The 72,089-nt window shown below is 44.2% G+C and overlaps 1 protein-coding gene across 1 annotated transcript; it reads right to left on the bottom strand.

The window, feature by feature from the left end:
• Nucleotides 1-15,220: 15,220 nt before the first annotated feature.
• On the bottom strand, nt 15,221-65,650 carry SLC39A4 (solute carrier family 39 member 4). The gene is made up of 12 exons (XM_075211484.1): nt 65,292-65,650; nt 47,561-47,803; nt 46,199-46,388; nt 37,948-38,108; nt 27,842-28,016; nt 26,931-27,103; nt 26,542-26,691; nt 25,681-25,800; nt 25,053-25,104; nt 21,282-21,434; nt 20,724-20,911; nt 15,221-20,587 (listed from the first exon to the last, which is right to left on the bottom strand). Exons 1-12 carry the CDS (start codon nt 65,484-65,486, stop codon nt 20,459-20,461), a joined length of 1,929 nt encoding a protein of 642 aa, XP_075067585.1. The 5' UTR covers nt 65,487-65,650; the 3' UTR covers nt 15,221-20,458.
• Between the last annotated feature and the right edge of the window lie 6,439 nt (nt 65,651-72,089).

Below are 72,089 nucleotides of genomic sequence, written 5' to 3'. Positions count from 1 at the left end.
TGTAACATCATACACCATGCCCGTTGCTTTACATTCCTTCCCCCACTTTTTAGTCCATGTACCCTGTGGTGAGAAAGACTGGCTGGACAGTTCCAGAGGCGCGATGAGTCTGGTTCCTGCTGATGAGACAGGCCATCCGCATTTCCGTGATTTTTACCCTTTTTGTGAGCGATGGAAAAGTTATACAGTTGTAAGGCCAAGCTCCATCTCAGCAACCGTCCATTGTCCCCTGCGGTGCATTGTAACCAACTAAGGGGATTATGATCTGTGACCACCAAAAACTTGCGCCCATATAAGTACGGATGCAACTTTTTTGAGAGCCCAAACTATGGCCAGGCACTCCTTTTCAATAGTGGCGTATGCTATCTCGTGATCAACAAGTTTCCGGGAGAGATAGGCCACTGGGTGTTCACAACCATCCTCCCCTACTTGACTCAAGACAGTTCCTAATTCACAGCCTGAGGCATCTGTTTGCACAATGAACTGCCGTTGGAAGTCATGGGCTGCTAATACTGGGGACAGGGACAAGATATCCTTAAGATGAGAAAAGGCCTGCGCACAATCAGGGGTCCAGTCAATTTGTCGGGAGTACTCTTTGGTCGTCAAATCAGTCAGCAGTTTTGCAATGGTGCCGTACTGGGGCACGAACTTGCGATAGTACCCCGCTATCCCAAGGAAGTTTTTGGTTGGTGGGATGAGGCCAATTCAGGATGGCATCAATTTTTGTCGGCTCCGGTCAAATATTTCCTCCACCAACCCTGTGCTCGTGGTACAACACCTCTGCCATCCCCATCTGACATTTGTCTGGTTTGATTGTCAACCCTGCCTGACTAATCCGGGCTAATACTTGGGCCACATGCTGCAGGTGGTCCTCCCAGGTCTCACTAACAATAGCTATATCGTCCAGGTATGCCTGGGCAAACTCCTCACACCCTGTCCGCAAACGGTCTACTGTATGCTGAAAGGTGGCCGGGGCATTCTTCATTCCGAAGGGCATGGCAGTAAACTAAAATAGTCCAAGTGGAGTGGTGAATGCGAACCCCTCCTGTGCATCCCTGGTAAGGGGTATCTGCCAGTACCCCTTACTAAGGTCCAGCATGGACACATAGCGAGCCACCCCCAGCCTAACAGCTCATCTACCCGGGTCATGGGATACGCGTCTGTCCCCGTCACTTTGTTCAGTTTCCTATAACCCACACAGAAGCGTGTACTCCTGTCTTTCTTGGGCACTAACACCACACTGGCCACCCATGGACTATTGGATGGTATAATGACCCTCAGTGCCAGCATTTCATTAACCTCTTTTTTGATCATGTCAAGCACTTCAGGACTCACTCAATATGCGAGTTGCCGAATAGGCCAAGGCTCCCCGATGTCGACATGATGGGCCACTCCATGAGTGCACCCAGGTCTGCTGGTGAACTGAGGCCGCTCTACCTCCAATACTCCCTTCATCTGTTGAGTCTTGGCTCCTGTTAACTGCTGGCCTATGGGCAACGCCTCCACCACTATTTCCTTTTTTGGTTGCTGCGAGAATGTCGGGTATGGGGTCAGACTCGGGGTCGTCCATAGATGGGAAGCAGATTGCCGCAGCCCCTGGTGACAAACTCTTTTAAACTATTAATGTGATAGGTAACCACCCACTTCCTGGTTCGATCTAGTGCAATAACGTAATCTACCTGACCCTGTCTGTCCACTATGGTATAGGGCCCTGCTCAGGTCACCTGTAACTTGTGCTTTCTGGCCGGTACTAGCACCATCATTTTCTGTCCATCTTCTAACGCCCTTTCTCGAGCCCCCTGACTGTAATAATGGCACTGCCGTTCCTGCGCTCCCACAGTATGGTCATGAGCGAGCTACATCAACCTCTGCAGTCTATCCCTCATTTGTACCACATATTCCAAGACTGGAACCTCAGGTTCTTGGAATGACCCTTCTCAGCTTTCCCAGAGTAGATTGAGAGGTCCACATACCCTTCGAGCATATAATAACTCAAAAGGAGAGAACCGGTAGAATCCTGCGGCACTTCGCGGTACGCGAATAATAGCTGCTGCAATGACTTCTCCCTGTCTCCCCCCTCCGTCTCAGCATATGCCTGCAACAACTGCTTAAGGGTCTCATTAAATCTCTCGCAAAGACCGTTAGTCTGGGGATGGTAGGGGGTTGTGCGGAAGGGATGGAGCCCAAATTTGCCCCATACCTTCTGCAGCAAGTCCCCTTGAAATTGCGTCCCCTGGTCGGTGACTACTTCTTGAGGGAATCCTACATGGCTAAAGATATCCATGAGAGCCTGGGCAATATGTTCAACATCTATGGATGCTAGTGCCACTGCCTTGGGGTATCTAGTCGCGTAGTCGACTACGATCAGGATGTACTTCTTCCCTGTTCAGCTAGGTTTCCCACAATGTCCATGGCTTCCCTCCTAAATGGCTCACCTATGATGGGCACGGACTGTAGGGGGACCCGACGTGGGGGTCCCCCGAGGCGTTGGCATACATCGCATGAGGACCTATAGTGTTTGACCTCCTGGTTAATCCCAGGCCAGAAGAAATGTCGTAGTAACCGGGCACGGGTTTTACGAACCCCTAGGTGGCCAGCCAGGAGGATGTCATGGGCTAGTGCTAGTAACAGATGATGGTACTGCTGGGGAATAATCAGCTGTTTCCTGTCAGCCTTGGCGGGTACCTGGTATAACCTCCTTGCTTCCCACATGATCCTATCCTCCTGAGGTCCCCAATCTATCCTTACTGTCGCACTGCGGAGACCATCTAAGGATGGGTCAGTCTGTTGGACTTCCCTAAATGCAGTCCTATCTACTTCCCCCAGATTCATGTCAATGTCAGGTAAGTCTGGTACAGCATTACTCACCGACAGTGGTTCAGGTGGTGTGGAAGCTGATCCAACTGTAACCTCCGGTGCTGGTATAGGTGGGTCCTCGAGAGCTGTCTCCAAAGCCCATGCTCGACACCGTGTGATAGCTCCCACAAAGTAACTGGCCAATCCACCACCTATATCATTCCCCAGAATAAGGTGGGTATGTAATCCATCCAAAAATCCCACATTCACCTCCCCCGATCCCTGGCCCCAATCCAAATAAACCCTGGATATGGGGATAACTGTAATCTGGCCTCCCACCATCGAAATTTAGATTTTCCGGTTCTTTATCCCCTGATTAGATGGGGCTGAACTGGGCCGTATCATAGTAATAGAAGCCCCAGAGTTCCTACAGTTCCTGGCCATTCATTTTTACAGACTGCAGGTGTCCCTTCATATTTGCAGGGGTAGTCTTCCTGATTCCCGCTACCACCTCCACCTGATAGACTACTTCCTTTGCCTCTGGCGCATCAGGATAGTAGTGCCCATCCCCACCCTCAATTTATTTTTCTTGGCACACTGACACTCGGGGCACAGCTGGTCTCATTCCAGAAAAAGATCTTCCTCCTCGTTGGCAATTTCTTTGTATGTGTCCCAGTTGTTGGCAAGTGTAGCACCTCCTAGAGTCGGATACTGCTGGACCACGAGGTCTGGGCACACTAGAGTGCGCAGCTGGGATGCGTGGTGGCATGGGCCTCTTTTATCACCTCCTAACCCCACCTTGGGATCTGCCTGTCCAGGGGAGTTGCAAAAAGGTCTTGATTGGTGGACTGCTTAGACTATCTAGCCCTCTCCCCTACTTCCCCAGGTGTCTTCCCTCAGGTGAACCCTGCTGGGTCCGGCTCCTGGCTGACTGTAGAGCTCACTAGTGGACATTGGGGAGCAAACAGAAATAACAATGATAGCTTAATTCACTTAACTTCTGAGTGTTCCCTGTGGAGGTTGAATTTAACCCATTAAGTACTTTCCAAGGAGATGTTATAGTTACATCACTGATACTTCCTGATAACAACATGGCTAAAAAGTGCAGTTCAGATATGGATTAGATTAAGGGGTTGTAGCACAATACACCATGCCCGTTGCTTTACAAGTTTCATATGTATTTACTACATGTTTGTGTAATGAACAACTGGTAACACTATTTCCACCAGAATTATGTGCAGTCTGCATTTCTTTACCCTTAGTAGAAACGCTAAAACCATGAATTATTTTATTTGTACTTGCATCAACTTACTTACTGCAAAATGACTTCTTGTTCAGGTATTGACAGAACGTTTACCCTCTTTCCCTCACGAGGTTGAGACACCTGTCATCCGCTCACAAACATACTTCATTGCTTCATCCCTTTTTATGCCATTTTCCCCTCTTTCCACTTTCATGATTTGACTTCAGCCGCCTCCCTCACTCTCAGCATCCACAGAAATATCGGGGAGGAGCGTGAGGGGAACTATTTATGAGCTCCCATCAGAGTCAGATCCATACATGCAGATTGTTCATCTTGAAGAACCACAGAGCACTGTTTGGTACAATGTTTATCCTCCTCACTGTTCTGTATATTGTGGATAAAAGCCCACTGCTGATTTTGCCCATTTTGTATGTTCGATATTTCTTCCTCTAAGGCTGTGATCTTTTCTACAATTTTGTTTCTCTCTCTGCTGTAAACCCTGTTGTGCTGACTTTGTGGGGTTAGAAGATTAAACATTAGGTTTGGGGTTCAGGGGTTTGTTTTGCGTTAATGTTTGCATATTAGAGTTAGGGATATTACCATTAAGGGGTTAGAGTTAGTAGTTAAAGGGTTAGGGATTAGAGTGTTAGGACTAGGGTTATTAGGGTTATTAGGGATAGGGGGTTAGGGATATTGGTGAAGGAGTTAGAGATTAGGGTGTTAAGTTTATTAGTGTTGGCATATTAGGGTTGAGTTAGGGGCAAGGGTATTAGGGTTGGGGTTATGGGGTTAGGGGTTAGGCATATTAGAATTTGGGATATTAGTCTTAGGGTTTGGGTTAGGGCTTAGGGACATATTAGTTATAGAGATAGGATTCATGGGTTAGGGGTAGGGGGGTTAGGGTTATTAGTCCATATTAAGGTTAGGGAGTTAGGATATTGGGCCGTTGGGGTATAGAGCTAGGAATTCTTGCAGAAGCAACAGTGTAACTGGTGTCGGATGGGGGGGGAGGGGGGTAAGGCCGCTCTACAGCAGGATTCTCCATTGGGTGTAGTAGGGTTTCCAGTCTGTTATAAACCTGACACACTACACACCGACCAAGAAATCATGATGACTACAGCAGCGATAATGTAAAGATAGCGACTTACTTTCTATCTGACAAGTAGTATTTCCAGCACCTTAAATTCCCTTCAAATGTAAAAAACGACTTTCGAAAACATGAACAACTAACAAATGACGTCATTTCTAATGGTCATAGTAAAAACTGCAGTTTAAAGTGGCAATAGGTAGACCCACCACCTGGATTACATTATACAGGCTGTCAGTTAGATGGTAAGTCGATAGTTTTCCTTATCGCTGTTGTAGTCATAGTGATTCATTGGTGTGTAGTGTATTGGGTTTATAACAGCTGCTACAATGACTTCCACCGTGCTCCTGGTCCCGACATCTATCATCATCATCATCATTTATTTATATAGGCCGCTGCTCGCAAGCTTACAATCTATAGGACAAGGAGAGTTTGACACATGAGGTTAAGTCTACATTTTGCATTTCAGACCCAGCCAGACTGCAAAGGTAAAAGTGACTCATAAGCTAAATGATCCCGTCACACAACAATATTGGTCAGAGGGTAGTTGTCCTATGTGAAATTGTGTAACAGGTGGTAATAGGGTAATGTAGTGAGGTTAAGAGGGTGGTTGAGGAATATTATAAGCTTGTCTGAAGAGGGGGGTTTCAGAGAACGCTTGAAAGTTTGTAGACCAGAGGAGAGTCTATATACATAAAATTAAAAATACGAAAATATATAACAGAATATATAGCGGGATTACTAGACTATAGATCGGACCTCGTCATGTAGGGATAATCAATAACATGTATAAATTGTAATGAGGAATAATCTGGTTATATCACCATGTAAATCGAAATAATATTATACAAATAATGTCCAAGTACAGGTTGAAAAGGATTCAGGACATTAACTGTGAGTAGGAATTGGGGTAACCTGTGTTATGTAAAAATAAAACTAAGATCCCTATGGTCATATACTACACATTAGAGATGAATGATACAGATATATAAATCCAAGATATAAACTCAATATTTGGCTATTGTTTTTTCCCCAATATGAGACTATTTCCAATCTTTGATTACCAATTTTGTGATCAAGAGATAGTGTAACTCTGATATATATGCACTGAGGATGCAATATGTGCATATATTAACATAATGATGATAGAGCTGGTATTTGATACTCTTTATTGAAGCAGTACAATCTTCAATGATTCCAGTAATAATAATAAGTAATAATAATAATAAAAGAAAAGATCAACGGTTCATATTTTAGTCTTTTAGTTAACAAATTTTCACTTGCATAATCACTTATTTGTTTTTAATATTTTAGGTGTTAGGTTTAAAGTGCATACCAATATAATTATTTTATTCATTCCAACCCTTGAGTGCCATCTATAGGAAATACACTTTTATACTATAGTATTATTATACTATTGTATTCAGAGATGCACCATCTACTGGTTATGATGAGAAATATAGAATATAGCATTCACTAGGAGATGGCTGTTTGTGTTACTTGTCTCTCAGAGAGGTGCTATATATGAGAGATAGATCCATTTCTTCACCAAATGGCTTGTCGGAGTAATTTACATTTGCGCATGTCTAACATGAAGTAATATTTGGAAGATGGAGGTAGTTTTTGGGCACTAAATGCTACACTATATTATATTTTTGACTGTCTATGTTTTAAGTGTAGAAACAACAAGAAGGAACCGCGGAGATGGTATTATACAAAGATATATATATATATATATCATAGGCAAACTGAGGGGGGTGGGGGGTTTCCTAGTGCCTGGAAACCCCCCTCCAAGCCTGGGACACTGTATAATTGAGGTGGCTGGACCCTGCCCCTGCTTCACACGGCTCTGCTTGAAAAGGGAGAGCTGCGTGTACCTAACAGTAGTGCATGCATCATTGCCCATGTATATTATGGGGATAGGAAGAGTTGGAGAGCAGCCAAGCACTGTCTAATATTATAGCGATGCCCCCATGCATGCTGGTCATGACCACTGGTGGACAGTGGCGGATGCAGGGGGGGGGTGATCGCCCCCCCCCTACCAGGGGCTTGCTGCCGACAGCTGCACACTGTACAGGTCCGTTCAGCATTGACAGTGTGCTGCCCGGCTGCTCTGATTGTGTTTTAAACACACTGTCACTGCCGAGCGGACCTGCACATACTGTGCAGCCGCCAGCAGCCTTAGAAATCAGAAAGGGGGCGGGGCCTAAATGCCCCCCCCCCCCCCCCCCCCCAAAATCGCCCCGGGTAGGACAAATGTCTAGATCCGCCCCTGCTGGTGGCGTGGTGTGGAAACCCCCCTCTACAAATCCTGTGTTTGCCCATAGATAGATAGATAGATAGATAGATAGATAGATAGATAGATAGATAGATAGATAAATAGATAGATAGATATAGATATAAATCACATCACAAGAGAAGCACTCACTTTTGTAGATATTTCTCAAGCCTGGGTGCAGGAACTCCAAAAACATGGACGTATGACATAGTATAGTTAGGAGGCACTCAAAGGACTTTTCCAAATTATAAATTCTTTATTCCATAAAAGATTTCTTCTCTTATGGAATAAAGAATTTATAGTTTGGAAAGACCTGTGAGCGCCTCCTAACTATACTATTTTATGTATATATATATATATATATATATATATATATATAAACACATTGTATATATAAATGTGTGTGTATATAAACTTTACATAAGAATATTTGATATCGTGTTTAGAATAATTTGTGTCCTGACAGTAGGAGGTAGTGGGACCCACACAGGACCAGTGCTAGGGTTCTCCGTGCCCTAGGCAAAATTTCAAGATACCGCCCCCCTTGCCCTTCCCACCCCTCGCGAACACACCAAATACCTGCCTTACAGACCCTTACCTACTCGACTGTGTGCATTTGTGTTTTTTTTTTAAAAAAAATTAGCCTTACCTCCTCCAGCGGTCCAGATGCCGTGATGTTTGATGCAGAACGCTGTCCAGACTCCACTGCAGACACAGGATTTCTAGAGGGGAGGTATCCAGGTGTTAGATTTCGGAACACCTGCATCGCACCACTGCACCCCCCCCGAATCACTTGCAAACTATGGTGTAGAAATTGTACCCCATAGATTGCAAGTCAAATATAGAGCATGATGGGGCAAATAGTCATTTTTATGTTGTAGAAAAATGACTATTTGCCACCTCATGCTCTATATTTAACTTGCAAAGTATGGGGGAGAAAATTACTTTTATTGGTACCTTACGCTCTATTTTTGACTTGCAGCAAGTCAAATATAGAGCATGAGGTGCAATAAAATAATAATTTTCTCCACCATAGTTTGAAAATGAAGTATAGAACATGAAGTGCCAAATAATAGTAATTTCTCTCCCAAATACCTTGCAAATGAATCATAGTGGCAATAGTGATGTTTATATAATAGAAAAATTACCATTTGCCACGTCATACTCTATATTTCATTTGCAAGCTATTTGGGAGAGAAATTACTATTATTTACCACTTCATGCTGTATCTTTGATTTAAAAACTATGGTGAATAAAATAATTATTTTATTGGCACGTCATGCTCTATTTTTGACTTGCAGCAAGTCAAATATAGAGCATGAGGTGCAATAAAAGAATTATTTTATCCACCATAGTTTTTAAATCTAAGATACAGCATAAAGTGCAAAATAATAATGAAATTCCACCCCCAACATTTTTTTTGCCTCCACACTTTATGAATTTGCCTTTGGGTACTACTTTTTTTTTAAAAAAAAATTAATAATACAAAAAAAATAAAAATTAAATATACTCACTGTTTTTGAGGCTGGTCAGCAGATGCAGGGAGGCTCTCCTTTAATGGCTCAGCAGAGCGGTGATTGCTGGGAGGGGAGGGGGCGTTGTGTAGGAACTTTATTCACACTGTCTGTCACTGACAGACAGTGTGAACCTGCAGACAGGCGCCGCCGGGTAAAGACTGTCACATGATCACTGACTGACGTGTGAGATGCGCCGGGCAGCCCGGGCGCATAATGAAAAGGACGGCGGACAGTAAAAAAACAGCGGCGCCAATTCTCTCCCGAGCCGCTGACTAGATTTTAAAATCTAGTCGGCCGCGCCCTGCAGGTCCCTAGTCAACTGCCTAAGGTTGCCTAATGGGAGCGCCAGGCCTGGATCCACAGGTAGCATCTAGACAGCACTTCTTGTGGAGAACTTATTGAGATAGGAATTAACTTTATATATAGGACAATTGGTTCGTGCGTAAAGAGGGCTTAAAAAGATGAATGAATGTACTTCCCTCAGTATATTTCAATGTTAGGATAAAAATATGTTATTTCCCCAATCTACAAATGGTAATGGATTTAGCTGGTTTTGAAATATTCCAAACAGTGTCAAAATAACTTCACTGAAAGTTTAGTATTAACCAAATGAATCCACTAAAATAAGATGGAAAATAAATAGAAGTCTTCTCATAATGGTTTCTGTTAGTCCAAAGATGATTACATCATTTTATAAGAAAAGCAATTTGATGGATATTCTATGATTATTATGGGAGTATATTAAGGAATATGTCTTAATTTTAATATCAAACGTCTTCTTTGTAATACAGGACTTTATATTAGATGTAGTTAGTTTGCGGTTAGGCCTAGTCCAAACTCTATAGCATGCCCACAAGATTGGGTGAATGGACAGAATATCCAGTGAACAGCTGACCACATGCTTTAGCCTTTGATGATATAGGACTATAAGTCTTACCAGACGGTCTGTAACATCTGGCAGATATTTATGTGGATAAGAACATTACTTGAATAATGTTTAAGACGTATCCCGTTGTTGTGTATGTGCTCAGTATGTCCTTTTCATTAGGAAAATATGTATCATGTAAACTGTATGTTACACCCTTACGATGGCTGAATTATAATTCTATGTATGGGTCAGTACTTCTTATGTCTTGCTGCCATTCTTTTGGAAAGTCAGCAAATAGGGATGTTGTCCACTTACTACTTTCCAGGCTTCCAATATTCTTAAAATGGACAACCCCTTCTTAATCTTTCCCTCCACCTAAAGCATATAGAGTGTCACACTGTTCACCAAGATAGGACGTACTGCTCAGATTGGCACAACTGAACTGCATGGCGCGGAATCTAACACACCCCAGGGACCCCTGTAAGGAGGGATAGGCTGCGACGGACATGCAGGTGGCGGCCCTCGTAGACAGCTCTTGGCTAGGTGACTGGTGAGTAAACGTAGAGAAGAAGAACAAGACGAGTCAAATCTAGAACAGTCAGAGCAGGTACTTGGCAAAAATGCTCGTCAGGAATTGTGCCAGACTACATACCCATCAACTGAACTGTAGCTATGTGGAGATGCCCCTGACGTTGGCATAATCCTGATGGCACAAATATTTGTGAATAAAGTGTTTTAGTTTTCTTACATAAGATATGACCGTGAGTGCATTTCGTGCCTCCTTATCGTGATGCCAGTCTCATTTGGATCATCTAGGCTACTAACCACGAGTGTCTCCTTTCTTTATTCTTGTGTGTAGGAAAGTAAATGTGAAATGTTTCTGTTTCTTGTTCTCTCTTTGGATAAAGACATTTCTGTGTATGACAATGGGCTATATTTACTAAACTGCAGGTTTGAAAAAGTGGAGATGTTGCCTATAGCAACCAATAAAGTTCTAGCTGTCATTTTGTATAATGCACTAAATAAATGACAGCTAGAATCTGATTGGTTGCTATAGGCAACATCGCCACTTTTTCAAACCCGCAGTTTAGTAAATCTAGCCCAATGAGTTTGTTTACAGAAGATCGCCATAAGTGCTCTCTCTCCTCTACCGCCCCCCCCCTTTCCTCTCTTTCTCTCTCTCCCACCCTCCTCCTCTTCTCCCTCCCCCTTCCCCTTCCTCACGCCCCCGCTCCTCCTCTCCTTCTCTCTCTACCACCCTCCTACTCTCCTCTCTCTCACCCTCCTCCTCTCCTTTTCCCTCTCCCACCTTCCTCCTCTCCTCTCTCTCTCACCCTCCTCCTCTCCTTCTCTCTCTCCCACCCTCCTCCTCTCTTTCTCTCTCTCTCACCCTCCTCCTCTCCTTTTCTCTCTCCCAACTTTCTCCTCTCCTCTCCTCTCTCTCTCACCCTCCTCCTCTCCTTCTCTCTCTCCCACCTTCCTCCTCTCCTCTCTCTCTCAACCTCCTCCTCTCCTTCTTCTCCCACCCTCCTCCTCTCCTTCTCTCTCTCCCACCTTCCTCCTCTCCTCTCTCTCTCTCAACCTCCTCCTCTCCTTCTTCTCCCACCCTCCTCCTCTCCTTCTTTCTCTCCCACCCACCTCCTCTCTTTCTCTCTCTCTCACCCTCCTCCTCTCCTTCTCTCTCTCCCACCTTCCTCCTCTCCTCTCTCTCTCAACCTCCTCCTCTCCTTCTTCTCCCACCCTCCTCCTCTCCTTCTTTCTCTGCCACCCTCCTCCTCTCCTTCTCTCTCTCCCACCCTCCTCCTCTCTTTCTCTCCCACCCTCCACCTCTCCTTCCCCGTTCCCCTTCCTCCCGCCCCCGCTCCTGCTCTCCTTCTCTCTCTACCACCCTCCTCCTCTCCTCTCTCTCTCTCACCCTCCTCCTCTCCTTTTCCCTCTCCCACCTTCCTCCTCTCCTTCTCTCTCTCCCACCTTCCTCCTCTCCTCTCTCTCTCAACCTCCTCCTCTCCTTCTTCTCCCACCCTCCTCCTCTCCTTCTTTCTCTCCCACCGTCCTCCTCTCTTTCTCTCTCTCCCACCCTCCACCTCTCCTTCCCCGTTCCCCTTCCTCCCGCCCCCGCTCCTGCTCTCCTTCTCTCTCTACCACCCTCCTCCTCTCCTCTCTCTCTCTCTCTCACCCTCCTCCTCTCCTTTTCCCTCTCCCACCTTCCTCCTCTCCTTCTCTCTCTTTTCCACCTTCCTCCTCTCCTCTCTCTCTCTCCCTCCTCCTCTCTTTCTCTCTCTCCCACCCTCCTCCTCTCTTTCTCTCCCTCTCACCCTCCTCCTCTCCTTTTCTCTCTCCCACCTTCCTCCTCTCCTCTCTCACCCGCCTCCTCTCCTTCTCTCTCTCCCACCCTCTTCCTCTCTTTCTCTCTCTCCCACCCTCCACCTTTCCTTCCCCCTTCCCCTTCCTCCCACCCCCGCTCCTCCTCTCCCTCCCCTGCTTAGTGCCGTCTGGTGTGTGGTCAGTGTTAGAGGAGAAGACACTGCCAGTTTTTGATGGAGAATGGACCAATCCAGACTATGCTACAGATTAATCTACAGTGTGTGCGATAAACTTATTAATCCTATGGACCAGGCACTACTCAGTGCACCCCATGGACTTCATCCAGTTCCAAGCAACCTGAAGGAGACGTCCACTAAGATATTTCTTTAAATTTCCATCTTCCAATTAATACAATAATTTGCAAAGATGGTTGAAAATGATTAACTTCTTTGCAGCACTAGTTGAGCTGTTTCATAATGAGCTGTAACATTATTGTGTCCTTCCATAGTGTCTGTCCTAGCACACATTGTAGCTGTCTACATTCTCTGTAGCATGTCTCTGGTCGCCCCCATATTGTGTTTCAATTGCAGTCTTACTATTGGAAATATATGGGATTGTGCTATGTTATCTGTTACACTGTAGGTGAGATATTCATGTTACCACTAAAGCTTCCTATTGTTTCATTATGCCAAAAGAGTAAGTCTATGTATATTCTAGATCTGTGTACACCATACATCAATAATTAGATTATCGGGTCAGGTAGACCAGACTATTGTTTAACAGAAGCTATCTTAGTTTACCTAAACCACAGGAGATCTAACTAGGGGTAGTGTCCCCTCCTCTGTTCCAAATCTAGCCAGGTAAGTGTTATGCTTAAAGCACAATAGAGTGAACATTATATTATACTGTAACCATTTATATAGATTGTAATTGTCCTGCTTTGGCATTTACTCACATGTTGCTGACAGTGAGAGACGGTAAGATTGCGCTATTAGCTACATTTCTTGGCAAACTAGATAAGGGTTAGGAGGGTATTCACAAGCTCTTTGTACCTGATTTAATCACCTTAATAAGGAAATGTGTATTATGCATTAATATCCTAAAACACAGAAGAAAGCCAAACACACACCTACAACCTGAGGCTATTATGAGGGTATAAGAAGGAGCAGTTCAGTGTTCAAGGATATGAATACCAGGCTGGTGTAGGAAGTAATGGTTTTTGCTACCTGACGGAAGGTGGAGATCAGGAGAAGGACTGCGAGGACCCTTGTTCCTCTTCCTTTGGATAAGTCACCCCAAGTCTTGTGAATCGGAGTGCTCACCAGAATCGAGGTGACAGTGAAGCCGGACCGCTGCCTTGCTGGCAGTCACTGAGGCTTTGCAATCCCGGGACTTGTGCTAAGGACTGCTTGTGACAGGATGGACCGCCTATGCCACCCTGTCTTTTGTTGCTGGGAATTGGCTGGGCTTACTTTGCCACCATTCCCCTTCATTATTTCAAATACACCCCAGTAGGAGTAGTCTGCTTCCACCACTGGACACCTTTGTGGCGTCCAGAACCAGGTTCCTTCGAGGGTAACTGTCACTGCTAGTGTACTCCCGTGCTGGTACACTTGGACTGGTACCCCTGAACGCTTACTATGGATCAGGGTGCTGTAGATGAATCCCCCTGTAGATGAATCACACTGGCCAGAGCTGCTGGGTAGCGACAGAGCGGTGGTACTGGAGAGCTGGGTCCAAAACTCAGAAACAGCCGGAGGGCAGATTAGATTTAGAGGCTAATCTGTAGGTCACAGGATTACAGCAATATTGAAGAAGTTGTCAAGCAGGGTCTATTTTGCTCAAGTGTCCTGACAAGGACAGTTCCACTGATTTAAAGGTATCAGTGGTCAGGTCCAGATGGAACATCAGAATGATACATTTCAGTGTACAAGGGCTCCCTTTTTATACAATTTTAGACACAGCCTCACAGGCTATTTTTAGAATTTGTTTATCCAAACATGGATTTACATGCAATGCAAAGCTAACAATATTTACATTTATCTGTGATATCCTAAAACCTTGCTGTGATTTCCTGCATCTTAATTTGGAGACAGTGGACATCTGACAACAAGTCTAATTACCCCTTCCTTTCTCTTAAGGGACATTGGTCACTCACATCAAAAGGTCTAATCAACATGAGATTAGCATGGGTGCTTTCTTCCAACAGTTGCAGAATACATATTTCCTCCAAAGAAAAGAATTCCCCAAGAAAAGTTGTAAACCCCAAACAAGACATTTCCTTGCACCAATATATGCAAAAGATTTTCTAAACAGAGGCTTATTGTATTAGATATATACATCAGCATTTCCTCTAGCAAGATTAAAACAGAAAAAAAGAATTTCCTCCCCTGGTGTCAGAAATAAAGATTTCCTGTATCAAAATATACACAATATCAAAAATAAGTGCATTGGCAATTATATAAAAAAGCGCCCTGCGCTATTTCCTTTAAATAAATTTATACTATAAGTTACTTGTAAGTGATCCAGTCACACTGCGATTGTCCTGTCTGTTGTATGTGCCTGCAACTAATACTCCTGTACATATGTTGGTTTTGTTCAGTTAATAAACCTTCCATTGGTTAAGTAAGTCTTTACCCAGAAACAGGGGAAGTCGCTGTCAGCCTGGGTAGAAGACGCTTCCTCACACCAACAAAGTAACAAGATAACAGTGGTCCTGGCATCCTGTTATAGGGAACAGAGACAGAAGGGGATGTTGCATCTCAACTACTATTTTCTTTAGTTTAATTGATACTTGTTGGCTGAAATTATCAGATTATAACTTGATAAATTGGAATCAACTAAAAAAAGAGGATTTGTTTTCTAGCAGACGGCAGCGTAAAAAAACAATCCTTACAAAACGTATAAATTGGGGGTTGGGAAACCTGAAAAAGTTTTGTTAGAAACAATTTCTCTGTATTGTAAATGATCTGCTCATTGTGGACTAAATCCTCTCCCGTCTGTGACAACCGGGATATCTGAGCACTGGACACACTGCAGTCATTCTACTTACAGACAATCGAACATTTTGTAGCCATTTTAATGTTTAATACCATTTCATTTACATAATGTCAATAAATCAGAGTGATCATGCATAAGAATTGAATGTTTAATGTAATTGCAGTATTAATCACGCATTTAACATGGAACGATTATGTGTTACAGTGATAACTTGTTTATCTGTATTATAACTCAGTCTGTGCAAGCAGTGTGCTGGGTACCCAGCGGTGCGCTGCGCAAGGTGCACGGTGCATCCAGCGGTGCGTTGTGCAAGGTGCACGGTGCATCCAGCGGTGCGTTGTGCAAGGTGCACGGTGCATCCAGCGGTGCGCTGCGCAAGGTGCACGGTGCATCCAGCGGTGCGCTGCGCAAGGTGCACGGTGCATCCAGCGGTGCGCTGTGCAAGGTGCGCTGTGCATCCGGCGGTGCACTGTGTATGCGCTGTGCATCCAGCGGAGTGCTGTGTATCCAAGGCTATCGCTCTGCAGTTCTGAGTATTGCCCATTTTCCCAGGACAGCCTTGATGCCTATGTGATTAGGGAGACAAAACTGTCTCAAATAAGACCCCAATTTTAATGTGACCATTAATGCAAAACACCCAGAGGTCCTGTCCTACCTATCAGCAATTGGATTGGGTCACACATCTCTGAGCTATAGGGGTACAGTGGAGATTCCTCTTATACTGATTGGCAGACATCAGCCTCATACATGATCCTGATTGGTAGAGTGTCCTCATTACGGTTTGTACAAATGAGTTTAATAAAACACTTTGCAGAACATGATCACGTTCCTATAAATGCTTCTTTATACATTACTTACTATTTGCAGATTTAAGCTTAGCTGTCCCTCTTACTTGTATAATACAGGTCTGGAACTGGCTGAAGGAGGAGAGAGACAATGGGAGATTCAGGGTATAAAATATACATCCCGACGGTCATGTTATTTCTTACAGCAGTAGACGGGTAGATCTTTAATGTGGTGCTGGATGGCAGAGCTGGACTGAGGGTGAGACTGGAGAGGTACCGATATGGGTACAAGGTTTGGGTCACAAATCCAGCTCTGATAAAACCTTTTCTACTACTCTTTCAGATTAATATCTGTCTGGGTGACAAGTGTATGATAAAATGGGGCCACAACGATTAGTCAGCCACAAACATGGGTGCAACAACTCCATCCAGAGCCTCATAATTCCTCTTCTCCCCGAGATATAAACACTGGAGGGTATTTACTAAACTAGTACAAATGTGCAGCTACAATATAGATCAGTTGTGTGCAAGTCAGATAATGCCAGCAAATGTCTGGTTGGTTAGTAGTTTATAGGTGAGTACAATATATCGCACCCACACCCTATATATGGGCGAGTAGCTTATAGATGAGTATCCTATATATGGGTGAGTAGTTTATAGGTGAGTACCATATATATGGGCGAGTAGTTTATAGGTGAGTACCATATATATGGGCGAGTAGTTTATAGGTGAGTACCATATATATGGGCGAGTAGTTTATAGGTGAGTACCATATATATGGGCGAGTAGTTTATAGGTGAGTACAATATATCGCACCCACACCCTATATATTGGCGAGTAGTTTATAGGTGAGTACCATATATATGGGCGAGTAGCTTATAGGTGAGTATCCTATATATGGGCGAGTAGTTTATAGGTGAGTACAATATATCGCACCCACACCCTATATATTGGCGAGTAGTTTATAGGTGAGTACCATATATCGCACCCACACCCTATATTGGCGAGTAGTTTATAGGTGAGTATCCTATATATGGGCGAGTAGTTTATAGGTGAGTACTATATATATGGGCGAGTAGTTTATAGGTGAGTACAATATATCGCACCCACACCCTATATATGGGCGAGTAGTTTATAGGTGAGTACCATATATATGGGCGAGTAGTTTATAGGTGAGTACCATATATCGCACCCACACCATATATATGGGCGAGTAGCTTATAGGTGAGTATCCTATATATGGGCGAGTAGTTTATAGATGAGTACCATATATATGGGCGAGTAGTTTATAGGTGAGTACAATATATCGCACCCACACCCTATATATGGGCGAGTAGCTTATAGGTGAGTACCATATATCGCACCCACACCCTATATATGGGCGAGTAGTTTATAGGTGAGTACCATATATCGCACCCACACCCTATATATGGGCGAGTAGCTTATAGATGAGTACCATATATCACACCCACACCCTATAGGGTAAGGGTTGCCAGTCATTTGAACTCTGCGATCTAGTCTAAAGACAGAAAATCCTTTGTAATCTGCCTTAGTGCAAAATTATTATTAGGTCAACTAGACAATGAAGCGTAAAATAACATAAAAAATATGAATTCTTAATAAAAGACACAATTGTACTTTATATTGCAAAAGTACAATTGTTACTTTTATTAAATATTGATCTTTTCAAACTAAACTTTTTACCAAACTTTATAATAATGAAAAGGTGTTTTTCCCCAACCTCCTGTGATGTTCAGAGCTGACTCTGCATATCCTGCGATAACTGAAAGAGGTTTCAGAATTACTGATGAGTTAGGGGCTTGGTAGTGGTGGGGGTCGCTGGTGATGGGTGGTCTACACTTCCACCACTGAAGAGTGAGCATGGACTATGTGGAGCTCTGCTCTCTTCGGAGGTGGGGTCGGTCCGAGATGAGATGTAGTTTGCATTTGAGAGCGGCTATAATATGAACTTTTCGGTGGCCCAGGAAGACAGAACAAGTGGCTGGGCGCTATGTGTTAATCCCCTTGATGCTATTAGGGAACTTTAAGTTGATGTAACCACCGATATGAGCAGATTACAGGTCAGGAGAATTGGAGCTCTCAGACTGGCTGTGATGGACCATTTGGCCACTTTTGCTATATGGTTTAAATCATGGTAAAATGGAGGAATATATCAGAGATTGTGAGAACTTACTATGGGAATCAAGCATGGGGATATTTTTATGGTTTTGGGAATTTCAGGGGTAAATATCATATGAGAAAAACTGTGGTGAGTGTTTGCTGGATACGTTTGATGCTTACACATCAGTGACCAGGAATGTGACCATATTGCTTGATACAGATAGAGACCAGTGGTAGAACTCAGTTACTGCTACAAGTTCTGGCAATGCACTGTTCCACCCCTGATAGAGACCTTCAACATGAGATATCTAAACCTAACCTCAGAGGAACAAAACTAAGGTTACTAAGGGTTGTCACAAACTTAATTACTGCAACTTATCTTCTGCAATGTGTGCTGATGAGGACCCTGCATCCCCGGATGTAACATGAAAACTGTAAATATTTAGGGGTCTATGTATCAATATAATGCGGTGCCAGTAAGTATGTCTGGCTGCAGATCACAGTGATGGCGATTTATTCACCACTGAAATTCACCAAGCCGGGGGCTGCTCTGGGAGCCCTAGTGATGTGACCCCTATGGTGCAAACTGTTATTCCTGTTTACGGCAACATATCGCTGCCGATAAAAGGAGGAAGAGCTGTGTGCGCACCCCCATCCACAGGAGGAAGAGCTGTGTGCGCACCCTCATCCACAGGAGGAAGAGCTGTGTGCGCACCCCCATCCACAGGAGGAAGAACTATGTGCGCACCCCCATCCACAGGAGGAAGAACTATGTGCGCACCCCCATCCACAGGAGGAAGAGCTGTGTGCGCACCCCCATCCACAGGAGGAAGAACTATGTGCGCACCCCCATCCACAGGAGGAAGAGCTGTGTGCGCACCCCCATCCACAGGAGGAAGAGCTGTGTGTGCACCCCCATCCACAGGGAGAGGCTCCAGCTGGATCCCACAGGAACTGACAGGTAACATCCCCTAATCTTTCTGCGAATCGCAAAGCTTTTCATTCATTGCAGAACATCGCGGTCCCCATATGAATCTATGGGGACTGCGTTAAGAAACGTTAAGTGGGTTATGGTAGGAGAAATCTTTAATTTCTTCTGCAAAATCTCTTGATACATTTGTCATTTTGGGAGAAAATTGTTGTTTTCTCCATTTTAATGGCTGATCGCAGTTTAATACCTAAACCCCACAATGTGCCAATCTCTGGGCACAGCAACTGAGAAAAGAAGACGGCCATGTTGAGTTATAAAAGGGAGGGGCTATGAGGAGTAGGTTATTTGGAGTAATAGGAAGAGTTGTGGGAGGGGTTATATGGAGTAATAGGTGGAGTAATGGGAGGGGTTATATAGAGTAATAGGAGGAGTTATGGGAGGGGTTATATAAAGTAATAGGAGGAGTTATGGGAGGGGTTATATAGAGTAATAGGAGGAGTTATAGAGGGGTTATATAGACTAATAAGAGGGGTTATAGGGAGGGGTTATATGAAGTAATAGGAGGGGTTATAGGGAGGGGTTATATGGAGTAATAGGAGGGGTTATATAGAGTAATATGAGGAGTTATAGAGGGGTTATATAGAGTAACAGGAGATTTTATATGGCATGGTTATATGGAGTAATGGGAGGAGTTATAGGGAGTGGTTATATGGAGTAATGGGAGGAGTTATAGGGAGTGGTTATATAAAGTAATAGTTTTGTTAGTATAGAAATAGGTGTTTATTTTTACCAGTTTATCATGCCCTGGAAGTTTGTGTGATGAAGCATTATTCTCTTATATAACATTCATCCCTCATTCACCAGTTCCATAATGTGACAATGGAGATGAGAGTCGTCATACAGCCATAACCTGGCACAAAGCAGAATATTACACGGCTTCCACTGCTCCTCTCTTTTATTGAACAAAAGGGTCTCTCTGTTCCAGACAGAATGCTCCAGATAGTGCTACACAGTAACACAGCTAATCCAGGCCTTTGAAGTTCAGTTATTTAAATAACTATAATCTATAGGAATAAGCATATACTGCAATAAGAAAATAATTGACACATTCAGGAAAACATAGTATGAAAGCATTTGAAAGACAACCAACCTCAGCTGTTCCAACAGTGGAACCGCATAAGACAGAGGTCACAGGTTGGAGACAACATGGAAGTAAATGTCCTGGACACTGTCACAGCTTTATCAGAGAACTTCATCTCCCAGGGCATGGAACCATTCTCAATATATATTTGTTATGATACTATATAGGTCTTTTGTCAATGGACCAGCATCTTATTGTCTTGGAAGTTGTAAAAGTTATAGACGGGAATGCATGTGTCCTGAGCTTGGCTGGACAACTCATTTGGCAACAAAGTGATGAAACATGAACGATCCAGTGAGACACCTGAAGAAGGTTTAGATTATTCTTTGGATTACTGTGTGTGATTGGGTCGGATGTGGAGTCCAGGTTCATGATGGACTTTGTACATTAAACGGCAATATTCTCCTCAAAAAGGGAGAGCAGTAGAAGGATAGCCCAACCAATAAGGAGCCCTAAATTGTGAAGGAAGAAGAGCAGCCATGGTCTACTGTCCTTTACATTCATCATAGCTGGCAGCTGGAAGAGAGGAGGACATAACTTAGTAATGGAGGACCACACATGATGGAAAATGTAAAAGACTACAACTGGACAGACAAGTAAGGATGATATCTCCTGAGAAATGAAAAAAGCCAGGAAAAGAGGCTGTTCTCACCATGTCTGCCAGAGCCACGTAGAGAAAGAGACCAGTGGCCACAGTAAATATCCACTGTTGGATTGCTTCATCTGCAGCAATGGAGAGTGCAATGTACAATCCAATAAATGCAGTGAGTGCACTGACGAAATTCAAGAACAGTGCCCAACGAATCCTGAGTCCAGCGTGGAGAAGAGCGGCAAAGTCACCTGTTTAAATGACAACAAGAGTGAAAGTTTTGGTTAGTCAAGTATAGGTGTTGCCAGAAAATATTAAGAAAATAATAAATTGGTTCCATCAAGGTTAAACCTAAATAGTTGTGATTTTCTTTAATAAATTAGCTGTTAAACAAAACCCAAATATTGAAGTTTCCTTAAGAAATATGCTAGCTTCAGAAACAATTCTGACATCTAATTTCCGTGTGTCGGTATTATGCACAGTATGGTATGGGGTAAACCACTTAAACAAGTCGGGGGAAAAAAACTTGCTGGTAATTCACAATGACGTACCATTGCCCTCATATGGGAAATCCATCTATTTGTGCTAATTGATTTGCCACACCTAAGAGACAGGACTTACCCAGCTCATGCGGGAGTTCATGGCAAAACACGGCCAGAGATGTGGCTAGTCCAGTTTTCCAGGATGTTGAGAAAGCAGCTCCCATAGCCAGACCATCTGCAAAGTTGTGTATGGCGTCCCCAATGGTGATCATATATGGGATCATCCGCAGCTCTGCAAGCAAAGTTACATTCATCAATGGAAAAAAATGCAGGAGTGAGGGGGACGTTACTGTGGACTAAAAATCTACAATAATATAGATGAATAAGGGGAAGATAGAATACCAGGCAGAAGAGGATGGGTGAGGGAGGGAGAGGGAAAGGTGAGGGAAAGGAGGAAGGGAGAGGGAAGGGTGAGGGAAAGGAGAGGGAAGGGAGAGGGGAGGGTGAGAGAAGGAAGAGGGAAGGCTGAGAGAAGGGAGGGCGGGAGAGGGAAGGGTGAGGGAAGGGAGTAAGCGAGAGGGAAGGGTGAGGGAAGAGAGAGGGATGGTTGAGGGAACGGAGGGAGGGAGGGAGGGAGGGAGGGAGAGGGAAGGGTGAGGGAAGGGTGAGAGGAGGGAGGAAGTGAGGAAGGAAGGGAGAGGGCATTACCTTAGAGGAGACAGAAGATGATGGAGGGTTGAGGGGGATTATCATGGAGAAGACAGAAGAGGATGGAGGGTTGAGGGGGATTATCATGGAGAAGACAGAAGAGGATGGAGGAGTGAGGGGGGATTATCATGGAGAAGACAGAAAATGATGGAGGGTTGAGGGAGGATTATCATGGAGAAGACAGATGAGAATGGAGAAGTTAGGGGGGATTATCATGGAGGAGACAGAAAAAGATGGAGGAGTGAGGGAGGATTGTCATGGAGCAGACAGAAAAGGACGGGGGAGTGAGGGGGGATTATCATGGAGAAGACAGAAGATGATGGAGGGTTAAAGGAGGATTATCATGGAGAAGACAAAAGAGAATGGAGGAGTGAGGGGGGATAATCATGAAGGAGAGAGAAGAGGATGGAGGAGTGAGGGGGGATTATCATGAAGGAGACATAAGAGCATGGAGGAGTGAGGGGGGATTATCATGGAGAAAACAGAAGATGATGGAGGGTTGAGGGAGGATTATCATGGAGAAGACAGAAGAGAATGGAGAAGTTAGGGGGGAATTATCATGGAGGAGACAGAAGAGGATAGAGGTGTGAGGGGGGATTGTCATGGAGGAGACAGAATAGGATGGAGGAGTGAGGAGGGATTATCATGGAGGAGACAGAAGAGGATGGAGGAGTCAGGGGGGATTATCATGGAGGAGACAGAAGAGGATGGAGGAGTGAGTGGGATTATCATGGAGGAGACAGATGAGGATGAAAGTGTGAGGGGGGATTATCGTGGAGGAGAAAGAAGAGGATGGAGGTGTGAGGGGGGATTATCATGGAGAAGAAAGAAGATGATGGAGGGTTGAGGGAGGATTATCATGGAGAAGACAGAAGAGAATGGAGAAGTTAGGGAGGATTATCATGGAAGAGACAGAAGAGGATGAAGGAGTGAGGGGGGATTATCGTAGAGGAGACAGAGGAAGATGGAGGTGTGAGGGGGGATTATCGTGGAGGAGACAGAAGAGGATGGAGGAGTGAGGGGGGATTATCATGGAGGAGACAGAAGAGGATGGAGGAGTGAGGGGGGATTATCATGGAGGAGACAGAAGAGGATGGAGGAGTGAGGGGGATTATCGTGGAGGAGACAGATGAGGATGGAAGTGTGAGGGGGGATTATCTTGGAGGAGACAGAAGAGGATGGAGGTGTGAGGGGGGATTATCATGGAGAAGACAGAAGATGATGGAGGGTTGAGGGAGGATTATCATGGAGAAGACAGAAGAGAATGGAGAAATTAGGGAGGATTATCATGGAGGAGACAGAAGAGGATGGAGGAGTGAGGGGGATTATCAAAGAGGAGACAGATGAAGATGGAGGTGTGGGGGGGGGATTATCGTGGAGGAGACAAAAAGAGGATGGAGGAGTGAGGGGCTATTATCATGGAGAAGACAGAAGAGGATGGAGGAGTGAGGGGGGATTATCATGGAGGAGACAGAAGAGGATGGAAGTGTGAGGGGGATTATCATGGAGGAGATAGAAGAGGATAGAGGTGTGAGGGGGGATTATCATGGAGGAGACAGAAGAGGATGGAGGAGTGAGGAGGGATTATCATGGAGGAGACAGAAGAGGATGAAGGAGTGAGGGGGAATTATCATGGAGGAAACAGAAGAGGATGGAGGAGTGAGGGGGATTATCGTGGAGGAGACAGATGAGGATGGAAGTGTGAGGGGGGATTATCGTGGAGGAGACAGAAGAGGATGGAGGTGTGAGGGGGGATTATTATCATGGAGAAGACAGAAGATGATGGAGGGTTGAGGGAAGATTATCGTGGAGGAGACAGAAGAGGATGGAGGAGTGAGAAGGGATTATCATGGAGGAGACAGAAGAGGATAGAGGTGTGAGGGGGTTTATCATGGAGGAGACAGAAGAGGATGGAGGTGTGAGAGGGGATTATCATGGAGGAGACAGAGAGGATGGAAGAGTGAGGGGTGGTTTATCATGGAGGAAACAGAAGAGGATGGAAGTGTGAGGGGGGATTATCATGGAGGAGACAGAAGAGGATGGAGGTGTGAGGGGGGATTATCGTGGAGGAGACAGAAGAGGATGGAGCAGTGAGGGGGATTATCGTGGAGGAGATAGATGAGGATGGAGGTGTCATGGGGGATTATTGTGGAGGAGACAGGAGAGGATGGAGGCGTGAGGGGGGATTATCATGGAGGAGACAGAAGAGGATGGAGGAGTGAGGGGGGATTATCCTGGAGAATAAAGAAGATGATGGAGAAGTGAGGGAGGATTATCATGGAGGAGACAGAAGAGGATGGAGGAGTGAGGGAGGATTATCATGGAGAATACAGAAGAGGATGGAGGAGTGAGGGGGGATTATCGTGGAGGAGACAGAAGAGGATGGAGGAGTGAAGGGATTATCGTGGAGGAGACAGAAGAGGATGGAGAAGTTAGGGGGGAATATCATGGAGGAGACAGAAGAGGATGAAGGTGTGAGGGGGGATTATTTTGGAGGAGACAGAAGAGGATGGAGGAGTGAAGGGATTATCGTGGAGGAGACAGAAGAGGATGGAGAAGTTAGGGGGGAATATCATGGAGGAGACAGAAGAGGATGAAGGTGTGAGGGGGGATTATTTTGGAGGAGACAGAAGAGGATGTTGGAGTGAGGGGGTATTATCATGGAGAAGACAGAAGAGGATGGAGGAGTGAGGGGGGATTATCATGGAGAAGAAAGAAGAGGATGGAGGTGTGAGGAGGGATTATTTTGGAGGAGACAGAAGAGATTTGAGGTGTGAGGAGGGATTACCGTGGAGGAGACAGAAGAGGATGGAGGAGGGAGGGGGGATTATCATGGAGGAGACAGAAGAGGATGGAGGTGTGAGGGGGGATTACCATGGTTGAGATAGTAGAGGATGGAATTGTGCAGGGGAGGGAGGAAGGATTATGGTGAAGGAGACAGAAGAGTTTGGAGAGGTGAGGGGAGATTATTGTGGAGGAGACAGTAGACGGTTGAAGGGTGATGGGGGATTATTGTGGTTGAGATACAATAAAATGTAGGTGGGGGATTGTTGTTGAGAAAATATAATAAGAGGGATGTGATGGGAGATTATCATTGACAGGGTAGATGGGGAGAAAACATAGGCAGTGGGTGTGGTTGTGTTGCATATAAATGATTTGTAAATGGTAGTTAAATTCATAATTAAGGACTATGTTAATTTACCTCGACTTTTTATTGGTGTTCTGTTTTTCTCAAGATCTCCACCAGAGTTTACCTACAATAAGAAACAATGGAATGATAAAATAATTGTTTAGAAACATATTTCACCCCAAAAAGGCATAGCAGTAAAATATATGTCCACCAACTGCTTGTGATATTGATGGAGCAAAGTGCTTGCAAAATTTTCTTTTCTTCAGGGAACAATATAAGACAATTGTTAAGCGCACTATATTGTGGTCACCGAAACATGGGCAGTGAGTTCTCATAGTCCCTCTTCTCATGTTACTGTAATTAGGATTTACCAAGAAAATACACAATAAATGCCATCAGGTGGTGTAGAATTCCCGTTACAATGTGAACTCTTATGTTAACTGTAAACTTGCCCATGTAGATGTCATTAGGACTATGTGTGATGCATAAATTGTGCAAACTGATGCAATCTAATTCCAAAGATGGTTCAGGAATGTCATCATCTAAGTTTCATCATTGACATGAAACAATTAAATCTATCTCAGTGTTTTTAGACTTAGATTAATCTCTGTGTGTACAAATCATTCAGTAGAATTAAATTGATTCTGAAATAGTTTGTGGTCAGTTTATGTGCCCCCAATGAGCACATTTATCTCCGTACCAGGTCCGACTGGGACTCCGACTGCTTCTGCTGTTTCCTCTTCTTCTGTTCTTCATGGTAATTTTGTAGGGACACTCCATGGTCACAGTGCCCATGGTCATTGTGCTCATCATCGTCCTCCTAATGTTCAAATATACACAATGCAAATGGTCAGAGATTTCACTCTATTCTTCATAATAACTGACATATGGGGAAGGCATCTCCAGAGGACACTAATGGGAATTCTCCACTCAGTTTGGTCATACAAGATTCTATTTGACCATATGGAGCTGCCTCAGGATAGAATCAATGGACACCTTACTGCTCAGCGTCACTAGCCAGGTACCTAGGAAGGAGCCATTCACCCAAACTGGCAGCCACGATGTTATCATAAGTAATATTTATATTATTATATAATAACCTGTTGTGACAGTTCATGTTTTATTATACTGTACATGGATAGATGGGACAAATCAAGCCAGTCCACCATCCAGAAAAGGTCCAACATTATTTACAGCCCAGAACAGTCAGTCAGCCCATCAGGTAATCTCCCAAACAAATTGTATTTGTATCTGTCTTTTTGATATAGATAAGGCAAGTGTATTTTACACCTATCTATAATGATGTCTGTGTTTCTCTGCCCCCTTCCACCTGGTCTTTAGCGAAGAAGAACCATCAAATTTCTCCCCTATGAGATGGAGAAAATGAATTGTCTACGTAATGATTTGTAATTAAGTATCTGAAAAACAACATATATAAAGATATTGATTTTTTGTTGGCTTTAAGTAAACATCTATGTCTTCCCTAGACACACTTCAGACCATAGACTATAAGGTTCCCCATCCCACTCTCATGTTCAATGCTTCACCACCCATAATTCACCTTGTCTCCCAGCGCAATGCTGAAGATCTTCTCCAGAAGGAAAAAGGCGTAGAGACCACCCAAAACAGCCAAAAGTTTCCAGGTGTAAGTCCGATCTTCTTCATCGTGAGAGTGGCTGTCGGTGTCGCTGTGTGAGTGTAGTCCCAGGAACTGCAGATACAGCAGAATATTAATACATTCCGACAAAAGGGAGCTGTAGGGTCAGATATGTGGGATGTGATATGTTCTTCAAGCGTGAGAAGTAGAAAACTGAGGTCAGATGCTGAGACATATAGAAGTACAGGGGAACTAATAATGCTGATTACAGGGGAACTAATAAATAGTGGAGGAGATTAACACAAGGACAACCTGACCTGTTCACTCCAATATTCGTGACCTAAAGACATTACCTGTGGGATAAGGTGCAGAACTGCGTCTCCAGTCAGAGATCCCACTGCCAGGCTCACAAAGAACTGGATGACGTACTGATATGCACTGGAGCAGGTTGTGCACAGCAGGATTGCGATACCAAACAGTGAACAGAGACACACAATCAGTGTCGCGATAGTGGCGTATATATATTCTGCAAAATAAGGAGCAGAAATTGGTGGAATGTCAAAACAGAAAGTACATTTATATCCACAAGGACGGCACCTGATAAATCAGGTTTTTAGAAATGACTTTAAATTGACCTTTAATTCGTTTTCTTGACACATGCACAAAATAATAATGAATTACATTTTTTTTGTTAAATTATAGAAAACCTGCCCTAAATTCAGTGTCTTCAAATCTGGTCTCCTGACCAGATACGGCCGACAGAAATGATAATATGTTTTATAAGTGACAAACTCTTTTACTATGTTAATAACTCTATTAGTGGCTCTGTTAGTAAATTAGAAAGTGTGTTAGTAACTCTATTAATGACTCTATTAGTGACTCTACTAGTACCTAGTAGTTTATGGCTGTATAAGTGAATCTATTTGTTTCTGTAACTGTCAAATGTTTAATATATCTGCAGTGTAAGTTCCCCTATTGTCTGCCTGAGGTCTCCCAGCATTGTTCTATCTATGTGACTTGCAGGTTGCTTCAGTAGGACGTAGTGGGTTCCTATTCCCAGGTATCCTGTTGGTTTTGGTGCTTTAAGGGTTTATGAGACAATTAACATTGTGAGTTACAAATTTTGGATGGATAAAAGTGGACTTTTCTGGGAAAACTGGGACACATGGATCTCCAAATGATGTTCCAATATCCCATCTGAGACGTCAGTTCTCCCTAGGGTAGTCGGCCACCATCCCAGGATGTGTGACTACAGCTCACTTACTTTCAGCTGTGCTGAGCTGCCCCTCGCTGGTGTCATGCTGGTGGCTCTTTGGACAGATCCCAGTAAGCTGCTGCTGGATCAGACTGGTGCTGATATCTTTGAATTTCTCAGGAGCGATCACTTCATCCACGTTCACCCCATGTATGGTCATGATGTCTTCGGGGCTGAAGCAAGACTTGGGGGGACAAAATGATATTAACATTGCGAGAGGGAAACCATGAAAACCTGACAACAAAGCCCATCTTATTAGAGTGATACTGCTGCCCTTTCAGTTCTTTTATTTTCTCCTTAAATACTACATGGTTTAGCCACAATTATGAGGGTCATAATACCGGAACTGTGTTTATTGAATGTGACAATTTTCTGTGTTCCAAAATATGCTCTCTCCACCCCTTAAATTACATTTAACAATCTCATTCCACAAATGAAATCTAATTTTTACATGTCAGCATAAAGGAAGGCGCACAAGTGAACGCCGCGCACACCTCCAATATAAGGAAGCAAAGGCCCAATAGAAGCCGTCATTTATGTGCATCGCATAAAGAAATATCTCTAGTGGTCACGTACATCTGAACATACATAAATGACCAGATATATATGACTTCCACTCTATGGTGTGTCCAGTATAGAGATGGGCGGGCTCGGTTCCCCGAGAACCGAACCCACTAGAACTTTGCCTACCCGAGTACCGAGCCTGCTCGGCTCGGTACTCTCCCGCCCGCTCGGAATCCAAATCGAGGCCGAACGTCATCGTGATGTCGTCGGATCTCGGGGCTCGGTTCTCGTGATAATTGAAATCCATAAATACCTGCCTCCACAGCAATCCATCGCCATTTGACAGAGGGACAGAGCAGGGTGTAGTCACAGGCTGATTAGAGCAGGGACAGAGAATATACCTTATTCTTCATCCTATTCTGATAACAATTCTGATAACAATTGATAGAGAAGAGAGGAGGATAGAGGAGTCTTTTTTTTTTCTTCAATATTTGGCACTCCAAGTGCTTTGGGGTGTCCCCCAATTCTTTTGCATTAATATTTCTGGCTGTCAAAAGTACTATTTTTCAGCAGTCTAAAAAAATAATATTTAGCACTCCAAGGGCTAGATTTACTAAGGTGCGGGTTTGAAAAAGTGGGGATGTTGCCTATAGCAACCAATCAGATTCTAGCTTTCATTTATTTAGTACCTTCTACAAAATGGCAGCTAGAATATGATTGTTTGCTATAGGCAACATCCCCACTTTTTCAAACCCGCAGCTTAGTAAATCTAGCCACAAGTGCTTTTGGGGTGTCCCCCATTCTTTTGCAGAAATTTATCTGGCTGTCAAAAAAGTTCTATTTTGCAGCAGTGCCCAAAAAATAATATTTAGCACTCCCATTTGTTTTGGGGTGTCCCCCATTATTTTGCAGAAATTTATCTGGCTGTCAAAAAAGTCCTATTTTGCAGCAGTGCCCAAAAAATTATATTTAGCACTCCAAGTGCTTTTGGGGTGTCCCCCATTTTTTTGCATTAATTTTTCTGGCTGTCAAAAGTCATATTTTGCAGCAGTATCTAAAACAATTTGTAGCACTACAAGTGCTTTGGCCTCATAATGGATTCAAAGCAGTCCACATATGAGCAGAATCAGCAACCAGGTTCTGTCACCAGTCCTGATGGTAGTGTTCCCAGTACGTCATCTGGTAAAGGCGATGTCAAACTACACAGTCTTTTGAAATCAGTCAAAAAAACACACATCCAAAATTTTTTTACCGTGTTGAAGCGAAAAAGAAGTGTAACTGAGGAAAAGTTAAGTGCCGATAAAAAAAAAATTGCCAACATGCCATTCTACACACGCAGTGGCAAAAGAGAGAATGAGGCCTTCACCTTTCTCTATTAGTGGCAGATCAAAAAATGTTACCGAGCCCACAAGTGGTGTGGACTGCTGTGTGGACTACTGTTACGCGTCAAAGCCGAGCTGCAAGATAACAGTGAGGCATTAGAGGATGATGTTTGCTCTGAATCAGAAATGACACCAATCCCTGTGGAAAGTCCATCCAACAGTTTAATTGTGAGCATTCTGTTAGTGTACCCATAAAGAGGGACCCTTTCAGCAGTTCTGCTGATGTGTGCCTGAACAGCCCGAGTGTAGCCGGTGATACACAAATTGAGTATGCCACTTTGGAATTAGAAGAGGGGGAGATTTGTGTAGGCGATGAGGGCGCTAATGATGATGTTGATGATTATGATGCAGACAGATACCAAATTGTCTTTCGCAATTTCTATTTATATTCACGATCATATACCGGCTGAACAGTTTTCTATTTTACTCCTAGTGGAGAGGGGATCTGATGCAGACAGATACCAAACTGCCTTTGTCCATTTCTTTTTATATTCTAGTTCTACAGTCTATGCAGGCTGCTTTTGTTCTATTTTACTACAAGTGGATGAGGGGGGGCTGATGCAGACAGATACCAAACTGCCTTGGTCCATTTATTTTTACTCTCTAATCCTACAGTCTATGCATGCTGCTTTTGTTCTATTTTACTACAAGTGGATGGGGGGGGGGGTGCTGATGCAAACAGATACCAAACTGCCTTTGTCCATTTCTTTTTACCTTCCAATTCTACAGTCTTTGCAGACTGCTTTTTTTTATATTCAACTACAAGTGGAGGGCGGGGGGGGGGGGGGGCATAGATAGCCACCAAACTACCTTGGTCCATTTATTTTTACTTTCTAATTCTTCAGTCTATGCAGGCTGCTTTTTTTTCTATTCAACTACAAGTGGAGGGCGGGGACAGGGGGGGGGGCATGGATAGCCACCAAACTACCTTGGTCCATTTCTTTTTACTTTCTAATTCTACAGTCTTTGCAGGCTGCTTTTTCTCTATTCAACTACAAGTGGAGGGCGGGGGATCATAGATAGCCACCAAACTACCTTGGTCCATTTATTTTTAGTTTCTAATTCTACAGTCTATGCAGCCTGCTTTTTTTCTATTCAACTAGTGGAGAGTGTAATATACACCCAAAGACAATGGCTGCATTGCCAATAGGCTAAGATGAAGAGGAAGACAACCAGATTTGTGTGCAGAATTAAGGACGGCCTACCAGGGATTAAACAGTTTTCTTCCTAATTTATTAGCTTTAGAAATACCTTACTTATCCAAGAAACAGGTGGAGCACTAAATTAGGTTATTTTATGCCCAAAAACATTGATTTTTAAACAAAATTGCAAAACAAAACCAAAACCAAAACCAAAACACGCAAGGGCGGTTTGGCAAAACCAAAACACAATGGTAATCCAGATCCAAAACCAAAACCAAAATACGGGGTCAGTGAGCATCTCTAGTCCAGTGTGTGGATGATGGGTGTGTCCAGTGTGTGGATGATGGGTGTGTCCAGTGTGTGGATGATGGGCGTGTCCAGTGTGTAGATGATGGGCGTGTCCAGTCTGTGTATGATGGGTGTGTCTAGTGTGTGGATGATTGGCGTGTCCAGTGTGTGTATGATGGATGTGTCCAGTCTGTGGATGATGGGCGTGTCCAGTGTGTCAATGATAGGCGTGTCCTGTGTGTGGATGATGGGCAGGTCCAGTGTTTGGGTGATGGGTGTGTCCAGTGTGTGGATGATGGGCGTGTCCAGTCTGTGGATGATGGGTGTGTCCAGTGTGTGTGTGATGGGCGTGTCCAGTGTGTGGATGATGGGCGTGTCCAGTGTGTGGATGATGGGCGTGTCCAGTGTGTGAATGATGGGTGTGTCCAGTGTGTGGATGATGTGTGTGTCTCCAGTGTGTGGATGATGGGTGTGTCCAGTGTGTGGATGATGGGTGTGTCCAGTGTGTGGATGATGGGTGTGTCCAGTGTGTGGATGATGGGTGTGTCTAGTGTGTGGATGATGGGTGTGTCCAGTGTGTGGATGATGGGTGTGTCTAGTGTGTGGATGATGGGTGTGGCCAGTGTGTGGATGATGGGTGTGTCCAGTGTGTGGATGATGGGTGTCTCCAGTGTGTGGATGATGGTGTGTCTCCAGTCTGTGGATGATGGGTGTGTCCAGTGTGTGGATGATGGGTGTGTCCAGTGTGTGGATGATGGGTGTGTCTCCAGTGTGTGGATGATGAGTGTGTCCAGTGTGTGGATGATGGGTGTGTCTCCAGTCTGTGGATGATGGGTGTGTCCAGTGTGTGGATGATGGGTGTGTCTGCAGTGTGTGCATGATGGGTGTGTCTAGTGTGTGGATGATGAGTGTGTCCAGTGTGTGGAGAATGGGTGTGTCCAGTGTGTGGATGATGGGTGTGTCCAGTGTGTGGATGATGGGTGTGTCCAGTGTGTGCATGATGGGTGTGTCCAGTGTGTGGATGATGGGTGTGTCCAGTGTGTGGATGATGGGTGTGTCTAGTGTGTGGATGATGGGTGTGTCTAGTGTGTGGATGATGAGTGTGTCCAGTGTGTGGAGAATGGGTGTGTCCAGTGTGTGGATGATGGGTGTGTCCAGTGTGTGGATGATGGGTGTGTCTCCAGTGTGTGGATGATGGTGTGTCTCCAGTCTGTGGATGATGGGTGTGTCCAGTGTGTGCATGATGGGTGTGTCCAGTGTGTGGATGATGGGTGTGTCCAGTGTGTAGATGATGGGTGTGTCTAGTGTGTGGATGATGGGTGTGTCCAGTGTGTGGATGATGTGTGTGTCTCCAGTCTGTGGATGATGGGTGTGTCCAGTGTGTGCATGATGGGTGTGTCCAGTGTGTGGATGATGAGTGTGTCCAGTGTGTAGATGATGGTGTGTCTAGTGTGTGGATGATGGGTGTGTCCAGTGTGTGGATGATGTGTGTGTCTCCAGTCTGTGGATGATGGGTGTGTCCAGTGTGTGCATGATGGGTGTGTCCAGTGTGTGGATGATGGGTGTGTCCAGTGTGTGGATGATGGGTGTGTCTGCAGTGTGTGCATGATGGGTGTGTCTAGTGTGTGGATGATGAGTGTGTCCAGTGTGTGGAGAATGGGTGTGTCCAGTGTGTGGATGATGGGTGTGTCCAGTGTGTGGATGATGGGTGTGTCTCCAGTGTGTGGATGATGGGTGTGTCTCCAGTGTGTGGATGATGGGTGTGTCTCCAGTCTGTGGATGATGGGTGTGTCTAGTGTGTGGATGATGGGTGTGTCTAGTGTGTGGATGATGGGTGTGTCCAGTGTGTGGATGATGGGTGTCTCCAGTGTGTGGATGATGGTGTGTCTAGTGTGTGGATGATGAGTGTGTCCAGTCTGTGGATGATGGGTGTGTCCAGTGTGTGGATGATGGGTGTGTCTGCAGTGTGTGCATGATGGGTGTGTCCAGTGTGTGCATGATGGGTGTGTCCAGTGTGTGGATGATGGGTGTGTCCAGTGTGTGGATGATGGGTGTGTCTAGTGTGTGGATGATGAGTGTGTCCAGTGTGTGGAGAATGGGTGTGTCCAGTGTGTGGATGATGGGTGTGTCTGCAGTGTGTGCATGATGGGTGTGTCTAGTGTGTGGATGATGAGTGTGTCCAGTGTGTGGAGAATGGGTGTGTCCAGTGTGTGGATGATGGGTGTGTCCAGTGTGTGGATGATGGGTGTGTCCAGTGTGTGCATGATGGGTGTGTCCAGTGTGTGGATGATGGGTGTGTCCAGTGTGTGGATGATGGGTGTGTCTAGTGTGTGGATGATGGGTGTGTCTAGTGTGTGGATGATGAGTGTGTCCAGTGTGTGGAGAATGGGTGTGTCCAGTGTGTGGATGATGGGTGTGTCCAGTGTGTGGATGATGGGTGTGTCTCCAGTGTGTGGATGATGGTGTGTCTCCAGTCTGTGGATGATGGGTGTGTCCAGTGTGTGCATGATGGGTGTGTCCAGTGTGTGGATGATGGGTGTGTCCAGTGTGTAGATGATGGGTGTGTCTAGTGTGTGGATGATGGGTGTGTCCAGTGTGTGGATGATGTGTGTGTCTCCAGTCTGTGGATGATGGGTGTGTCCAGTGTGTGCATGATGGGTGTGTCCAGTGTGTGGATGATGAGTGTGTCCAGTGTGTAGATGATGGTGTGTCTAGTGTGTGGATGATGGGTGTGTCCAGTGTGTGGATGATGTGTGTGTCTCCAGTCTGTGGATGATGGGTGTGTCCAGTGTGTGCATGATGGGTGTGTCCAGTGTGTGGATGATGGGTGTGTCCAGTGTGTGGATGATGGGTGTGTCTGCAGTGTGTGCATGATGGGTGTGTCTAGTGTGTGGATGATGAGTGTGTCCAGTGTGTGGAGAATGGGTGTGTCCAGTGTGTGGATGATGGGTGTGTCCAGTGTGTGGATGATGGGTGTGTCTCCAGTGTGTGGATGATGGGTGTGTCTCCAGTGTGTGGATGATGGGTGTGTCTCCAGTCTGTGGATGATGGGTGTGTCTAGTGTGTGGATGATGGGTGTGTCTAGTGTGTGGATGATGGGTGTGTCCAGTGTGTGGATGATGGGTGTCTCCAGTGTGTGGATGATGAGTGTGTCCAGTCTGTGGATGATGGGTGTGTCCAGTGTGTGGATGATGGGTGTGTCTGCAGTGTGTGCATGATGGGTGTGTCCAGTGTGTGGATGATGGGTGTGTCCAGTGTGTGGATGATGGGTGTGTCTAGTGTGTGGATGATGAGTGTGTCCAGTGTGTGGAGAATGGGTGTGTCCAGTGTGTGGATGATGGGTGTGTCTAGTGTGTGGATGATGAGTGTGTCCAGTGTGTGGAGAATGGGTGTGTCCAGTGTGTGGATGATGGGTGTGTCCAGTGTGTGGATGATGGGTGTGTCCAGTGTGTGGATGATGGGTGTGTCTCCAGTGTGTGGATGATGAGTGTGTCCAGTGTGTGGAGAATGGGTGTGTCCAGTGTGTGGATGATGGGTGTGTCCAGTGTGTGGATGATGGGTGTGTCCAGTGTGTGGATGATGGGTGTGTCTCCAGTGTGTGGATGATGGTGTGTCTCCAGTCTGTGGATGATGGGTGTGTCCAGTGTGTGCATGATGGGTGTGTCCAGTGTGTGGATGATGGGTGTGTCCAGTGTGTAGATGATGGTGTGTCTAGTGTGTGGATGATGTGTGTGTCTCCAGTCTGTGGATGATGGGTGTGTCCAGTGTGTGCATGATGGGTGTGTCCAGTGTGTGGATGATGAGTGTGTCCAGTGTGTAGATGATGGTGTGTCTAGTGTGTGGATGATGGGTGTGTCCAGTGTGTGGATGATGTGTGTGTCTCCAGTCTGTGGATGATGGGTGTGTCCAGTGTGTGCATGATGGGTGTGTCCAGTGTGTGGATGATGGGTGTGTCCAGTGTGTGGATGATGGGTGTGTCTGCAGTGTGTGCATGATGGGTGTGTCTAGTGTGTGGATGATGAGTGTGTCCAGTGTGTGGAGAATGGGTGTGTCCAGTGTGTGGATGATGGGTGTGTCCAGTGTGTGGATGATGGGTGTGTCTCCAGTGTGTGGATGATGGGTGTGTCCAGTGTGTGGAGAATGGGTGTGTCCAGTGTGTGGATGATGGGTGTGTCCAGTGTGTGGATGATGGGTGTCTCCAGTGTGTGGATGATGGGGGTGTCTAGTGTGTGGATGATGAGTGTGTCCAGTGTGTGGAGAATGGGTGTGTCCAGTGTGTGGATGATGGGTGTGTCCAGTGTGTGGATGATGGGTGTGTCTCCAGTGTGTGGATGATGGGTGTGTCCAGTGTGTGGAGAATGGGTGTGTCCAGTGTGTGGATGATGGGTGTGTCCAGTGTGTGGATGATGGGTGTCTCCAGTGTGTGGATGATGGGGGTGTCCAGTGTGTGGATGATGGGTGTGTCCAGTGTGTGGATGATGGGCGTGTCCAGTGTGTGGATGATGGGTGTGTCCAGTGTGTGGATGATGGGTGTGTCTCCAGTCTGTGGATGATGGGCGTGTCCAGTGTGTGGATGATGGGGGTGTTCAGTGTGTGGATGATGGGCATGTCCAGTGTGTGGATAATGGGTGTGTCTAGTCTGTGGATGATGGGTGTGTCTAGTGTGTGGATGATGGGCGTGTCCAGTGTGTGGATGATGGGTGTCTCCAGTCTGTGGATGATGGGTGTGTCTCCAGTCTGTGGATGATGGGTGTGTCCAGTGTGTGGATGATGGGGGTGTCTAGTGTGTGGATGATGGGCGTGTCTAGTGTGTGGATAATGGGTGTGTCCAGTCTGTGGATGATGGGTGTGTCCAGTGTGTGGATGATGGGTGTCTCCAGCATGCAATATATCTGTGTATACAAACAGGACACAATATAAAGCAATAGTCAACTCATGATTTCCATTATGGGATTACAGAGTGCAGGACCCACATTCAGTGCTATTCAATTCTCTCTGGAGAAAGTAAAACCAATCACTAGACATTGGCCTTTATTCTCAGGTGCTGTGTAGCATCCCCTGTCCTGGTACTTATGTATAGCTGGCTATATATATTGGGCTAAGTAAGGGGACCGGAGGTCCACACTAAATGGAAGCATATATTGTATATAATCATCTGGTCAGTGCTGCTCTGTTGTCCTTCATGTTGCATGTAAATCTCAGTAGCTGTGCTGTTTGTATTTGTGTGGGCAGCAGCACAGTACTACCGTCTGTTGCCCAGTATAGCATAGGTGAAGGCACGGTTAAGGGGCACTTTCTGGTGGGATGGCAGATGTGTGGATCCTAGTGCATCGATTGATTATTCATCTGGTCAGTAGTTGTAAGGTAAGAGGGAACTCCAAAGTAAACCTGTAATATTACCACCCCGCAGACAGGGAGGCAGAGTAACACCATCTTGTGGCAGGGACAAATCATTACAACCTGAAATAGGGACTGTGATAAAGCAGGTACTACTGGACTGAAAACTTTGTATTCATCACCCGTTTCTCACAGTTTAATGTATTTTTTAATCCTTGGCCCAGTCTACGTATATACACCAGAGCATCGGTGTATTATATGTATTATTATTTCCTGTTATTAGGTACATTTTGCCCTTGCTATTACCTGCAATATTGTATGTAGTATAAATATAAAGAATATTGCCATACTCTGTGAAACTAACAGGACAGCAACAGTCATTTTGCTAGTGTTAGCTAATGTAATTACCATTTATCTGAAATGTTTATTGTTATGAGGGGCTGCTTAGAGTTGCTTTGTAATCAGAACAATATCTGAGTTAACTAGTTGGCAGCCCATGTTCATTAGCTAGGTTAACAGGTAATCTGAGAGGTAATGAGGTTAGAACTGGTAAATGATATGCAATGTGCCTCCACAGTAATATATTGGGTAAGATAGCATTGGGAAATGTATCAATATTAATCAAATATAAATGTTATTGTATCAAAATGTATCACAGATTCAGATGGCGTAACACTGCTGATACACTGTGTCAAAAGTCTTATTGTTTCATGTAAGCGTGAAGTGTCATTCCCTGGTGTAATATTGTAACCTCATGTTTAGTGTATCCAGCCAAAATAGCTAATTGAGTTAAGCCATTTTATTGTATAATCAAGGTAACAGGGACAGTATGTCTAGCAGTTAAAGTGTCCCTGCTGTAAGAGGGAGGTTTGAGACATTTGACCCTATTTCCTGTGCATACAGGGAAGAATATAGGGGGAGCAGAATGTCAAGGGAGCTATTTTAGTTGGAGGATCCTGGTGTACAAGACATCAGCGCAAAGGACTCTGGGCCAGGCATTGTGGTGACGCTGGAGGAAACCCTACCAGGACAGGGTCGGTGTGAGCCAGTAGGCTGGGAGACACCATAACTGTTTTGCTAAACGGTAGTGGTAATATTGCGGGAGGGTAAAACTCTGAAAGAGACCTAGATTATTACTTTGGAGTGCTGACTGCAAGAGGCTGCTGGAGGATACATGCTACCATTACCCCGTATCTTGTGAACGTCTTGAGGTTTTGTGCAGTTGTAATAAAGTCTTATTTTGGATATATTTTGGTCTACCCGAGTGAGTTGAATCCCACAGAGGGTAACTGCCATCCCAGCCAAGGGTGGTATCCTCACAGGGACAGTTAATGAATATTGTAAAGTGAGTGTAGTTTCTATGTAACAGCATTGGGGTCCTATCCTCAAGCCCGGGGCCCATTCTATAGAAGAAGAAATGAAGCCTATAATATTATTATTATAAGAAGAATTATACACAAACCTCATTCCAGCGATCCACATGTACTTCATCTGTTTGTTCTAAGCTGCGTCTTTTCCTATTTCCTGTCTGGTTAATGGGATCAGCATGATTATCCTCTTCATGGTCATCTTCGTGGTCATCTTCACTCACCAAGTTTAGAGCTTCCATGAGGGTGGTCAGTCCTGGAAGGAGAAGAGGTTGGAGAATATAATATATAATATTGCAACACATTCCGGGCTCCCTTCTATACAGTTACTATAATAACCAAGCGCTCTAATTCTGACATCATGTTAGTAATCACCTGATTGAGCCCTGTTATTGGAGCTCTCACACGGGTCCTTATTACTGACATCAAAGAAAACACTGGAAGTAGCGCTAATAGTTTATATTTGTATGTATTACGTGACCAAAGAAAGCAGCTTGAAGCAAGTATATTGTCTGTAACATTATTGCTGTATAATCATTGGCTAAAGTCAGTGAATAAGAAAGTGGTACAAAAACATTACAATTGGAAGCCTCCCAGAGCCTGTAATCCAGGACAGCTCAGGCTTTTACCTACAAGGTGTCACGATCTGCATCCTGCAGCTCCTGTCTGCCAGGAACTATGTTGGACCTTTGTATATTGATGTATCCTGCCTGTAGTAACATGTTCCACCAAAGGGGCCACTCAGACTGCTCTCTCATTTGCCAGACCTGCCTCGTTATTCCTGTAAGCTTAAACAGCTGCCTCTGGCCTATAAAGGCTGCCTGTCCCAGCAACCTGGGTTACATCATCTGTTTTATTTCCTGTGTTGCTGTTCCTGTTCCCATGTCTTATACTTATTGATCTGGTTTTGACCTTGGCTCGTCCCTCTGTTTTTGCATCTCTTTCTATGACCCCTGACTCGGCTTGTCTGTGACTCTGTACCTGCTTCTCTACTAAGTTGCCAGATCTTCAGTTCTACTCTCCTGTTCAGATGTCCTGTTCCCTGGCTCCTGTTTACTGCCTGTTCTCTGAGTTTCCAGCACATCTATCCGCAGATCCTCTCAGCCACTTTGACTACTCCACTATCCTGTGGTAATGCTCTGCAGATTATTGCCAACTATTCTCTGAGTCTCCAGCACATCTATCCGCAGATCATTGCATCCTGTGTCTGTTATCTTCAGTGCCTTGCTCCGCAGACCGTCACACCTAGTGTGTCATCTCCACTACTGCGTGATAAAGTCCTGCCTTCTGCATATGTTATTTAATGAGTCCTTCTGCCATTTCTGCCATACCCTACCGTACTGCATCCTGAAACCTTTGTAACCGGTGTTCTTATAAAAACCACTTCATTCATTACGCTCTTTCCGTGGTTTTATATTGGGAATCCTGACACAAGGTTTGTTTCCAGCCATGGTCCCAGACCTGAACTCATGTTTAGTCCATATTGAAAGAGCGCATAGAGTTCTCCGCCGTAAACCAAAAGATAATGAGCCTCAATGTGACATAATCATCCATTTTCTGAGTTTTAAAGATAGAGATTGTGTATTGTAAGCAGTCTGGAGAAAACCTCAAGTACTACACAGATACCTCAAACTACAGATCTATCAGGACTTATCCCCAGTGACTATCACCAAGAGGAGAGGACTCCGCAACTACAATATTGCTGCACAACAGGGCTATTCGCTACTGGTGGGGTTACCCCTTCAAGCTGATAGTAGGCCGTGGAGAAAAAACTGTCTTAGTAAATGATCCTAGAGATGGAGAAGATCTACTCACTCAACTTCACAAATCTAGATCGGGCCCATCTAACCAGCACTAACCCTCGTCTAGATCAACAACCCCTGCTCCATGTTTGGCTCTTCTATGATCACCTCACCACCCACCACCCCTCAAAATGTCAGCGAAATTGGACACATTGTAAGCACCTTGGTTGATTACCAAGATCTGACAGTTATCGCTCTTTGACATTGTCTTCACGATTGATCAGGAGCAGAATGAGCTGAACATGCTGCTATGAGAGTTGCCCTTTGGCCTGGTGAATCTATTCCTGATTGGTAGCCTGCTCAAACCTCCACCCGAGATTGGTGCAGTTTTCAAGTGATCATTTGAATTTATGGCTGAGGTGGAGGTTCTGTTTCTATGTAAAGAATGGCTATTGCTGTGTTCTCCCTCTCTCTTGCCTACAGGAAAGTACTGTTTAAGGGCTAGGGCTCCTGTTGGACTCATCCAGAATTGTGGGGATCTCATCTGTTAAACCTAAGCAGGAAGACATTGGGCTTAGTTCCTGCCATGCTGGCAGAAGAGTGAACGGTGTGACTCAATAACCGGTACAATGTTCAAGAAGAACGGTGATTATAGCCCCTTTAGAGTAGGGTTGTTCTGTAGGCTATCTGTGTGGTGAACCGCCTTGCTTTTGTTAACCGTGTTGTATTCCTGTGTGATTTGTAAATATACAAATATCTATTTATAAAATAACGGTTCATTTGTAACTTTCCAGTTGTTTGGACTAAGTGATGCTGAACTCATGGAGATGCCAGGTGCCCTCAGTTACCACATAAGGATTCCTCAGGCTGACCATCTACCGCTGAGTGGGCACTAAAAGCTACACATAAGACTAGTATCCTCAAAACCCAACATTGAATGTCGTTAATACCTCCAAATCTGTCATTTTGTTCAAGCCTCTCTCAAAAAAGCACGTTAAGGAAACAATGCAAAACTGTGGTTATAACTCCAACAGCAGATACTCAATCTCCTACTCTATCACACAATTTTGGCCTCCAAAATGCCAGATCTAGAAACTCATGAGTTGGCCTTGAAAAAAATATATAGGGTTTTCCCTTGAAGAAGAAGCCTGGGGCAAAATTCGTACTAATCTCCAAAGGTCCAATCCCTATAAAAGGGGATTCTTATAACATTATCACTAGATGGTATCTAGTCCTAGAGAGACAAAATATACCCCCACACATCTAACAATGCTGGAGACAATGGGCCTGGTTCATACAGGGACATAAAGTGAAAGCCATTTGCATTTTTTAAAAACAGAAATTGCACACACGTAAATCCGTATTCAGGTACAAGCTGAGCTGAAGAAATGTCTCTATTTGAATGCGGATATAAGTACACTCTGGCAATATGGCCCTTACCTATGCAGACAGACACAACACAATGCAGGTATCCACAATGCATATGTGCAATATAAAGACACACAGAAAAAATAATAATTATAACATAAAAAATATTTATACCTGTTAATAATATAATCATTAATAAAAAATACATGAAAAAAGCTTGTTATTTTCCATGAAATACATTTTTCAGATGCTATTAATACTTTCTCCACATAAAATGCATTTTTACATTTGCGCTTGATTGTAAACACTTGTTCTGGCTGCATACACAGTTGTCGTCACTGGTAATCGGCACTGACACCTGCCCTGTAGCTGTAGCAAGAGACACAGCTAAAACTCACAAATATTAGAAATGCCCAGAGCTTGGCACACATGAATTGCATGCACTTCCTTTCATTGGCGTAAAATACAGCACGCAACAAGACTTATGATAAATCAGACCCAATGTGTTCAGATTGGTAGTATCTCCATATTTGGTGGAATATAATACAATCACTAATCTATAATATTACAGTGTTATCCCTAAAACTAACACTCCCTAACTTGCATTTATGAACCCCTGTAGAACTGAATTTTTTGAAAGTAACTGAAATGAATTCTGCATGGGAACCCTGGTACTCATATCATGCCCCTCACCCCATTGAATGTTCTTTTCCCCATCTCTCACCCCCATTTCCCCCACAACCCCCCCCCCCTTTCCTCTCTTTTTACTGTGTTGAAAATGCTGACTCAGACGAGTTTATTATTTATTTATTTATTTTTTGGGCAGAAGGTCGGTACGAAATCATGACGTTAAAACGTGAGAAGGAATAAAATCCATCTGGCCTGTCTAGGGGACACTTGCTTAGCAGTGCGTAAAAATTCTATGATCGTAAAAATTGTCACTGGATGGACTGAACCCTCAAGAAGATGTCTCCATTCTGAAAAGTACACTTGATGGCCAGTAATCCGTTGTTTCCAATATCTTATTTCTTCTCCACTGATGTCATCTGGCGAGAAAAATAAGAACAAGAACTCAACAACATCTTCTCACGGCTATGAAATCAGAGGCATTAACTTCGACAACAATGGGTAGCTCAGGAGTTGGATGTATCAAAATTGGTGCTGATGTGAAAAGAGTCTTAAGTTGGGTAAAAACTTCTTGTACTTCTGGTGACCATTCAAAAGTAACACTCTTTTTGGTGAGATGTGTAATAGGAGCAATTATTCCAGAAAAGTTTCTTATGAATATCTGGTAGAAATTTGTAAAGCCAATCAACTTCTCCACTTCTGTTTCATTCTTAGGTACAGTTAAAAACTGCATCAATCTTATTGGGATCCATGTTCAGACCATCAGGGATTTGAGCTTGTTCACACTTATCCAATGTAATATACAGTTGGTTCTTCCAAAGACTTTCAAATAAAATACAGAGATGTGTGTGATGTTCCTCCAGATTACCGGAGAATATAAGAATGTCATCCAGATAGGCAAAAACAATTGATCTAGTAGGTCTCTTAAGATGTCATTGATGAAATGCTGGAAAGATGCAGGGACATTACATCGGTGATAGTCTTAATGCCAATTCCAAAAATTGCAACATTGGCGACAGCCCTGCTATAAACAGCGACAGCAGAAAATGCCGTCAGTGTGATTGACGTCACTTATAATGTCCACAGTCATAGTTCCGGTATTAAGGGGCCAATGCCAGGACCTGGCACCTGCATAATCATGTGCAATTCTTAGTAAAAAAAAACAATAAAAAATTGTGGGGGGTGCGGTGCTTGCTATAAACACTATTAACGCTAGGTTTAACGTTTTTTACATTTTTTTTTTTTTTTACTAAGTCTTGCACATTATTCATTATTAGTCCTAGCATTGGCCCCTTAATACTGGAAATATGACTGTCCCCATTTTAACTGATGACAATCTCACTGACGGCATTTTCTGTGTTTATAGCAGGGCTGTCATCAATGTTGTGTATCTGTTTTAGGTAAGTCTGTTATTCCTACATATCGGAATTATACAAGTCAGCATTTTAGTGTCTCAATAACTGTTGTCGTAATTTTTGTGAATCAGAATTCAGTACCCCACCCCATTACATAGACCGAAAGGCATGACCATCATCATCATCATTTATTTATATAGTGCCAGACCAGAGACTCAGAATGTCCGTATCTTGTCCTGAAGGCGGTTTCCACTCATCCCGGGTCGAATTGGAACAAGATTGTATACCCGCATGTAAATCAAGCTTCATAAAGATCTTTCCCTTCTGTAGCCTCTCAAACAGTTCAGGAATTAAGGGGAGTGGATAACAGTTCTTGATTGTAATCACATTCAGTTCCCTCCAGTCAATGAGGGGCGTAGGGTGAAGTCTTTCTTTTCTACAAAGAATAAGGCTGCACCAGCAGTAGAAGTAGAGGGTTGAATTAAGCCAGGGTTTCCCAAACCCAGTCCTCAGGGCTCCCCAACAGTGCATGTTTTCCATATCTCCTTGCTGGAGCACAGGTGTATTCATTACTGACTGACACATTGTAACAGATCCACAGGTGGTCCTAATTATGTCACATGTGATCCAGAAAACCTGCACTGTTGGGGAGCCCTGAGGACTGGGTTTGGGAAACCCTGAATTAAGCACTTTTTAAAGTTTTTGTCCAGAGGTAATATATCAAGCCAGCCCTTGCGAGATGTAAACCCCTATACCTGGGAGGTGAGTGCATCTGATTTTATCTGCATTTTAATGGTGTTTAAAGCATATAGGTCAGTGTAGGAGCTGCATATAATGAAGTGCCCTTGATGCTGGGATGGAGGCTTAAATGTTTTGATCAAAATATGAACTAATACCTCATGTTTTCGATTTGCTAGATACACACAGCTATGCCGTGTAAAGGATAAGTGCTGACAACTGTCTTTTTGTTAGGTAATATATCTGCATTCTTTATATCACAGACATCCCAAAACTCACTGTATTGCAGAGGCAATTTTTTCAAATCTTTAAATGAAAGTTCAGTGACCTGCTGGACTTCAGATACCATGAAAGACAAAGGAGATCCATCTACAGTCTCCAAATTCACTGGAGCTTGTTTACACCTTCACTCAGTATGGTTTTCCTGTGCAAAAGTGATATCCATGAAATTACCACCAGTTCCAGAGTTAAGCATGGCCCGAATGGCAATTAGAAGAGACCCAGAAGAAAGCACTATTGGGAGAACAACATGTGATTGTTGAGGCAGAGGGTCTTCTTTCCGTGAGCCAAGGGATTTGATGGTGCTTTGAATGCTGTAAGACTATAAAACTGACACATATTATTGCCGAATCCAAACGCTCTTAATCTCTTGTTTTTCTTCTCACATGATTTTCGATCAGTACAAATGCACAGTTGGATACATGTGTCCAGGTTATCAGCTGTGTCCACTCTGAGTTCATCTGTTACTTGCTCGGAAAGACCAGGACGGAACTTGCTTTTTGGGCAGAAACATTCCATGTGGTGTCTGCAAACATCGGATTCAGCAGTGTACTCAGACACAGAGCGTTATCCTTGGCGCAGTCCATGGAGCTTAGCTTCAGCGGTGGCACATTGATTAGGATCATCAAAAACTTGGGCCATTGCAGAGGTAACAGAGTCCATATCTTGCAGGATATCGCTGTCTTGCTCAACAGAAGAAGAAACCCAGACAAGAGTTTCCCCAGTCAGTGGATTAATTATGAAGAAGATCTTCATCTTATCATTATTGAACTGTGTAGGTTGCATCTGAAAATAAATGCCGCACTGGTTTAGGAAACCTCTGTATAAGCGACAATCCCCAACAGTGGACGCAAAATTTGTGCAGCAGCAACGTCATTTTTAAATCTTCCTGCAATTTAGTTATTTGTTCTTGCTGAGTTAGATAAGGTTTCTAGTTCTCTGATCTTGTTCTGAGAAATGCAGGCGAACTCTAGAGGATGGTATAGTAAAGAATGCTCAACTGCAGTCCGGGAGAGGGGCAGGACTAGAGGGCGGGGCGCGGTCATTTGCATCATTTTGGCCCTGTCAGCACAACAAAAATGCCATTTTGTCATGGGGAGTGGGGCCAAAATTATGCGATTCACCGCAAATTGCGTTATTTTGGCCAAGGATTACGGGATGTGGGAGCCTTGCCTCTTGCCTGCTCTCCTGGGAGCCCGGGAGACCGTCTCGGATTTCGGCAGTCTCCCAGACATTCCGGGAGAGTTGGCAAGTATGAGTGACACACATCTATTGCGTGTGCTGGAGGCCTGGTGCAAACATACACAATAACTATCAGCAGTACTATGTATATGCAGCCGCTTCAGATTGGCTGATTGATCTCCAGCAGATAACAAAGAAGATATTTGTGTTTCAGCTATTTTATATCAGCCATCTATATGTCTAACTTAATTGTCACTTCCGTACACAGTGTTTAATTGGGCTGTTTGTAATTATTTTTCTATATGGCAAATGCGACTTTTGATTTTATTACTAAGACATTATATCACTATGGGCCTGATTCAAATAAAAAACTTGCATGTAAGTTGCATTATAAAAAGAGCACGGAACCTGAGCGGAGTTTCGGACAAATTTAAATCCAACATACTGTATATCCAAGAAAGGAACCATACGTTCTGCCGACACATACAGACTGTAGGATACACACAAACCTCTGTACAATATCAGGTCACATCAGAACACATAAAACAAAATATATTTCAAAATTGATGAAAAACTCTTAACAGTATAAACATTAATAAACATTGACTTTAATAATAAAAAAATGTTTTTTACATTAAATGTATAAATAAAGATGTTTTTAATGCGCTCTGACATAGTATAGTTTTGCACACACATGTTCTGTGATGACTAGTGGCATTGCATATGTGTACTATGTGTCATTAGTCAGCACTTACACCTGCCCTGTAGCTGGTGTGAATCATACGGATGAAACCAAGCAGGGTAGCACGCCGTCGGCACGACCCTTACTGTACACGGCCTAAGTTAGTCCGCTCCCTTTCCTCCCCTGTTCTGTTTGCATTCAGACATCATTATCATCACCATTTATTTATAAAGCGCCACTGATTTGCAGCGCTGTACAGAGAACTCATTCACATCAGTCCCTGCCCCATTGGGGCTTACAGTCCAAATTCCCTAACACACACACACACACACACACACACACACACAGACTTTGGTTTGGGGGTTGCTCTTACCTTCAAGGCTGAAGTTTTTATTACCAAAACGATTATAAATGTACTCCAAAAAGAATTCAGGGGGTGGAAGTAGTGTCATACATGATCCCTCTAAAACTACAGTAAGAATAGCTTCCTGAATCTCTGTGCTGACATGGTCAGGGTCAGAGGTCATGTTTAGGATGTCCTGAGCATTGACGCAGGGTCCTTCCTGAAAAGAAAATGAACCATTTTTCAATAGAGACATTTCTCGGTCTGTCTAAAGAGACAGACACTCTCATACACATAAAGAATCCTAATCATAGAGAGTGCACCTGTGCATTGGGCCATTAAATCACCAGCCACATTTTTTCCTCCATCCTAACTTTCACCTTATCGCTAGGTCCCCATCTATATCTACAATATACATTCATCCTAGTCCCTCTACTCCCTACCTCCTCCTACCTTCTCCCTCCTGACCAACTATTTCCACACCTCTCCATTAAACCCCCATGCATCAACACTGCTATAACTCCACCCCCATCCCTCCACTCCCTATCTCCTGATCCCTCAACTCCACCAAACCTCTGTACCAATCCCCCATCCATTAACCTGGCCATAAATCCACCACCATCCCTCCACTCCCTATCTCCTGATCCCTCACCTCCACCCAAACCTCTGTACCAATCCCCCGTTCATTAACCTGGCCATAACTCCACCACCATCCCTCCACTCCCTATCTCCTGATCCCTCAACTCCACCCAAACCTCTGTACCAATCCCCCATCCATTAACCTGGCCATAAATCCACCACCATCCCTCCACTCCCTATCTCCTGATCCCTCAACGCCACCCAAACCTCTGTACCAATCCCCCATCCATTAATCTGGCCATAAATCCACCAACATCCCTCCACTCTCTATCTCCTGATCCCTCACCTCCACCCAAACCTCTGTACCAATCCCCCATCCATTAACCTAGCCATAACTCCACCACCATCCCTCCACTCCCTATCTCCTGATCTCTCAACTCCACCCAAACCTCTCCACTTATCCCCATCCATTAACCCTGCCATACCTCCACCCAAATCCTTATGCTTTTTACCTCCTGACCGTTTAAATCCTTCCACAATTCTCCACTAGTCGCTCATATATTACCTTTCATACCTCCATTGCTATGCTCCCTACCTCCTGATCCACAAACTCCACCCAAACCTCTCCACTAATCCCCCCTACTCTACCCCCATCCCTACCTCCTGACCATACAACTCCTTCCACAGTTCTTCACTAAATCCCCTGTCATTAACCTGCCTTAACTACACCCCATCCCTCCACTCACCTCCTGAACACACAAGGGTGGATTTGCTAAATAGACAACTGTCTTGTACAACTTCCCCATCACTTACCTGGTTTTGTGCCTTATATTTAGGTAGTATTCTTGCTATTATATGAAGGGCAACATCCTCTGCCTGTTTGCTCTCAGCCAGTGTGCTTGGCACCCATTTACTTTCATTGATAGCGGTGCAGACAGTGGGAGGGTCATAAATATAATTCAGCAACCCCTCAGATAAGGCAGCATACCCCTGAGCATTCAGCTGGGACTCTGAAGTTTGGTTCAGTATGGCAAACAGGGCCTTCGGCGTCAGACACTGCGGAGAGAGACGCAACAATTATAAATACAAACTTCAAGCAAAGCTACAAGACCAACCTATTACATTACATTTCTATAGTAAGAGGCGGAGACAGGAAAATACTTAGTGAGGGGCTGAATCATGAGACTGAGTGGGGAGTTGATACAGGAGACCCCATAATGAGAGGCTGATACAGGAGACCCCATAATGAGAGGCTGAGACAGGAGACCCCCTAATGAGAGGCTGATACAGGAGACCCCATAATGAGAGGCTGATACAGGAGACCCCATAATGAGAGGCTGATACAGGAGACCCCATAATGAGAGGCTGATACAGGAGACTCCCTAATGAGAGGCTGATACAGGAGACCCCCTAATGAGAGGCTGAGACAGGAGACCCCCTAATGAGAGGCTGATACAGGAGACCCCATAATGAGAGGCTGATACAGGAGACCCCCTAATGAGAGGCTGATACAGGAGACCCCATAATGAGAGGCTGAGACAGGTGACTCCAGAGTGAGGATCTGATACAGGAGACCCCATAATGAGAGGCTGATACAGGAGACCCCCTAATGAGAGGCTGATACAGGAGACCCCCTAATGAGAGGCTGATACAGGAGACCCCCTAATGAGAGGCTGAGACAGGAGACCCCCTAATGAGAGGCTGAGACAGGAGACTCCAGAGTGAGGGCTGAGACAGGAGACTCCAGAGTGAGGATCTGATACAGGAGACCCCCTAATGAGAGGCTGAGACAGGAGACCCCCTAATGAGAGGCTGATACAGGAGACCCCCTAATGAGAGGCTGAGACAGGAGACTCCAGAGTGAGGGCTGAGACAGGAGAACCCCTAATGAGAGGCTGATACAGGAGACCCCCTAATGAGAGGCTGAGACAGGAGACCCCCTAATGAGAGGCTGATACAGGAGACCCCCTAATGAGAGGCTGAGACAGGAGACCCCCTAATGAGAGGCTGATACAGGAGACCCCCTAATGAGAGGCTGAGACAGGAGACTCCAGAGTGAGGGCTGAGACAGGAGAACCGTACCAGTGATTGCTGTGGTTTATGCCTATAAAAGTGTCAGCACACCAGACCAAGTGAAATCTTAGTATCAGTTCTGCAAAAAGTAAATATATATATTTTTTTAATAAAGAAACAGTGTTTCCATATAGCCCTGAGGCTGATCCTCTTTATGATCCCTGGAGCATAGATCCCCCTGTCTGGTGCCTCTATTATAGGGAAGGAGGTATGATGCCTCTAGGACCACGCTGTAAGCAGTGAGGGTCCTTGTTGGTCTGGGTGTCTGATTAATGACTGAGTGAGACAACTGGCACCTCTATTAGTTCTTTATTAAATAATAATTAATTATCTCTTAACCTGACATAAACCATCATATGAGGTCTGTCTAGGCTGAAGCAGGGAACACACGCAACCTCTTATTGTACTAGGGGATAAGTGTCTTAGAAATTGTTGAAGCTAAGGATGCTGGGAAGATGATATAATCCTGTTGGTAAAATACTGGTTGCTGCAAGACTGCGCATCACGACGCCAAGAGAAAGATGTTTTAAATGATTTAAAAGAGTTTAAAAGAGTTTTGAACAAAACCTCTTCCCAAGCAGACAGTGGGATTGTGCTCAGCGCCTGCACCTGACGTCGGTTGGGTAATTCTTGTGATTTAATTTAACAGAAGCAGATTGTAAGCTGTGAAATATTCAGTGTTTCATAGGTACAATTATAGAAATACCTTCATATCAGCACTATAATTGTTGTTGAGCTGTTGTATATAATTAGAACCATGTAAAGTAATAGAAGTAGCAGACAGGTAATAACTGACTGTAAAACCCACAATCAGAAATTAGATGCTGATGTAAAGGATCCTGTGAGTCTGAGCTCTCTGGGACCAATCATTATGTGTTACCAGAGCGCTGTGTAAACACAATATAGACGATCTAGATTATAGATCACAATTACCTATAACTAGAGAAACCGCCTTAAATCTGAAATGTAATCACTAAATTACTTTATCAATTCAATAACTGTTTAAATACTACAATACATGCAGACATTTTTACAACTGAGTATAATGAATAAATAACTATATTATCATTCACTATATTAAAGGAACTAAAGAATTTCTTTACACTACAATATATGTATAAGTAACCCTCTACCATTCTACTAAGATAAGGTGTGACAGGTTAAACCTCCTATGCCACCCTGTCTGTTGTTGCTGGGGGCCAGCTGGGCTTGCCTTGCCACCGTTACCTTTTCTTTATCCCAAATGCGCCCTCTAACCGCAGTAGGAGGAGCCTGCTGTCACCACTAGGCCCCCTCACCAGCACCTAGGACCGCTTCCTTCTGGGTAACTCTCACTGCTAGTGTACCCCCTCGCTGCGCACCTGGGTTGGTACCCCTGACCTCTTCCTTCAGATCTGGGTTGCTGTGGATGGTTCCCCCTGGTCTATCACACTGGACAGAGATGCAAGTAGTGGGCAGAGCAGTGGTACTGGATGCTGGGTTCCATCCTCAGAACAGCCGGATAACGGATTAGATTGGTCTAATCTGTAGGTCACAGGAATTACAGCAGGTGAGTAGGCGTCAAAGCAGGATCTTGAAGCACTGATGTTTTATTAGCTCATGTAGTCCTAATAAGGACAGTTACACACCAGTCTGTGGTACTGGCCATCTATCCAGAAGTTACAGATGATATAATAATGATATATTACATGACCATTATATTACATATTTACACAGATACCCTGGCAGGAGGTAATCCGCCCTCCTGCCCCTCTAACCAATCCAGGTGCTTTATGCAGCCTGGACATAAATCAGCTTGGAGGAGTTTAACACCTTTCTACATTGCTGTTAGTGGCACCACATCTTCTGAGGTTTTATATTGAATGTTTACCATCAGGATATAACATTTCACTAATCTTGCTTTTAACACAATTTAACTTGCAAAATTCACATTAATCTGTGATCACTTGCATCCTTGCATCCTGAGTCTTACACACATAGGAAGTCTATCAGCCAGTCTAATTATCCCCCTTGTGCTTTCAGGCTCAACAGACGTGTTGCTCATTCATCAACAAAAAGGTCTAATTAACATGAGATTACCTGTCTACAGACAGTTTCAAAAACACATCCCTTCCACTCATATGCTTACTTGGGACTTCCTACAGAAAAGTTACAAAACCCAAACATGACATACTGTCTCCGAAATCAATACATTTCCATACAAAACACATAAAAATATAAAAAAATAACATCAACAATAAATACATTTGCAATGATATACAGAGGTACACTGTACCCCTAATTAAAATTAACATCTACCAAGGTGTATCAGATTGAGACATGGTAGAGGTGTCAATCTATTTTGGCATTTCTTTTAAGCCTTACCAGATGTCACAACCTTTTACATTTTGCTGTGTTGACTCATCATCAGTGTGACTCTTAGAAAAGGGAAGTTTTTTCGGGCATTGTTAGGAGAAGCTGAAGCAACTTGTGCCAACTCTTTGGTCACAAGAATCTGTTTGCATCTGTGAAAATTTGTGCTATGTTATTATTCGTTTGTATGTTTATATACAATCATGGCCAAAAGTTTTGAGAATGACACAAATATTATTTTTCGCTGCCTCAGGTTTTATGATGGCAATTTGCATAAACTCCAGAATGTCATGAAGAGTGATCAGATGAATTGCAAATAATTTCAAAGTCCCTCTTTGCCATCACAATGAACTTTATCACAAAAATAACATTCCCACTGCATTTCAGCCCTGCCACAAAAGGACCAGCTGATATCAGGTCAGTGATTCTCTCGTTAACACAGGTGAGATTGTTGACAAGGACGAGGCTGGAGATCACTCTATCATGGTGATTGAGATAGAATAGCAGACTGGAAGCTTTAATAGGAGGGTGGTGCTTGAAATCATTGTTCTTCCTCTGTTAACCATGGTTATCTGCAAGGAAACACGTGCAGTCATCATTGCTTTGCACAAAAAGGGTTTCACAGACATGGATATTTCTGCTAGTAAGATTGCACCTAAATCAACCATTTATCGGATCATCAAGAACTTCAAGGAGAGAGGTTCAATAGTTGTGAAGAAGGCTTCAGGGCACCCAAGAACGTCCAACAAGCCATGACGTCTCCTAAAGTTAATTCAGCTGCGGGAGCGGGGCACCACCAGTGCAGAGCTTGCTCAGGAATGGCAGCAGGCAGGTGTGAGTGTATCTGTACATACAGTGAGGTGAAGACTTTTGGAGGATGGCCTGGTGTCAAGAAGGCCAGCAATGAAGCCACTTCTCTCCAGGAAAAACATCAGGGATAGACTGATATTCTGCAAAAGGTACAGGGATTGGACTGCTGAGGACTGGGGTTAAGTCATTTTTTCTGATGAATCCTCTTTCAGATTGTTTGGGGCATCTGGAAAAACGCTTGTCTGGAGAAGGAAAGGTGAGTGCTACCATCAGTCCTGTGTCATGCCAACAGTAAAACATCCTGAGACCATTCATGTGTGGGGTTGCTTCTCAGTAATGGGAGTGGGCTCACTCACAATTTTGCCTAAGAACACAGCCATGAGTAAAGAATGGTACCAAAACATCCTCCGAGAGCAACTTCTCCCAACCATCCAAGAACAGTTTGGTGATGAACAATGCCTTTTCCAGCATGATGGAGCACCTTGCCATAAGGCAAAAGTGATAACTAAGTGGCTCAGGGATCAAAACATTGAAATTTTGGGTCTATGGCCAGGAAACTCCCCAGACCTTGATCCCATTGAGAACTTGTGGTCAATCCTCAAGAGGCGGATGGACAAACAGAAACCCATAAATTCTGACAAACTCCACACATTGATTAGGCAAGAATGGGCGACCGTCAGTCAGTATGTGGCCCAGAAGTTGATTGACAACATGCCAGGGTGAACTGCAGAGGTCTTCAAAAAGAAGGTTCAACACTGCAAATATCAACTCTTTGCATAAACTTAATGTAATTGTCAATAAAAGCCTTTGACACTTATGAAATGTTTGTAATGTTACTTCAGTATAACATAGCAACATCTGACAAAAAGGTCTAAATACACTGTAGCAGCAAACTGTGTGAGAACCAATACTTGTGTCATTCTCAGAACATTTGGTCATGATTGTATGATTATATATAGAATATAATGTGTGATTTATGCAATAAATGTGCATATTTTAATGAGACAGTTTTTTTCAATGTGTTCTTTCTGCCTTAACTTAGTAAAGCATATTGCATATAAAATATTCTTAGTAAATCAGCACTTTAATCTTTCCTTATTTCGATTTTCTCATTTGGATTGTCCGCCAGTTAATTTAATTTTTCAATGACCATATTTTCCTTCGCTCATGCTCTCTGTTGGGAGCTGATTGGTAACATAAAATTGCTTTGCACCGGCTATCTGCTTTGTCTTCCGCTACAACAGTTTCATTCAGTATTAGGAGATGGGCGTTTAACCTCCCCCCACATTTTTCAAGCGCCCCATAGCAATTCAGCCAATCTTGCTCCTTCTTTAGAGGCCCCCCCCTTTCTTCTAATTAACTGTTTGATTAGAGCAGTCTGAATGATTTCTGTTCAAGGTATGTGAGGCTGACAAGGACAAAACACATAGGTGACCTCCGTTACCTTCTCAAACCTTAGAAGATTTATTTAATCGCTGAAAACTGCTTGGTCCAGACCTCTGCAGCTCAAGCAGCTTGCAGGGTGTACGCCACAAGTACAGAAACCTATATTATTATATATATTATTGGGATACCAGATTAGCTTTTATTGATGGTTTTTAGAATGTTACATCAGTGACTGCAGCAAACTAATCTGCAGAAAGAGTATAACGTGACATACCTGGCCAATACTTGATGAGATATTGCAACAGACTCAGACTTAATGTTGCTGGAGTGATTACACTGAAGGGACTGCAGGTGGAGCTGTCACTCTGTGTTATAGCAATGTACAAGGAATATTCTGGTTTTGTTCTCATGTTGGTTTTACATGCAAGATGTGTTATGTCTGTATGCTGAGATAACTGGCACACCGAGGTACGGGGAAATTCCCAGTTGGCCCCACTACCTGAATACCTGCTATCTATAGTCAATGTCTTACCTGTTCTTCAACTCCTTTAAGTGACTCAGTTTTATTGCATCACACACACTTAAGGGAGCCGGGAGTTGCTCTACATTCAGTGCGAGAGGAGAGAAGCCCTAATCATGGGAACACTATGACTTATTTATATAACCATGGGAACACTATGATTTATTTATTTAATCATGTGGGCACTATGACTTATTTATATAATTAAACGGGCACTATGATTTATTTATACAATCACAGGGCGCTGTGATTTATTCATATAATCACAAGGGTAGCACCGGAAATTTTTACTTTTTTAATTTTTTAATTACCATATTAAAAAGTGCAGAGAATCGTCAATTCGTCGGAACCGCCGCTTAGTATATCTACCCCCTGGTATTGAGCACTTTTGGCACTACAAGTGACTGTTTACACTGGTGCCCATATACATTTTCCATATGATTGCATATATATGAAATGAATCAATGTTTCATCCGTATTTTTAATTTTTAATTTCATAAACACCATAAACTTGTATATTTTTAACTGCAATCTGCTCTACTACTTGAATTGTTTCTTTGTATTTATTATTTATTTATTATCATTTTATTTATATCTATCCTATCTGACTTATCAGACAATATTTAGTTATTCACATCTGTTCCTGCCCTGGTGGAGTAAACAGTCTGTTATCCCGACCACACAACACACACTCACCGCGGTTTTCATTAGATGTTAATTAACCAATCATTACATTTTTGTAGTATGAGAGGAAATTGGAGCTCTGGAGGAAACCTGTGAAGAACATACAAACTCCACGCAGACGGAGCCCACACCCCAAACCCTCTTAACCAGGGTCACAGATTTAATGTCTTTTCACCAGCTTGACAAACATGAGTTCACCTACTGTTTGGACAGTGTGTTTATATTGGGATGTGTACGTGGTGTTGGTGGGTCTTGAATACACAGAAGCTGGAGCATCTAAAGCGTTGTATCTGCGGATCTGAGTCTGTGTATTGTCAGGTCCTCTGGTGCCTGAATCACTTAGTATTTCATGGGTTCCTACCAGTGCAGTGGGCCCTTCATGCCCCCGTCCAACACCGCCTACTAATACCTCCAGGTGATATCACTGCAGAAATATTCATACACATGGTCATGATGATCTGGCAGCATCATTTAATGGACAACACAACTTACCATAGGATAAATATCTAATGGATTCATATCTAAATAGCATATTATTTTATGTTCTAATATCCCATTCAGCGTTTGACCATAAGGTTTGCTCAGGTCATAAATTTCCAAACTTCCTTTTAAGTCACAAATAAGTAATTGGTTATAAGAACCATATTGTCACTTGCTCTGTTAGTTTGGTTTTAAAAGTACACTAAATAATGGCAAAATAAGTATTGTGTGTTAAATACATTTGGTGGAGAAAAAAAGGGAATATCGGGACATTTGGGGGGAGCTCAAATCTGAAATTAGCAATCCATCCTCTTCTTATAGATCCACAGAGAGTGAATGCTTGAACTTGATGTCTATATGACTCTATATAGTGGGCAGCACGGTGGCTCAGTGGTTAGCACTTCTGCCTCACAGCACTGTGGTCATAAGTTCAATTGCCGACATGGCCTTATCTGTGTGGAGTTTGTATGTTCTCCCCGTGTTTGCGTGGGTTTCCTCCGGGTGCTCCGGTTTCCTCCCACACGCCAAAAACATACTAGTAGGTTAATTGGCTGCTATCAAATTGACCCTAGTCTGTGTGTCTGTGTGTGTCTCTGTCTGTGTGTGTTAGGGAATTTAGACTGTAAGCTCCAATGGAGCAGGGACTGATGTGAGTGGGGTCTCTGTACAGCGCTGCGGAATTAGTAGCGCTATATAAATGGCAGATGATGATGATGATGATGATGATTACACAATAACTATGTGAAACCTTTTACCAGCCCATGTCATTGGGGCCATGGGGAGTTTATTACTAGGAGCTGGGGAAAATGAATTAAATTTGGGTAACGATCCCTTCTCTAATTCAATATATCTCTGCTGTAGATATAATGAAATATATTACTTTAATAGAGGGGCAATCTTTATGAGTTGGAATTAATCATCTTAATCATCATAATTTGACTTTCACTTATACAGCAAAATCCATCCCCTTCCCAGAAACGTAAATGATTTACTAACATGCAGACACTGGTCAGTATCGGCCATAAAGATTAAGAAAATTCCTAAAACCTTACTACATCCGATAATAAGTAACTACTAATTCTGACCCTTATAATAAACAAAACACATTTCCAAAGTAAGAGATTTTTAGAAAAAGGTTACAGTATTATAATACCTGGTTAGTTACACAGAGGATACAAAGTAACATTAATACCCATCTCTGGTTAGTTACACAGAGAATACAGAGCAACATTAATACCCATCTCTGGTTGGTTACACAGAGGATACAGAGTAACATTAATACCCATCTCTGGTTAGTTACAGAGATGATACAGAGTAACATTAATACCCATCTCTGGTTGGTTACCACAGAGGATACAGAGTAACATTAATACCCATCTCTGGTTGGTTACCACAGAGGATACAGAGTAACATTAATACCCATCTCTGGTTAGTTACACAGAGGATACAGAGCAACATTAATACCCATCTCTGGTTGGTTACACAGAGGATACAGAGTAACATTAATACCCATCTCTGGTTAGTTACCCAGAGGATACAGAGTAACATTAATACCCATCTCTGGTTAGTTACACAGAGGATACAGAGCAACATTAATACCCATCTCTGGTTGGTTACCGCAGAGGATACAGAGCAACATAAATAATACCTATCTCTGGTTAGTTACACAGAGGATACAGAGTAACATTAATACCCATCTCTGGTTAGTTACACAGAGAATACAGAGCAACATTAATACCCATCTCTGGTTGGTTACACAGAGGATACAGAGTAACATTAATACCCATCTCTGGTTAGTTACAGAGAGGATACAGAGTAACATTAATACCCATCTCTGGTTGGTTACCACAGAGGATACAGAGTAACATTAATACCCATCTCTGGTTGGTTACCACAGAGGATACAGAGTAACATTAATACCCATCTCTGGTTAGTTACCCAGAGGATACAGAGTAACATTAATACCCATCTCTGGTTAGTTACACAGAGAATACAGAGCAACATTAATACCCATCTCTGGTTGGTTACACAGAGGATACAGAGTAACATTAATACCCATCTCTGGTTAGTTACAGAGAGGATACAGAGTAACATTAATACCCATCTCTGGTTGGTTACCACAGAGGATACAGGGTAACATTAATACCCATCTCTGGTTGGTTACCACAGAGGATACAGAGTAACATTAATACCCATCTCTGGTTAGTTACCCAGAGGATACAGAGTAACATTAATACCCATCTCTGGTTAGTTACACAGAGGATACAGAGCAACATTAATACCCATCTCTGGTTGGTTACCACAGAGGATACAGAGCAACATAAATAATACCTATCTCTGGTTAGTTACACAGAGGATACAGAGTAACATTAATACCCATCTCTGGTTAGTTACACAGAGAATATAGAGCAACATTAATACCCATCTCTGGTTGGTTACACAGAGGATACAGAGTAACATTAATACCCATCTCTGGTTAGTTACAGAGAGGATACAGAGTAACATTAATACCCATCTCTGGTTGGTTACCACAGAGGATACAGAGTAACATTAATACCCATCTCTGGTTAGTTACCCAGAGGATACAGAGTAACATTAATACCCATCTCTGGTTAGTTACACAGAGGATACAGAGCAACATTAATACCCATCTCTGGTTGGTTACCACAGAGGATACAGAGCAACATAAATAATACCTGTCTCTGGTTAGTTACACAGAGGATACAGAGTAACATTAATACCCATCTCTGGTTAGTTACCCAGAGGATACAGAGTAACATTAATACCCATCTCTGGTTAGTTACACAGAGAATACAGAGCAACATTAATACCCATCTCTGGTTGGTTACACAGAGGATACAGAGTAACATTAATACCCATCTCTGGTTAGTTACAGAGAGGATACAGAGTAACATTAATACCCATCTCTGGTTGGTTACCACAGAGGATACAGAGTAACATTAATACCCATCTCTGGTTGGTTACCACAGAGGATACAGAGTAACATTAATACCCATCTCTGGTTGGTTACCACAGAGGATACAGAGTAACATTAATACCCATCTCTGGTTGGTTACACAGAGGATACAAAGTAACATTAATACCCATCTCTGGTTGGTTACCACAGAGGATACAGAGCAACATTAATACCCATCTCTGATTGGTTACACAGAGGATACCGAGCAACATTAATACCCATCTCTGATTGGTTACACAGAGGATACCGAGCAACATTAATACCCATCTCTGATTGGTTACACAGAGGATACAGAGTAACATTTATACCCATCTCTGGTTAGTTACACAGAGGATACAGATTAACATTAATACCCATCTCTGGTTAGTTACACAGAGGATACAGAGTAACATTAATACCCATCTCTGGTTGGTTACACAGAGGATACAAAGTAACATTAATACCCATCTCTGGTTGGTTACACAGAGGATACAGAGTAACATTAATACCCATCTCTGGTTGCTTACACAGAGGATACAAAGTAACATTAATACACATCTCTGGTTGGTTACCACAGAGGATACAGAGTAATATTAATACCCATCTCTGGTTGGTTACACAGAGGATACAAAGTAACATTAATACCCATCTCTGTTTGGTTACACAGAGGATACAAAGTAACATTATCGTTATAAAAAGACATCATTAGTCACCCCAGTAATTATCCCCAGTGAGGTTGGGGGGTCACAGCCTCCATATTATATAACATGTTGCTGAACCTGGGGCGTCAGCAGGTCCTGTATTATGAAGTAATTCTACTGACAGTCTTATAATCTACCTGAGCTGAATGATTATAATGAAACAACTGTTACTCATTAATGTCACAATCCTGCCTGGGGCGAAAGTAAATATGTGATTTAAACACTCACAGATATGAGTAAGAACAAGTGGATTACTAGCGTTTTGTTAGATTTTCAGTTTGTTTGACCATGTTAAATAAATAAGATTAGAAATGTTGAGTAATAGACGAGGAGAGAGACCGAGGCCGCCAAAGTCTGTAGAACGTCGCACAAAACTTTCACTTGAGAGAGAAATATTTTCCTTCTATTTCCTCCTCTCCTGTGTTAGTTTCTGTCTGAGTTACTGACTGGTGAAGCCTCTGCCAGTGACCCTATAATCCTGCAGACAGTGCAGCTAAACTGTCCTTAAATCAGAGAAAAATGTATTCAGCAAAATTAACTTCACTTTGTATCTGTAAACTAGATGTAGACATTTTCAGGGTTTTTTTAATAGAATATTGAGTTATTTTTAGGCATTTTATATTCTGCTCCTTCCCATGCATTTTCTGCAACCAAAACACAATAAACAAAGTCATGAAAAACTTCAACATGAATGACTGTTATTCGGTCACCAATCCCATCAACTCTAGTGGAGAACCCCACGGATCTGTACTTGGACCAGTGCTTTTTAATATCTTTATTGGTGATATTGCACATGGTGTTGAAGGGATAGTATGTCTTACTGCAGATGACACAAAGATATGTAACAGGGTAGACAGGGGTAAAACAAATGACTGATGACCTATGTAGACTACAGGAATGGTCACTAGAGTGGCAACTACAGTTTAATGCCAAAAAATGCAAAATCATACACTTGGATCTCAAAAACCCAAAGGCTAAAGTTAGTATTATCTCCCTGTAGGAGTCCCGCCGGGCTTTATTCTCGGCCCTTTACTCTTCTTGCTCTATACTTCCTCCCTTGGTGCTCTAATCTCCTCCTTCGGTCTTCAGTATCACCTGTATGCTGACAACATTTAACTCTACATCTCTTCTCCTGATCTTTCCTCCACCCTCCTCTCCCGGGTATCTGACTGCCTCTCTGCCATCTCCTCCTGGATGTCTGCGTGTTTTCTTAAAATAAATATCTCCAAAAATGAACTCATTGTCTTTCCTCCTCCCAGACTCCCATCCCATTATGACCTCTCTATTGTTGTCAACAACACCACCATCTCCTCTGTCACCCAACTCCGCTGCCTGGGTGTCACCCTCGACTCCTCTCTTTCTTTTACCCCCACATTCATTCCCTTGCCCAAGCCTGTCGCTTCCAACTATGCAACATCGCCCGCATCCGTCCCTTCCTCTCTCAAGAAGCCACCAAGACTATCATCCACGCACTCATCATCTCCCGCCTGGATTACTGCAACCTCCTCCTTACTGTCCTCCCTCTCTCCCATCTCTCCCCCCTCCGCTCTATACTCAATGCGGCCGCAAGACTCATCTTCCTCTCACGCCGCTCCTTCTCTGCCTCCCCTCTCTGTCTTGCCTTACACTGGCTCCCCTTCCCCTACAGAATCCTTTTCAAACTCCTCACCACCACCTACAAGGCTCTCTTCAACTCTACTGCCCCTTATATCTCTAACCTCCTCTCCATTCACACTCCTGCCCGCTCCCTGCGCTCGGCCAATGATCGCCGCCTCTCCTCCTCTCTTATCACCTCTTCCCACTCCAGAATCCAAGACTTTTCCCATGCAGCCCCCCTTCACTGGAATGCCCTCCCTCGCTCCATCCATCTCTCTCCAGCTTTGTGCTCCTTCAAATGTGCACTGAAAATTCACCTCTTCCGCAAAGCCTACCAACCATCTACTTAACCATCTCTCCTCCTCCACTCGCTCTCCCTTCTCTCTTCTGGTTCCCCTTGTGCCTGTTCTGTCTACCCTCCATTAGGATGTAAGCTCCCCTGAGCAGGGCCCTCTTCCCTCCTGTCTCCTCACCTGTTCTTCTGCTCCGTGCTTATTGCATCAGCCTGCCTGGAGTTTCTGAAGTATTGGTATTTTTTGTTTATTGTTCTGTACTGTTTCACCCTGTATAGTCTACTGTATGTACTGTGTACGGCGCTGCGGAAACCTTGTGGGGCCTAACAAATAAATGATAATAATAATATTAATGGCACTATAATGGGAACTACTGAGGAGGAAAGGGGTCACTATTTCAGTTGACATAAAGGCAGGTAAGCAATGTAACAAAGCAACGAGGAAGGCAAGTCAGATGCTTGGTTGTATAGGGAGAGGAATCAGTAGCAGAAAGAAGTAATAATACCACTGTATAGGTCATTGTACGGCCTCATCTAGAATACTGTGTTTAGTTCTGGAGGCCATATCTCCAGAAGGATATAAATACATTACAGACTGTATATGGTCTACAGCACAAAACTTACCCGGAAAGACTAAAAGATCTTAATATGTATAGTTTGGAGCAGAGAAGGGAACGGGGGGGACATGATAGACATTTTTAAATATATCAAGGGTTTTAACAAGGTACAGAAGGGAAACATTCTACAAATGAAGAGAAGTATTAGAACACGAGGACATGTACTGACACTGGGGGGAAGTAGGTTCAGGGGAAATTACTTCACAGAAAAGGTAGTGGATAAGTGGAATAGCCTCCCATCAGAGGTGGTAGAGACTAATACAGTAGAGCAGTTTAAACATGCTTGGGATAGACATACAGATATTCTTACAAAGAATAAAGAATCAAGTAGGGTTTGAGGTTACCATAGGATAAACATTGGGCAGACTAGAAGGGCCAAGCGGTTCTTATCTGCCATCAAATTCTATGTTTCTAATTCCTGATGGAGAAGAAAGTGGGCGATAGAGAATCTGACAGATGCCAGCTTCAGACAGGAACCAGTATAATTGCTAAACTGTAATTATCAATTTCAAGAATTATACGACAAAATAAGGAATTTTGCACAATATGGAAAAATATTTTTGGGGAATTAAACCCTGAAGAGAAGGGCAGCTGAGATCCCACCTGGAAGTCTTTATTATTGAAAGTATACTCAGGATCAAAACGGAAATCTCTCATCTCCCTGAGTTACACCTGAACCCCTCACGTGGAGACACGCAACGTTCCAGCTAGATCTCGCAGAGGTGCAACGTTCCAGCTAGATCTCTCAGAGGTGCAACGTTCCTGCTAGATCTCTCAGAGGTGCAACGTTCCAGCTAGATCTCTCAGAGGTGCAACGTTCCAGCTAGATCTCGCAGAGGTGCAACGTTCCAGCTAGATCTCGCAGAGGTGCAACGTTCCAGCTAGATCTCTCAGAGGTGCAACGTTCCAGCTAGATCTCGCAGAGGTGCAAGGTTCCAGCTAGATCTCTCAGAGGTGCAACGTTCCAGCTAGATCTCGCAGAGGTGCAACGTTCCAGCTAGATCTCTCAGAGGTGCAACGTTCCAGCTAGATCTCGCAGAGGTGCAACGTTCCAGCTAGATCTCGCAGAGGTGCAACGTTCCAGCTAGATCTCTCAGAGGTGCAACGTTCCAGCTAGATCTCGCAGAGGTGCAAGGTTCCAGCTAGATCTCTCAGAGGTGCAACGTTCCAGCTAGATCTCGCAGAGGTGCAAGGTTCCAGCTAGATCTCGCAGAGGTGCAACGTTCCAGCTAGATCTCTCAGAGGTGCAACGTTCCAGCTAGATCTCGCAGAGGTGCAACGTTCCAGCTAGATCTCGCAGAGGTGCAACGTTCCAGCTAGATCTCTCAGAGGTGCAACGTTCCAGCTAGATCTCGCAGAGGTGCAACGTTCCAGCTAGATCTCGCAGAGGTGCAACGTTCCAGCTAGATCTCGCAGAGGTGCAACGTTCCAGCTAGATCTCGCAGAGGTGCAACGTTCCAGCTAGATCTCTCAGAGGTGCAACGTTCCAGCTAGATCTCGCAGAGGTGCAACGTTCCAGCTAGATCTCGCAGAGGTGCAACGTTCCAGCTAGATCTCTCAGAGGTGCAACGTTCCAGCTAGATCTCGCAGAGGTGCAACGTTCCAGCTAGATCTCGCAGAGGTGCAACGTTCCAGCTAGATCTCTCAGAGGTGCAACGTTCCAGCTAGATCTCTCAGAGGTGCAACGTTCCAGCTAGATCTCGCAGAGGTGCAAGGTTCCAGCTAGATCTCGCAGAGGTGCAACGTTCCAGCTAGATCTCGCAGAGGTGCAACGTTCCAGCTAGATCTCTCAGAGGTGCAACGTTCCAGCTAGATCTCTCAGAGGTGCAACGTTCCAGCTAGATCTCGCAGAGGTGCAAGGTTCCAGCTAGATCTCGCAGAGGTGCAACGTTCCAGCGATACAAATGTATTGCGCGTTCCGCAGCATATTAAGCAGTATATGTAAATGATCATTAGCGCATTTCACAATCTATAAATAGAGCTGGTTAGATGGGGTCAGGACACTCTGCTATGTGGGGTAATTGTAATCCATATAGAAAACTGAATGAGTAAAATCTTATAAAATACACATACATTTCTCAAAGCGAAAGAGTTCCTGCGTGAAGAATGTAAGAGAGGGCCAAGCATTTATTTATGTAGCTCAGTGTATCTCTTTATAATACATAATCAAACAGTAAAATGATACTTTGTTACACTAATGCGATCCCTACATAAATATATCATAAACAATTACATAACAACAGGCACTGTGTGATATTCAGTGGGCCAAGTCCAATGCAGGTGTATAATGTAATCAGGGCAGTCTCATAGCAACACATTAATCACTCAGTGTAAAACTTAATTAATAAATATAACTCTTATGTATAACAATACAATTATCTGTCACCTCCGTGATCTTAGAATATTCTACTAATAGTTACATTAACTGTATAATACCCATCACTAATCTGTTCCGGGACCCCTCATCCTATAACACCTGTCACTAATCTGTTCCGGGACCCCTCATCCTATAATATGTGTCACTAATTAGATCTAGGACCCCTCACCCTATAATATCTGTCACTAATTAGTTCTGGGACCCCTCACCCTATAATATCTGTCACTAATTAATTCTGGGACCCCTCACCCTATAATATGTGTCACTAATTAGATCTAGGACCCCTCACCCTATAATATGTGTCACTAATTAGTTCTAGGACCCCTCACCCTATAATATCTGTCACTAATCTGTTCCGGGACCCCTCACCCTATAATACCTGTCACTAATTAGTTCTGGGACCCCTCACCCTATAATATGTGTCACTAATTAGATCTAGGACCCCTCACCCTATAATATGTGTCACTAATTAGATCTAGGACCGTTCACCCTATAATATCTGTCACTAATTAGTTCTGGGACCCCTCACCCTATAATATGTGTCACTAATTAGATCTAGGACCCCTCACCCTATAATATGTGTCACTAATTAGTTCTGGGACCCCTCACCCTATAATATCTGTCACTAATTAATTCTGGGACCCCTCACCCTATAATATGTGTCACTAATTAGATCTAGGACCCCTCACCCTATAATATCTGTCACTAATCTGTTCCGGGACCCCTCACCCTATAATATGTGTCACTAATTAGATCTAGGACCCCTCACCCTATAATATCTGTCACTAATTAGTTCTGGGACCCCTCACCCTATAATATCTGTCACTAATTAATTCTGGGACCCCTCACCCTATAATATGTGTCACTAATTAGATCTAGGACCCCTCACCCTATAATATGTGTCACTAATTAGATCTAGGACCCCTCACCCTATAATATCTGTCACTAATTAGTTCTGGGACCCCTCACCCTATAATATCTGTCACTAATTAATTCTGGGACCCCTCACCCTATAATATGTGTCACTAATTAGATCTAGGACCCCTCACCCTATAATATGTGTCACTAATTAGTTCTAGGACCCCTCACCCTATAATATCTGTCACTAATCTGTTCCGGGACCCCTCACCCTATAATACCTGTCACTAATTAGTTCTGGGACCCCTCACCCTATAATATGTGTCACTAATTAGATCTAGGACCCCTCACCCTATAATACCTGTCACTAATTAGTTCTGGGACCCCTCACCCTATAATATCTGTCACTAATCTGTTCCGGGACCCCTCACCCTATAATATCTGTCACTAATTAGTTCTGAGACTCCTCACCCTATAATATCTGTCACTAATCTGTTCCGGGACCCCTCACCCTATAATACCTGTCACTAATTAGTTCTGGGACTCCTCACCCTATAATATCTGTCACTAATTAGTTCTAGGACCCCTCACCCTATATCTGTCACTAATTAGTTCTAGGACCCCTCACCCTATAATATCTGTCACTAATTAGTTCTAGGACCCCTCACCCTATAATACCTGTGATTTACCTGGTATTGTGCTATTCTACTCTTAGTCTTATCTACAATGATGGTGATTAATCCAGTTTATGGCATCTTGCTGCCCTTTGCCCCGTCTATTGCACCTGAAAGCTTCTTTCTGTCAGTTTTTGCACCCGGCTCTCTGCTTTTCCCAGAGCTCACCTTTTCACACGACACATTTCCACATTGCGCACGGTCCTCCAGACGCTTTATAAGATCACTGACTGCGCTCTCAGTCAGAGAAGACTGCCCTGGAGAGAGGAGGTTCAGCACACGTTGAAATGGGGTGTCTTGCAGTGTGACAGCTGGATACAGAGTCAGCAGGGCGATACACGACCAGAGGACAAGGAGCTGCATGATTTACACTATGAGGCACTTGTGGGAGATGGTGACCAGTGCCTAACTGTCCCGGTGACAAAGTGACAATGGAAAGATCAGGTTATTACTCTCCATGTTCTCTGCAGCAGCCTGTGATTGGCTGGTCCGCTCTGATAGTGTAAGGAGAACAGGTTCCCCCCCCCCCCTCCTCTCTCACCTGAAGAAGCCGTCTCTCCACCCTGCATCAGAGTGCACCGTACAGCAGGAACCAGTCTGTTCAGTAGTTCAAGGGTGTAGTTAACCCTCAGCGGTGGTGAGAGAATTAGCTCAGTATCAGTAACACACTTTTACTGAACGGTTATTCTTCCTTTTGTCAATGAAAGAGACTTAGGGGTTTATTTACTAACCTGCAGGTTTGAAAAAGTGGAGATGTTGCCTATAGCAACCAATCAGATTCTAGTTGTTATTTATTTAGTGCCTTCTATACATTGACAGTTACAATCTGATTGGTTGCTATAGTCAACTTAAATATAAGTAAATATACCCCTTAGCTTCCTGGGAACTCACTGATCTACTAAATTTATTATTTCTTATATCGAGTACACTTTATTAGTAACCTTTATTTATAAAGCGCCAGCATATTATACCGGACTTCTCAAAGAATATTTACACCAAGGCTACAATGTATTATGTGTGCAGCTACAGGTGATATTTACAAACTTCAATCTAATCCTTTCATCTGTATATTTCTGTTTTCACACTAGTTCTTTGGATGAACATTTGCAACCTGAAGGGCGGCAGCACTGAGCGCTGGTACCTCATGTTTTTCTGTAGTAGTTACTACTGTAATTATTACTGGTTTACTCAAAGAAACAAGTTGCCAAGTGCAGAATAAAGTTTTTCAGTGATTTATAACATTGCAATACTGAGAATTTACAAAGAAAAATGAAAACATTGCACTAAATAGGGAAAATTTAGTTTTTAAGTGGTAAATGAAGGAACATTTTGTGAGAAAAGAAAGACATTACGGCCTGATTCATCGCACGCAGCCTCCACGCCCGGACGCCCATATCCAAGTGGATCGGTGTATACAAGTTGGCTACTCGTTAGTTGCTGTATGTAGACAAACACAACACAGTGAAGGACATGTACGTACATATGTGCTATATAAAGTCTCATCAGAACACACGCAAAAAATACTAATTTATAAAATAAATTAACAAATATTAATACTATAATCAGTAATAAAAGTATATCTAAAATTTCTTTTTCTTTTTGCAAATTACTTTTTACATGAAAAACATAAATCAGGATGTCCTTAATGTGTACTGTACATAAAATGCATTTTAATAGATGCTCTTACTTGTAAACACATGTTAAGGCTTACATACGTGTAGTCATCACTATCAGTCGGCACTTACACCCGCTCTGTAGCTGATGGAGGTGATACGTCCTGAGAGATGGGCAGAGATTGGATCGGACGAATGTGTGTGCGCTGGAGCTTGTCACACCCTTACTGTACATTACCTACATGCACCCGCCCCTTCCGTACACTGTCTAGGTGCACCCGCCCCTTCCGTGCATTGTCTACGTGCACCCGCCCCTTCCGTGCATTGTCTACGTGCACCCGCCCCTTCTGTACATTGTCTACGTGCACCCGCCCCTTCCGTACACTGTCTAAGTGCAGCCGCCCCTTCCGTGCATTGCCTTAGTGCACCCGCCCCTTCTGTACATTGTCTACGTGCACCCGCCCCTTCCGTACACTGTCTAAGTGCAGCCGCCCCTTCTGTACATTGTCTACGTGCACCTGCCCCTCCAGTACATTGTCTACGTGCACCCGCCCCTTCCGTGCATTGTCTACGTGCACCCGCCCCTTCCGTACACTGTCTAAGTGCAGCCGCCCCTTCTGTACATTGTCTACGTCCACCTGCCCCTCCAGTACATTGTCTACGTGCACCCGCCCCTTCCGTGCATTGTCTACGTGCACCCGCCCCTTCCGTACATTGCCTACGTGCACCCGCCCCTTCCGTACACTATCTAAGTGCACCCGCCCCTTCCGTACATTGCCTACGTGCACCCGCCCCTTCCGTACATTGTCTACGTGCACCCGCCCCTTCTGTACATTGTCTACGTGCACCCGCCCCTTCCGTACACTGTCTAAGTGCACCCGCCCCTTCCGTACATTGCCTACGTGCACCCGCCCCTTCCGTACATTGTCTACGTGCACCCGCCCCTCCAGTACATTGTCTACATGCACCAGCCCCTTCCCAGGCGGATCTAGAAATTTTTTCTACCCCGGGCGATATAGGGGGGGGGGGGATTTAGGCCCCGCCCCCTTTCTAACTTCTAAGGCTGCCGGCGGCTGCACAGTATGTGCAGGTCCGTTCGGCAGTGATAATGTGCTGTCCCGCTGCTCTGATTGTGTTTAAAACACAATCAGAGCAGCCGGGCAGCACATTATCACTGCCGAACGGACCTGCACAGTGTGCAGCCGCCGGCAGCAAGCCCCTGCTAGGGGGGCGATCGCCCCCCCCCTGGGTCCGCCACTGCCCCTTACGTACATTGCCTACGTGCACCTGCCCCTTGCGTACATTGTCTACGTGCACCCGTCCCTTCCGTACATTGCCCTTGTGCACCCGCCCCTTCCGTACATTGTCTACGCGCACCCGCCCCTTCCGTACATTGCCTACGTGCACCCGCCCCTTACGTACATTGTCTACGCGCACCTGCCCCTTCCGTACATTGTCTACGTGCACCCGTCCCTTCCGTACATTGCCCTTGTGCACCCGCCCCTTCCGTACATTGCCCTCTAGCACCCGCCCCTTCCGTACATTGCCCTCTAGCACCCGCCCCTTCCGTACATTGTCTACGTGCACCCGCCCCTTCCGTACATTGCCTACGTGCACCCGCCCCTTACGTACATTGTCTACGCGCACCCGCCCCTTCCGTACATTGCCTACGTGCACCCGCCCCTTACGTACATTGTCTACGCGCACCTGCCCCTTGCGTACATTGTCTACGTGCACCCGTCCCTTCCGTACATTGCCCTTGTGCACCCGCCCCTTCCGTACATTGTCTACGCGCACCCGCCCCTTCCGTACATTGCCTACGTGCACCCGCCCCTTACGTACATTGTCTACGCGCACCTGCCCCTTGCGTACATTGTCTACGTGCACCCGTCCCTTCCGTACATTGCCCTTGTGCACCCGCCCCTTCCGTACATTGCCCTCTAGCACCCGCCCCTTCCGTACATTGCCCTCTAGCACCCGCCCCTTCCGTACATTGTCTACGTGCACCCGTCCCTTCCGTACATTGCCTACGTGCACCCGCCCCTTACGTACATTGTCTACGTGCACCCGCCCCTTCCGTACATTGCCTACGTGCACCTGCCCCTTCCGTACATTGTCTACGTGCACCCGTCCCTTCCGTACATTGCCCTTGTGCACCCGCCCCTTCCGTACATTGTCTACGCGCACCCGCCCCTTCCGTACATTGCCTACGTGCACCCGCCCCTTACGTACATTGTCTACGCGCACCTGCCCCTTGCGTACATTGTCTACGTGCACCCGTCCCTTCCGTACATTGCCCTTGTGCACCTGCCCCTTCCGTACATTGCCCTCTAGCACCCGCCCCTTCCGTACATTGCCCTCTAGCACCCGCCCCTTCCGTACATTGTCTACGTGCACCCGCCCCTTCCGTACATTGCCTACGTGCACCCGCCCCTTACGTACATTGTCTACGCGCACCCGCCCCTTCCGTACATTGCCTACGTGCACCTGCCCCTTCCGTACATTGTCTACGTGCACCCGCCCCTTCCATACATTGTCTATGTACAAGCCTTTCAAGTCGTAGGCAGCCAGAAGTCATATTTGCGTTCAGACATGAATTGCGCTCACTGGCGTAAGGTCCATTTCTGAGCATGCGCAGAGTAGTTTCACACAAGAAACAACACACAACTTTACTTATATCTGAAGATGAGGCAGGCCCAAAATACACATAAAGGAGGTATAGACACATTGGCGCTTATGTAAAGTTGAGTACAATTAGCGGCTGCATACCAGGGGCCTGATTCATTAAGGATCTCAAATGGAGAGGATACTCATTTCAGTCTCCTGGACAAAACCATGTTACAATACAAGGGGTGCAAATAAGTGTTCTGTTTTACACATAAGTTAAATACTGCCTGTTTTTTCATGTAACACACAAATACTTGATAGCTTATTTGTGCACTGAAATTTAAAGTTGATATATGTGTGTTACATGAAAAAAGTCAGTATTTAACTTATGTTTTAAACAGAACACTTATTTGCACCCCTTCCATTGTAACATGGTTTTGTCCAGGAGACTGAAATGAGTATCCTCTTCATTTGAGATCCTTAATGAATCAGGCCCCAGATCCCCAGTCATCATCATCAACTTGACTGATATTTACTGTGTATAAAAAAACTAACAAATAAATAAAACATACCCCCGCAAACCAACCACCAAATCCTGGGGTGGTCATCTCTTATGAGGGGGTGAATTGTGTTGGGTCTCCCTGCAACAGTCTGAAGCAGCGCCAGGCTATGGCAGGCTGGTTGGTCGCACTATAACGCAGTCAGAGAGGGACATAGCCCCAGCCTGAGGAAGGGGACAGAAAATGCACCCCCCCCCCCAGAAACTGCAAGAGTCAGCTGGAACCTGTAGCACCACATACTAAAGTACTGGGGGGGGGGGGGCAGATCTTATTAAAAGTCCTTCCTCCTTCCCTAATTTTCCATTTACTCTATTCTGAAGGATCTTCTACTTCCTCTTTTTCATCATTCTTTTCTTTTTTGTACTATGGTAATCCAGTAAACTATGATAGCCTACTCATGATGTGCACATAGGCCTGTCTGCAAGTAACCAATCAGGATTTTGATTGGTTAGTTACAGACAGCCCCCCCCCCCTCAAAAAAAAAAAAGAGGTGCGTCATCTAAAAGGGTTTGAAGAATGAATAAAAGAAGAAATAAAAAAGAAGAAGAAGAAGATCTCTAGGGATTTAGGAGTGGAATAAAGTGGAAAATGAGGGATAGGGGGAGTGTTTTTTTTTAAATAAAAGACCCCAGTGGCTGGTGGCTACACAAGGGTTACTGTTAGTTTTAGCAGCGATATCTCCTGAAGATGGTGAACTCTGGACTCTGGAAACTACTGTGGTCCAAGCTAAGAAGAGCAATGAGATGTCTGTACCACAAATTGGAATCACTTCTCAGAATCTGGGACACTAGAGCTCACAAGGATGAGTTCTCAGAGCTATCATCTATGAAACAGCCGTGGTCCATGTTAATGGCAAGTTTCTAGTACATAGTATACCCAAAGTCAGTCAGAACAAAGGTCCAGGATTTGGACAAAGGTGTAGACAAAGCTGCAGTATTAGGCACAGACAGGCTGAGTAACAAATGCTCAGTATTTATAGGGCACTGGAAAGAGACTATCAGCGTTGTCAAAGGCGAGACATAGGTCCGGTACACAAGGAGACAACAGGAGCATGGATTAGACTCTGGTGAGGGGACAATAATCTGACAACCTGGCACTCAAAGCTCCGAGATGACACAATGACTGAGGTCACCAGCACCAGGCTATGACAGGATGGTCATAATATAACCAGGAAACCTGCAGCGTCCGGTGATAGGGGACACAGCCCCAGCCGGAGAAATGGGATAGAAAATATGCCCCCTCTACCTAGGAAAAACAATACCCATGCTGACAGTACTGGGAAGCATCCCAACACCCCTGTAATTATGGTAAAATATAAGTAAATAGTATTTGTGGCTTCTTAAGTATGCGAGTGCTTGTAGAACTGCAAGTGCCAGCATGCCCATGGCAGAGGGCGCCTGGTGCTAATGATGATGCCAGATCTGAGTGCATAATAGAGCTTTCTATGTGCGCAGATGCCGCTGGCATGTAACAGCCTGATCTGGCAATGCCGCTGACTGCCAGCACCTATACCCGCACCACCAATCCCTGGCACCTCAACCAGTGCGCAGAACCACCTGTGAGAAGTACTTTTAGCAGCGAGGTACAAGCCTTATTGGTAAACCTAACATAGCACCTATGCCCGAAGTCTGTGCTATAACAGCTGCCGTATGTGACACTGCAGATACCAGAGGACCCTGAATGCCAGGACAAGCTGATACCTGTAGCTCTAAATACCTTCTTATAATTTTACATAATTCCTATTTTTAACTAACCTCAATAGATATGCTCCACCTTAGTTCCTAATGATAGGAAGGACTCATAGTTAACTGATGCTATTGTTGTTCTGTGCCTGAGGTGATATTTCACAATAGTTATAATCCTTCCATTAATAGTTGTTGGCACTCCATATATTATATCTGGTATTCATTTCCTGTTTCCCAGCATTCAGCTAAAAGGAGAAAAATTCCTATCTCACACTGTATGAATGATGTAAAATTACATCTGACAAACATCTTACCGAGTAATGACAACTCCGATGCCAGACGTTCCTTCTTGGAGAACTGTACTACAAAGTTGTTCTACACAGTCTCTGCGTACAAATTGGAAAGTAAAGAAAGTCTGATATACCTAAAAATATAGTTCCTTTCTTGACTTATTCTCAATATAAGACTTAATAATCAGACTCAAAATATGGAGTGCAGTGA

Source organism: Mixophyes fleayi, chromosome 5 (genome assembly GCF_038048845.1).
Source record: "Mixophyes fleayi isolate aMixFle1 chromosome 5, aMixFle1.hap1, whole genome shotgun sequence".
Classification (NCBI taxonomy): Eukaryota; Metazoa; Chordata; class Amphibia; order Anura; family Limnodynastidae; genus Mixophyes; species Mixophyes fleayi.
Note: the sequence above shows the minus strand (reverse complement) of the source record. Positions and strands in the feature narration are given on the sequence as shown.

Excerpts from the sequence above, each read along its gene's own strand:
- SLC39A4 (XM_075211484.1), bottom strand. The coding sequence starts at position 65,486 with ATGCAGCTCCTTGTCCTCTGGTCGTGTATCGCCCTGCTGACTCTGTAT. Across the intron at positions 38,109-46,198 it reads TAAAAACTTCAGCCTTGAAG|GACTGACCACCCTCATGGAA; the intron begins GTAAGAGCAACC and ends TTCTCCTTCCAG. Across the intron at positions 27,104-27,841 it reads GCAGCTCAGCACAGCTGAAA|AATATATATACGCCACTATC; the intron begins GTAAGTGAGCTG and ends CTTATTTTGCAG.